The following is a 72,089-nucleotide window of genomic DNA, read 5'->3' as shown; positions in this document are numbered from 1 at the left end:
ATTGAATCATTTCAGGGACAATAACTCCTATAAGATGTCATTGGATTGTTTCAGACCAAATGTATCATATCTTAATCACAATTAGGCAAACATTTTGCACTTGTTCTTTAATTGGTATCTTTAAAAGTGACAGAGGAGATCAAATAACAAGGAAAAGTCAAAATTTAGAATATGACCTTGACCTTTGACCTTGGCCTCAATTTCATTTAAATGAACCAAGGAACTCAAATCAATATACCTTAGGTCTCTATTACTTACCATTCATGCTATACATTTATATATCCCTTATGTCAAATACAGAAGGGGAAATAACTCTCATATGGAGTTTACGTATTGCATCTGTCAAAATTGGACAAAACATCCTGAGGATATAACGAGCAATTTGGTAAAATAAATTTGTTGCTTTTTTTACGGTTACGGAGGAGATGCAGTAACAAGGAAAACAGTGTTCAGGGAGATAACTCCTACAAAGAAAATTGTTCGGCTTAGAATGGGTGAAAATAAAAAGCGCATAAACTGTACGATATTATATAAGAAATATCTAAGCGACATCTTGCGAAACAAAAATTTTACGTGAGAACAAAATTAGGCAGAAGAAAAAAAAATAATAATTAAAAATCAATTGTTCAAAGAACAATTGAAGGTCTTTCCACATCAATTTTCTAAATAATTGATGAGAAGCTAATTCTGGTTTACTCAAAGCTACTTTTGGCGTCCAATCATAGGTTTCTTCATACTGATTCAATAAACATATGGTTTCTATAGACTTTTGCCGGAAATAAGGGAGATAACTGTCAACATCCGGTTTAGAAAATGGCACTTCCGGTCTCATATGATAGCTTTATTTACACTGATTCCAAAAATATATGGTTTATATATACTTTTGCCTGTAAAAAGGGAGATAATTGGCTACTTCCGGTTTAGAAAATGTCACTTCCGGTCTCATATGATAGATTTATTACACTGATTCCAAAAATATATGGTTTATATATACTTTTGCCTGTAAAAAGGGAGATAATTGGTTACTTCCGGTTTAGAAAATGTCACTTCCGGTCTCATATGATAGATTGATTTACACTGATTCCAAAAATATATGGTTTATATATACTTATGCCTGTAATAAGGGAGATAATATGCTACTTCCGGTTTATAAAATATCACTTCCGGTCTCAAATGATAGATTAATGTATGACCATTCAAAAAATATATGGTTTCTATGTACTTCTGCATGAAATAAGTGCAAAAATGACTACTTCCGGTTCACTCAAGGTCACTTCCGGTTGACATTTTTCAAGGTCATATGTCACCCAACATTTTGCAAAAGATCTTATGGCTTTATCGTGTACCAATATGAAGTAATAATCAATTTACCTTAAAATAAAACATTTCAGGGGCAATAACTCCAATAAGATGTCGCTGGATTGTCTCAGACCAAATGTATCATATCTTCATCACAATATAACAAACATTTTGCACTTGTTCTTTAATATATAACATTAAAAACATCGGAGAAAATGCAAAAACAAGCAAAAGACAAAATTCAGAACATGACCTTGACCTTTGACCTTGACCTCATTTTCGAAGATAGGATCCAAGGACCTTAAATAAAAAGACTAGGTTTATACGGCTTACAGTTTATGAGTAACAAAAACATAACGACAAATTTATTTGATAAAGGTAGATAACTCTTATAAAATTTCATCGAATCGCTTCGATCCAAATTAGCCAAAAATTCCTGAGGATGTAACGAACAATTTAGAAAAAGAATTTTGTCGATATCTTTTTTTGTTACGAAGGAGATGCACACAGATGATAAACAGTGAATAGGGAGATAACTCTTGCAAAGAAAATGGTTCCGCTTAGCAGGGTGAAATTTAAAAGCGCATAAACTATACGATACAATATGAGAAATATCTAAGCGACATATTGCAAAACAAACATTTATCGGAAGAAAAAAAATTTGGCGGAAGAAAAAAAAAAAAAATTTTAATAATAATAATAATTAAAAACCAATTGTTCAAAGAACAATTGAAGGTCTTTCCACATCAATTTTCTAAATAATTGATGAGAAGCTAATTCTGGTTTACTCAAAGCTACTATTGGCGTCCAATCATAGGTTTCTTCATACTGATTCAATAAACATATGGTTTCTATATACTTTTGCCTGAAATAAGGGAGATAATTGTCAACTTCCGGTTTAGAAAATAACACTTCCGGTCTCATATGGTAGCTTTAATTACACTGATTCCAAAAATATATGGTTTATATATACTTTTGCCTGTAAAAAGGAAGATAATTGGCTACTTCCGGTTTAGAAAATGTCACTTCCGGTCTCATATGATATATTTATTTACACTGATTCCAAAAATATATGGTTTATATATACTTTTGCCTGTAAAAAGGGAGATAATTGGCTACTTCCGGTTTAGAAAATGTCACTTTCGGTCTCCTATGATAGCTTTATTTACACTGATTCCAAAAATATATGGTTTATATATACGTTTGCCTGTAAAAAATGAGATAATATGCTACTTCCGGTTTATAAAATATCACTCCCGGTCTCAAATGATAGATTAATGTATGACCATTCAAAAAATATATGGTTTCTATGTACTTCTGCATGAAATAAGTGCAAAAATGACTACTTCCGGTTCACTCAAGGTCACTTCCGGTTGACATTTTTCAAGGTCATATGTCACCCAACATTTTGCAAAAGATCTTATGGCTTTATCGTGTACCAATATGAAGTAATAATCAATTTACCTTAAAATAAAACATTTCAGGGGCAATAACTCCAATAAGATGTCGCTGGATTGTCTCAGACCAAATGTATCATATCTTCATCACAATATAACAAACATTTTGCACTTGTTCTTTAATATATAACATTAAAAACATCGGAGAAAATGCAAAAACAAGCAAAAGACAAAATTCAGAACATGACCTTGACCTTTGACCTTGACCTCATTTTCGAAGATAGGATCCAAGGACCTTTAATAAAAAGACTATAGGTTTATACGGCTTACAGTTTATGAGTAACAAAATCATAACGACAAATTTATTTGATAAAGGTAGATAACTCTTATAAAATTTCATCGAATCGCTTCGATCCAAATTAGCCAAAAATTCCTGAGGATGTAACGAACAATTTAGAAAAAGAATTTTGTCGATATCTTTTTTTGTTACGAAGGAGATGCACACAGATGATAAACAGTGAATAGGGAGATAACTCTTACAAAGAAAATGGTTCGGCTTAGCAGGGTGAAATTTAAAAGCGCATAAACTATACGATACAATATGAGAAATATCTAAGCGACATATTGCGAAACAAACATTTATCGCAAGAACAAAATTTGGCGGAAGAAAAAAAAAAAAAAAAAAAATAATAATAATAATCAGAACAAATACAATAGGTCTTTCCACAGAAAAGTGGAAAGACCTAATTAAAAACCAATTGTTCAAAGAACAATTGAAGGTCTTTCCACGTCAATTTTCTAAATAATTGATAGGAAGATACTTCTGGTTTACTCAAAGTTATTAATAGCGTCAAAGTATAGATTTCTTCATACTGATTCAATAAATAAATGGTTTCTATATACTTTTGCCTGAAATAAGGGAGATAATTGCCAACTTCAGGTTTAGAAAATGTCACTTCCGGTCTCATATGATAGCTTTATTCCAAAAATATATAGTTTGTATATACTTATGCCTGTAATAAGGAAGATAATATGCTTTTTTTTTTATCTTTATTATGCTACTTCCGGTTTATAAAACGTCACTTCCGGTCTCAATTGATAGGTTAACCTATGATCATTCAAAAAATATATGGTTTCTAGGTACTTTTCCATGAAATAAGTAAAAAAATACTACTTCCGGTTCACTCAAGGTCACTTCCGGTTTACTTTTTTCAAGGTCATATGTCAAACAACAGTTTGCAAAAGACCCTAAGGCTTTATCATGTACCAAGTTGGAGTAATAATCAATTAACCTTAAATTGAATCATTTCAGGGGCAATAACTCCAATAAGATGTCGCTGGATTGTCTCAGACCAAATGTATCATATCTTCATCACAATTGTTCAAAGAACAATTGAAGGTCTTTCCACGTCAATTTTCTAAATAATTGATAGGAAGATACTTCTGGTTTACTCAAAGTTATTAATAGCGTCAAAGTATAGATTTCTTCATACTGATTCAATAAATAAATGGTTTCTATATACTTTTGCCTGAAATAAGGGAGATAATTGCCAACTTCAGGTTTAGAAAATGTCACTTCCGGTCTCATATGATAGCTTTATTCCAAAAATATATAGTTTGTATATACTTATGCCTGTAATAAGGAAGATAATATGCTTTTTTTTTTATCTTTATTATGCTACTTCCGGTTTATAAAACGTCACTTCCGGTCTCAATTGATAGGTTAACCTATGATCATTCAAAAAATATATGGTTTCTAGGTACTTTTCCATGAAATAAGTGCAAAAAATACTACTTCCGGTTCACTCAAGGTCACTTCCGGTTTACTTTTTTCAAGGTCATATGTCAAACAACAGTTTGCAAAAGACCCTAAGGCTTTATCATGTACCAAGTTGGAGTAATAATCAATTAACCTTAAATTGAATCATTTCAGGGGCAATAACTCCAATAAGATGTCGCTGGATTGTCTCAGACCAAATGTATCATATCTTCATCACAATATAACAAACATTTTGCACTTGTTCTTTAATATATAACATTAAAAACATCGGAGAAAATGCAAAAACAAGCAAAAGACAAAATTCAGAACATGACCTTGACCTTTGACCTTGACCTCATTTTCGAAGATAGGATCCAAGGACCTTTAATAAAAAGACTATAGGTTTATACGGCTTACAGTTTATGAGTAACAAAATCATAACGACAAATTTATTTGATAAAGGTAGATAACTCTTATAAAATTTCATCGAATCGCTTCGATCCAAATTAGCCAAAAATTCCTGAGGATGTAACGAACAATTTAGAAAAAGAATTTTGTCGATATCTTTTTTTGTTACGAAGGAGATGCACACAGATGATAAACAGTGAATAGGGAGATAACTCTTACAAAGAAAATGGTTCGGCTTAGCAGGGTGAAATTTAAAAGCGCATAAACTATACGATACAATATGAGAAATATCTAAGCGACATATTGCGAAACAAACATTTATCGCAAGAACAAAATTTGGCGGAAGAAAAAAAAAAAAAAAAAATAATAATAATAATCAGAACAAATACAATAGGTCTTTCCACAGAAAAGTGGAAAGACCTAATTAAAAACCAATTGTTCAAAGAACAATTGAAGGTCTTTCCACGTCAATTTTCTAAATAATTGATAGGAAGATACTTCTGGTTTACTCAAAGTTATTAATAGCGTCAAAGTATAGATTTCTTCATACTGATTCAATAAATAAATGGTTTCTATATACTTTTGCCTGAAATAAGGGAGATAATTGCCAACTTCAGGTTTAGAAAATGTCACTTCCGGTCTCATATGATAGCTTTATTCCAAAAATATATAGTTTGTATATACTTATGCCTGTAATAAGGAAGATAATATGCTTTTTTTTATCTTTATTATGCTACTTCCGGTTTTTAAAACGTCACTTCCGGTCTCAATTGATAGGTTAACCTATGATCATTCAAAAAATATATGGTTTCTAGGTACTTTTCCATGAAATAAGTGCAAAAAATACTACTTCCGGTTCACTCAAGGTCACTTCCGGTTTACTTTTTTCAAGGTCATATGTCAAACAACAGTTTGCAAAAGACCCTAAGGCTTTATCATGTACCAAGTTGGAGTAATAATCAATTAACCTTAAATTGAATCATTTCAGGGGCAATAACTCCAATAAGATGTCGCTGGATTGTCTCAGACCAAATGTATCATATCTTCATCACAATTAAGCAAACATTTTGCACTAGTTCTTTAATTTGTAATTTTAAAAGTGACAGAGGAGATCAAATAACAAGGAAAAGTCAAAATTTAGAATATGACCTTGACCTTTGACCTTGGCCTCAATTTCATTTAAATGAACCAAGGAACTCCAATCAATATACCTTAGGTCTCTATCACTTACCATTCATGCTATACATTTATATATTCCTTATGTCAAATACAGAAGGGGAAATAACTCTCATATGGAGTTTGCGTATCGCTTGGGTCAAAATTGAACAAAACATCCTGAGGATATAACGAGCAATTTGGTAAAATAAATTTGTCGCTTTCTTTTACGGTTACGGAGGAGATGCGTGCACAAGGAAAACAGTGTTCGGGGAGATAACTCCTACAAAGAAAATCATTTGGTTACGCAGGGTAAATTTCAAAGGCGCATAAACTGTTCGATACCAAATATCTAAGCGACATATTGCGAAACAAATATTTATCGCAAGAACAAAATTAGGCGGAAGAAAAAAAAAATAATCAGAAGAAAACCAATAGGTCTTTCCACAGAAAAGTGGAAAGACCTAATAATAATAATCAGAACAAATACAATAGGTCTTTCCACAGAAAAGTGGAAAGACCTAATAATCAGAACAAATACAATAGGTCTTTCCACAGAAACGTGGAAAGACCTAATAATAAATATAAATCAATTGTTTTAAAAACAATTGTTAAACGGTCTTTCCCCTCCGAAACATGATTAATTGTTTTTTTGGTTGGTTGGTTGGTTGGTTGGTTGGTCGATTGATTGATTGATTGATTGATTGATTGATTGATTGATTGATTGCATGGCACTTTCTCGGTGCGACGCAGCTAACTTAAATAACGCCTATATTCTGAACGAACGTGACTGCGTCCTTATTCATCCCGCACAGCCAAACGGACGCCTGAGATGTCCTCATAAAAATTGATCCTAGCATCATTCGTTTATAAATTTTCTCTAGTTTCTATGTTACCTCGGACTTCCATTTTTCATCTATTTGTTGTGTATGCATTTTGATTGAATTTGTAGGAAAACGGAGTAAATTTTATCTTGGAAGTTTTATTTTCCTTATTTGGATATGGAATGTTTATTCTAAATTTAGGTCCGCGCGCGAGATGGTGTTGTGAAGTCACGTGACACTCGAATATATATGTCTGGAATATTAATTTCTTTTCAGGGGAGACCGTTGAACAGAGCACATGTGTATTGATCAGAGAAACAGGATAACTATTGTTTTTATTTTGTACAGGTCAATGATGTCGGATCACGCATACATATTACGTACACATGTTTACGGGAGCACAGATTTGTATTTTAGTGCATGTTTAGAAATTTGATTGTAGGATTTCAGTAATATTTACGAACTTAAAGGAGCGATTTCTACGACATTGATTTTAATTTCGCAATCAAGCGGACCGCACGTGTCTCATAGATTAATTTCAGATAATACATAAATTGGAGCAGATTTTTGCAGGGATGGATTTCTATTTCAGAAAGAAATTTGTACATAAGAAGGATTGACATTTTACAGTATAATGTACGGGACTAAAAGCGATTTTCTTTTCATAGAAATGGGCACTACAAAAGTAAAAAAGTCTGAAAAGACCAGTTTTTGTCTGAATTTGCATGAATTTTTACTCGACATTCTTAATTTGTCTGAATAATTTTAAAAAATTCTTGACATAGTATGAATTTGTCTAATAAGGTTCTTGATTTTTCTTGACAAGTGTCTTGACAGTATGAACATTGTCTTAAAATTTCTCGACACTTCCTGTATCATCTGATAAGAGTCTGGATTAGTCTCGACCAATTCTTGACTGTCTTAAATTTGTCTCGATCTGTCTTGACATATTCTTGACATTCTTAATAATGTCTGAATATGTCTCGACACATTATTGACATTCTAAATAATGTCTGAATATGTCTCGACACATTCTTGACAGTCTTAAATATGTCTTGACACTATCTCAACAGTATAAATTTCGCCTGAAATGTAAAAAGACGTATTCTGCACTGTATATGACATTCTATTGCTGTTATATACTCCTTTTTATTATGGCTAAACTAAACTTTGAAGAATCAAGGATTAATTTGGTATATATAGTAAGATACCCTTTTGGTGCAACTAAGTTGTAATACCCTGAATAATCCCCCATGTAGTTTAATTTTGATTTATATTTATTAAACATTTAAGTAATTGTTTTCACTTGGAATATAAGTAGAAGGTATTGACAAACAGCATTTAGATTTTTGCCGTTCGCAAAACTGCCAGTCAAATTTGCTTTACTAAAATAGGTATCTTGTATCTCTTTTGGACCCCACAATTCATCTTTTGGGTTTGTGTAGCTAAAAAAAGAGGGGAAGGGGGGGGGGGGGGGGGGGGGGGGGGGGGCTTCGTTTAGGTCAAAGAATTTGTTCCCATCTTGATTCAAAAACCTTATTCATTTTTTAGAACAGCCCAAAAACATTTTTTATTCAAATTTGAGTGTTGAATTTTATAATTTTTTATCAAAAATAAATATTAATAAATAATAAAAAAACTCCTTCCTGAAAAGAAAAAAATGTTTAGATCTATATTATGCATGTCTGTTTGAGAACCATTTCTATAGAAATCATTGATGGGACCCATTATAAATACATTTTTTTCATTATTCCTGGAGTAGATAATAATTTTCTTTTAATCTTTGGGAATTATTCAATTTGTTTTTATGTTAAAATAATTAACTTCATAATTTTGATGAAGAAAATCCATTTCAATTCAATTTTTTTTCATCAAAATGATGATTTTCATTTTCATCTATCAACAAACTTTTTAAATTGTAGTGGCATGGTCGGTCAACTGATAAGTTGTATGGCTGATTACAGGTAAAGCAATAACTTCTATTTGACAGTTGCGTGTACTCTGGGGTGTGGAATACCTTAATTTTATGGGGAACATCCTGTCCATGTGTAATACTTAATATATTCCAACAGATGACATTACACAAATTTTTCTTCTGTTAAATGAATGATTTGTATATCATCATAATTTGCTATTTATATAAACCACATTTTGGTATAATAATTATTTACCATATCAACATTGAATATTATGAATGTAGAATGAAATATGTCTACAGTATGATTGGTTTGAATCATTTAATTTATAAGATTTAGGAATCAAAATTTGTAATTATTCAAAAACCCACATTGAAATTGTTTTATATCAACACAACCACATTTAAATTATTTTATACTTTAGATTTCATAGCCATAATTGCATTTGTAAAAATATTTATATACCCAAATTTTCAATTATTTTACATGCCCAACTTTTATTTTTGTTGTAAAGAAGTGTAACTTGAAACAACAGTATATCATATAAAGAGAAATAAAGATTAAAGTTATATCATGAATATTGGTCATGATTTGTAAAACTCAGAACTGTCAAGTAAATTTAAGACACGGTTCAAAATGTTCAGAATATGTCAAGCCATACTGAGAAAAAATAAGAATGTCGAGAAATTTCAAGACAGTATTCAAATGTCAAGAATTTGTCAAGAAATTTTAAGACCATATTCAGAATGTCGAGAACATGTCGAGTAAATTTCATACAAATTTAATATAAATGAGAATTTGTCAAGAAAAATTAAGACACAAGTCATACTTTTGGAGAATGTCGAGTAAAAGTTCATGCAAATTAAGACAAAAACTGGTCTTTTCAGACTTTTAGACTTTTGTAGTGGGGATTAATTAAAAAAAAATCAGTTGAAAAAAAGGGGGAGAGTATAGTTGTAGACTGTGGTTGATAATTGAGATAAGAAACATTTCAACATGATAGCTGCAAAGTTTGAAGTTTTGATGTAATTTGTTGATTCGACCATAACAGGGACATTGACCCTGCAATAAAATGACGCGTACCATTTCGACAAAAATTTTCTAGTAAACACCTGTTGCGACAAACTTTTTGGATAAATTGTTTTGTCGATATCTTTAACTCTTTCTAGGAAGAAGCGATATGAACTTAATGTAAAAAAATCACAACATGACCTTGACCTTTGACCTTGACCTAGTTTTCTATTCTTAAGGACCAAGGACCTCAAATCAACAGACCCTAGGTCTCTTTCACTTATGGTTTACCAGTTACAAATGCATATCACTTATTTCAAATGCATAAGGGGAAATAACTCTCATATGGAATATTCATATCGCTTCGGTCAAATAGGACAAATCATGCAAAGGATATAACGAGCAATTTTATGAAATAAATTTGTCGCTTTCTTTTACGGTTACGGAGGAGATGCAGTCACAAGGAAAACAGTGTTCGGGGAGATAACTCCTAAAAAGAAAATTGTTCGGCTTAGAACGGGTGAAAATAAAAAGCGCATAAACTGTATGATACTATATAAGAAATATCTAAGCGACATCTTGCGAAACAAAAATTTTACGCGAGAACAAAATTCGGCGGAAGAAAATAATAATAATAATCAGAACAAATACAATAGGTCTTTCCACAGAAAAGTGGAAAGACCTAATAATCAGAACAAATACAATAGGTCTTTCCACCGAAAAGTGGAAAGACCTAATTACATTAAAATAATCAACAGGTAAGGAAACGGATAAATCGGCTAAGAATTAGGGAAATATATATATATCAACTATACTACTCAAACAAAGTCTTGCAACACTGCCATTGAGATTAATAGAGGTAAAACTTTGATGGCTCATATATTTGTAGAAAAACTTAGAATTATCTGAAATAATAACAACACTCCTGTTTTAAAGGAAGTTGAAAATAAATTAAAAGAAGAAAACTGAAAACTTATGACAAAAATAGGGGTATTAAAAAGAATCCCCCAGTGTTTGTGCCTCCCATTTTTTGAAAGGGAAATGTTAGTTAATGCTCATATGTGAAATCAATTATGTCATTAGATTCACCACTTTATCAATTTTGTGTGTTGAGTGCATTTTTTAACTTTAACATGTGCAAAAAAATGCTACAAAATTTTTCTGTCAATTTTTACTCCTACCCTAAAAGTTTGCGAATAGTGTAGAGATCTGAAAATTGACCAACATAACTGTAGTACTTTTAAGTACACAAATGATTGGTGATTAAGAATACAAAAACTCGAAAGACAAACCAAGATTTGTTGAACTTTATTTTCAGTCAAAAGTTGTGTTGTTTAACTTTTTTAGTAGTATATTTCATATTCAGTTGCAACGTCTGTGGGAACATCTGAACGACATCATAATATATGTAAAGTGTTCATTAACAAAGGAGTTTTCAACTTATCGTTACACTTGTATTTATTAAATACACGAACTGCAAGTTTAATGATCAAAACAGTATTTTAACATCCGTACATGTGTATGACGAAAACTGAGTTTTTTCTCCATCGTCTAGATCTTATACGATATTCTTTCATTAAATCTAAAATTACATTATTCAAATTGAATACTAGTTTTTGTCATTTTCACATCGTTCCACTTCTTTAGATCAGGATAAGGTGACAAATTGAAAGCAAACTATTGTATAACGTAATTTAAAACTCTTTAAATGTTTTGACGTTTAGATAGTTTTGAAATGACAGCACTAGAACTTTACAAATGCTATACCGTATAGCGGGTTATTTTCGCGGAGCGTTTTTTCTTTCGCTTATTTTGGCGTATAATTGAAAATCGCAAAAAAAAAAATTCAGCGAAAATTGATGCATACGTTTGGTACTTTATAATAGCTAAAGCGTTTTGTTAACGATCTATTTTTTTCCGGTCGAAAGGTCAATAAAGGTAAATGTTAGTTATAACAGCATAAATGACAAAGGGCATTGTACATACATATTCCCTTATTAATTAGTATCAAATAAAATAGAGACTAGAGTGTAAGGTACTCTGAGGAGTATTTTACCCTTATTTGTTAGTGTCAAATTATTTAAGAGCCGCAAGTCACTCTTTATACTTTTATGTATATGTAAGAGAATGATAATCCCTTTCTTCATGATTAAGTACGAGCGTTAGCGAGTACTTATCATGATGAAAGGGATTATCATTCTCTTACAAACTTAGAATATTGTAAAGTGCTCAAGGCTCAAATGATCTCTTGATTGGTTTTATTCAAGAATTTGTTTCATTGTCCGTGAAATGTTAATAATTAATGGATGACTTCCCTTTTAGGCATTTCATTTATGTTTTGGTCTTAGTGATGTGTGGACTTACTTTTAATTTGGGAAATTTTAATAAATTGTGTTTTAGACATTAGATGACACAACGTTACAATGCAATTGTAGAAATTGTATAAGTTTCCTAATTGTGAGTATGAGTGTAAATTATGTAATATTTTAGCGAGGAATTATCTTTTTGTTTATCTACAGTTCAATTAGATAAATTCAAAATCAGAGTTACAACTAAAGTGTATTCCACGGCCAATTTTATTCCAGCTCTTTACATTAAATACTACTTAATTAACTAAATTTTAAATTTTGAAAGGAATTGCTTTTTATAGGAAATTCAAAAGTATATTCAATTTCCTGTATGTACCGGTATTTTGGAAATGACGATTCTTACTAACTGCGAATACAGTTATCTGACTTTTGATAAGCGTAACACATGTAGCTAAAGATTTAGGTTATATTTGATTTTAAAAGTTTTCTTCTTTTTCTTCTTGATATTGCTTATTTTTTGGTAATTTGAAAGTTCTAAGTATTCACATGATAACACAAACGGTATCATTGTACTGCACAAGTAAACTTCAAACTTATTTTGATCATTTTTGTTTGTTTCAAAATCAACTTTAAATCAATAATCCTAATAAATGTGCTTCAGGCAGTTGTAACTCTTTTATACAAATTCTTTGTTTTGAACTGTAAATAGGCCTAAATAAAAGGATAATCCCTTACTAAGAACATGATTTACTTTCATTCTTCACAATTAAGGAACACCAAATTCTACACTTTCATTGGTTGAGAGCACTTTGCTATATTCTAAATCCTAATAAGTACATCAAAGGTCCGGTCAACTTCGTAACTAATCAACCGTAACATTTACAAGAAGTATGTACACCTGTGACAAATATCTTAGTTACGGGTATTCTGTTGATTAACTGTTTCAGAAAATAATCAATGAATTAGAAGTCATTTAGGTAACAAAAAAATCATTTAACCATACCAAAAGACACTTCGTTTGATTGAATGACAATAAAGATAAATGCTAGCAATTTGATTACCTTAAAAAAACGAATTTCACGAGACAGGTAAAGTTGAGACGCTTTTGTAAATATTTGACAGTATTTCAGTATCCGCCAAAATATTTAATTAAAATTAAAACTGCCAAAATTGTTCGTTTACTTTGTTGCCCCTAAATCGCGAAATTTTACACCCGCGAAAATAACCTAGCTATACGGTATTTATATGGGTGACTAATATTAAGATAGACACTTCTCCATGACAAACCAACAAATACAAAATGTCAGGGTATGACTTTCAAGGTTGAACATCTCATAATTGAGGAGAACCTGATCCAAAAAACACCTCTATATACAGTTTAAGGATATCATTTGATGTTGACCGGCAGTTAAAAATAATTGAACATACAACAAATATCATTAACGTTCTCAAATATAAATTGTAGGATTGATCAAATTGATTGCGTACCAAATTCGCAAAGGCTATCTTTGTACTGGACACTAGAATCTCATCAATTATTCTACATGTTTCTGCTAAAACGCAAAGATCAATATCGCATCATATCTCTTTAAAATATAATAATAAAAATGAGAAAAAGTAGGGTTAAATAATACACATCTACATTATTAAATCATGTCTGTGTTTTGCTAAATAGAGGAAATATCTGCTTTCAATGAAATGTGTACAATATTTTTACTGTTCATATTTAAGAGTTTTTTACAATCAATAAGCATATACAAGTTTATTCTCAATGTTTTGCTTCAAACTACTTTTTCATTTGCAAGCAAAGTTGATTCTGTTCAAATGCTTGAGGTTTGGATTACTAGCAAGATAGTATAAAATTATTAATTCCTAGCAATCATAAGGTTTGACGGACAAGTATGTTGCTATGAGCATAATAATTTTGCTATGCACCGTCTTTTACTTGGAATGGGATTAGCAATTTCGCTCCATATTGGATACCTTACTGTGACTTTGATCGATCTTGATGTTTAAAGCACCTTTCATCACTCTTAGCTATATTATTGCGGCCAGTTTTTTCTTAGTGGAAAAGCCTGAAGGGCCGGAGAGAACGACTGACTTCCGGCCTTAAAACTGGCAATCCTAGTCAATTGAATTGGAGTCGAAAGCACCTGCCACGAGCAGGTTTCGAACTTGCGAACTCAGTGTTGACAGGATAGTGCTAGCTGTAGATGCACTACTAAGACCATTCGGCCTCCAAGGCCCCACTGTTTTTGAGATAAAGAAGATCAATAAAAGCGCCATGCCTTTGTTTAAGTTATTTTCTTATGGGCTAGATATTGTGTGTCATGAAGTAATATAGTATATTCTTTCCTTTTTATTCCAATATGATGTAGCTTTAAATATTGAAAAAAGTAAAATCTGTTACATAAATGATGTAGTTTTAGAATAAATAACAAAAAATATCTGTATCATATAAAATTAAAAACATGATATGTATCATATATCATTAGCACAAAAGATGTATATAATATAAATTTAAGTAAATGGAGTCATCTACGAAACGTACCATTTGAACAATATGACACCAATAAATCTATAGTGTGGTTTAAATAGCCCTAGAAGTACATGTAAATGATCGTTCCTCAATAGCATATTTAAATTTAGTTAGAATAGTGTATGATTTTTTTAAGATGAACCTGGTGTTAAATCGTCTTCATTGTACGCTGCACTGCAGTTAATTTTATAAGCTTAGCGTTTGGTCATTCGGAAGTAACACATTACGTAAGTATCACAAGCAAAATGTAACGTCGCATTTTATAAGCCGAAAAAATATAAGGATAAACATATATACCACTCCACATTTCACACTCCATTTATGATTTTTAAAGAATTTTAATTACTAGATTAACTAAAAATTGAAAACAATTGAAAAAAGAGAATAGAATATATTTTTAGGTAAAACAGAATGACTTTTAATGCAACTGAAGAGTTGATGATTTCACTATAAATTAATACTCATTAAAAGAAGTGTATTACAACGGTAACTTTAAGTCGCATTAGTAAAACAATATATATCTATCCGAGAAATCAAAATCAGATAAACATAACAGTTAATAAAGATAAAAGCTTAAACGCTTGAAATCCTCATATAGAGAAGATCAAAATCCTCTTTTTATAGGGAACGCCGTGTAACACCAATCGAAACAACACCGTGCGCAACGTCAATTCGAATCAAACGACTCGCCAAAATCATATTTTAATTCATTTATACAGAACGGTTATTCAATCATCGGGTTCTATCCTACGCCTAAATTATTATGGTTATTATTTTATATATCTTATTTCTATGCATTATATTTAAAACCGGATATTGAAAATTTTGCAATTGTTGTGTTGCAAAGAAAAATGGTTCAAACCTAATTGGTTGATCTATACGATGTGTATGTGTCTAAACTAACTAATGACATTTTTATCACGTCTTAGATTGTGGTTTAACATCTATGTCGTCGGTCTGCTAAGTACCGAACGTGACCTATTCCCGAATATGACTGTTATATCGAGTGTGAATTTGCATTGCTATACGACGTGTCTCGGTATTTTGTACATCCAACATTCATGTATTTATTTTTTATGTTTCTGTTATGGTTTCGGTTGGATAATGTATTATGCCTTATCGTTTGTAGTCCAAATAATTATAAAATTGCCTTTCAATACCATCATTGTCATGAAAATTGTTTGGACTGGTATTGTGAAAATAATTGTATAAAGTTCGAGATTGCATGTTCGTTACGAAAGTGCGTCACTGTTTGTGATGTCCTTTGGTGTCTGTCGTTGATGGAAGATGCTCGTTGTTGTTCCTCGGTTTGCATGTTGTGTCGACTATTATATTATTTGTTTGTGCGTTTCTCTGTGATGAGTGTTCTCGAGTGTGTTTGTGCTGTATTTCTGTCGCATAGTATTGTCATTTTAGCGATATTTTTAACATTGTCATATAAGCGGGAGGTTTGGCTAGCCATAAAACCAGGTTCAACCCACCATTTTTTCTTTAAATGTCCTGTACCAAGTCAGGAATATGGCAGTTGTTATCAAATAGTTCGTTTCTATGTATGTTGGCGTTTGTTTTTGTTGCACTTCAGTGTTCCTGCTGTTCCTTTGTTTTTCTCTTATGGTTGATTTGTTTCCCTAGGTTTTAGTTTGTGACCCAGAATTGTTTTCTCTCAATCGATTTATGACTTTTGAACACCGGTATACTACTGTTGCCTCTATTTATACCATAATGATAAAAAGGTATACGTCTTATTTCTCTAAAACCTATATACATATTTAAAACACGTTAAGGTTTTTTTTTTTGGAATATACAAATTTAATACTTTGTAGTCTTGCATACAAATTGCATTCAAAGTATTTTAAAGTATTCAAATTATTATCCTTTCTTTCTTGTCAGGTTTTATCAGTATCATTGAACAAACCTTTTGTTTTTGTACATATTTTCCTGTTTATGCAGTATCGTTCTTTTCTTCAGTTCATACACATTTTGTGGTTGGTTGTTTTATTTAGACTGTATATGAAGGTGTCAGACCACCAATTCAAAATCCCTATGTTTTCAACCAAATTTGTCTATTTTCACAGCCCTCTAAATATTTTACCTTAAGTTTAACCTCATTTAACCATGCAGATCCAGAATTATACATGTATCAACATTCTACATGCCGATTTTCAACAAATGTTTAAAGTCGTGTAGTGCCAATTGATGTTCGGGAAGTCTCTTACTACTAAACATAGCATGTTGGGATACGGAAAATCGTAATTAGAATACTATTGAGCACAACTACACTAAACTTGTGTTGTAATCTCATCCAGAAGTAAATTTAGATTCAAAAGGATCAAAACATATTTCTCAATCAGAAAAAAAATACATTCGTGTTAATTCATTAGCTAGTTTAAGTAAACAAAAACATCAAAAGCACTCTTTTTGTCAGAATAGGGTTAGTTGTACACATGTTCTATATTTGAGTGACTGAATCTGTGGTCTGACGCCTTTAAAAAATATTGTACGGATTATTTTGTATCGAAGTCTTTGAGTAGATTTCTACACAAAGGTTGTTATATATATTCCGGAAACATCCTGGATACATAAGACTTTTCCCTCCAAATTGGAACCTCATAATGTCAATCATGACGAACATTACTATCTTACATAGTCTTAATCTACTTAGGTAAACCGTCATAGTATACCAAAAGGTACACAATTATCAGCAACCTACCATGTTATTTCAATATCACACCATTTTGCACATACTAAATTAATGGCCAAAAGTAATACCATTATGTATTGCATACAAAAGAAAAATTATTTTCACTGCAAATAACAAAATGTTTCTTGTTTGCGGAAACATATCAGGTTGGTTTTATCAATATTTCTAGTGTTCAAATACATTAAAAAATATCAATTACACATAAACATGCAATCTATATCGTCAAAAAACAATCTATTTGGCAAGATGACAAAATGCGATTTAGTGAAGTACACAAAGTGTACAGAAACATGACCTGAATATCTATACTGCATGGTGAATGTTCAACAATTACCTGGTACTTGAAAACACATTAAAGGCAGGGGTAATCTGTAATATAAGTGTAATTCAGGTTTCAAACAGGGTATAAAAAGTGACATTCGCGGATGAGGGCTTACATGTATATCTCTTTCCCCGAGCCAAATAAACCCTCAGCAAAGAATGTCACATTATATACACAGTCTAAGGCCTGTATAACATATAAAATTAAAACAAAAACAAAAAGGCGAAATAGTGCAGGCAAAAATAAATGCAATCATCAAAGGAGAAGGTATGATAATCTACGTTGATCGGTCCCATATTTTAGTGAAAAATTAAAGACAATTGTTTTTATGAAATAAAGGTTTTTTTAAATTCCATAGATATCGAAGTAACATAAACACCAGTTAAGTCCGAATATTTCAAACTTTTAACAATCACAAAGACACGTTTTTCTTTCCCTAGTAACGTGTCCTAAGTCAAGAGCCTGTATTTCAGTGGTTGTCGTTTGTTGCTGTTTTTCATATACGTTTTCGTTCATTATTTTCTACATAAATCAGGCCGTTAGTTTTGTCGTTTGAATTGTTTTACATTTGTCATCCATGATCGTACGGTGACCTGTTGTTGTTAATTTCTGTTTCATTTGGTCTCTTACTACATCTTTTTATTTTTATAGGACTTAGTTTTCAATATGGCTTCGAATTAGCTAAACTTTAATAAGAAATAGAACGACCTTGCACTGCTACAGTAAGGCGGCTGGCAAATTTTTGCTTATTGTAGTACGTAAAGATTATCTCCATGAGGTGTCAACCTTAAAGAATTATGACCAAATACATGATTAGTAAACATTTTGTTCTTGGGTCCTTGTCGGCGCTGGTTGCAACAAAAAGAGTTTAGACCACAATGAAAATATCAGATGAATTATAATAAACATAACTTTTTTTCTTTTTTAGAATCAAAATACGTTACTGAATGTCGCAGCAATCCCCCTTGCTTGTTTTATTCACGCATGGACTGTCCTTAATACAAAGACAAGGAGATGGGTGTGAATATATGTATTTAACTTAAATGTAAGTTGCAAAATTATTATTGATACTTGAAAGGGCTCCACCTACGAGATATGAAATAGAATAAAATACACACGAAATGCAGATATATTTTATCGAGTCCATGCATAGTAAACTGTTTTATTTATAATTTTGATATACACAGGGGCCATTATCCCGCCTGTCATTCGAAAATGTTCTTATGTCTTGTAAATGATCAAGATCCCCACCCCATAACCATTTATAAACATGTGTGTCATGTCAAGATGATTTGAATGATATATAGAGTTATTCCCCAGGTGTCATCGGCACCCCTGCAATTTGAAAATTTTCTTATATCTTGAAAATATACAAGACTTCGTCACAGCATCCTAGGCCTGTTACAATGATTTCTTGTTAATATTTATATATTCCCTGAATATGTTCGATAATTTTCGTAGAAGCAGTGAAGGGTGGAAACTTAATATTTGGTATGATCTAGGGTCAGAACACCTAAGTGTGTACTTTTTTCTTCTTTTAACCACACATATATACAGGTATACATGACATAAATAGAGAGCAATAACATTGGTATTGTAAGGCTTTTTATATTTATAAAAGCTACATTATATCAAAATAGTAATGTATCATTATATTTTGTATCATACAAGTGACCCATGCTTAATTCTACATTCCGTTTTTTTTAATTTAAATTCCAACAAGAGGTCAACATACAAAGTTAAAGAGGCTGATTGTTGAAGTTGTTTGCAGACGTGTCCAGTACGTAGTCTTAGGTTGGATATTTGTGTCATTGGCAATCATTCTACATATTAACATTTTTACATTTCTGCTAGGTGCAATATGTTATCTTATATATGCTGAAATTTTTATGCCCCCACCGTAGCGGAGGGGGCATTAAGTTTTACCCTTGTCCGTCTGTACGTCCGTACGTCCGTCCGTCCGTCCGTCCGTACGTCTGTATGTCCCAAAATTGGTTTTCCGTTCCCTTACTTTAATTTGCTTCAACCAATTTTGCTTACAAATGGAAAATTGCTGAATTTTCGTTTCCGTTCTCTAACTTTAGTTTGATTCAAACAAATGTTATGAATAAAGGCAACTGTAGTATACCGGTGTTCAAAAGTCATAAATCGATTGAGAGAAAACAAATTTCTGGTTACAAACTAAAACCGAGGGAAACACATCAACTACAAGAGGAAAACAAAGGAACAACAGGAACACTGAAGTGCAACAAAAACAAACGCCAACATACATAGAAACGAACTATTTGATAACAACTGCCATATTCCTGACTTGGTACAGGACATTTTTAGAAAAAATGGTGGGTTGAACCTGGTTTAATGGCATGCCAAACCCCCCGCTTTATGACAATGTTAAAAAACAAAAACTTATACACAATGCTTATTACCACAAAACACAGGTCAAGTATGAATTTTGGTAGCGTCACTTTTACCATTCTAGAATTATGCCCCTTTACAAATGGAAAAATTGCTGAATTTTCCTTTCCGTTCTCTAACTTTAGTTTGCTTGAACCAAATGTTATGAATCTTATGTTCCTTTATAACATTATATGCAAATGTTATGAAACTTATACACAATGCTTATTACCACAAAACACAGATCAAGTATGAATTTGGGTAGTGTCACCTATACCATTATAGAGTTATGCCCCTTTACAAATGGAAAAATTGCTGAATTTTTGTTTCCGTTCTTTAACTTTAGTTTGCCTCAACCAAATGTTATGAATCTTATGTCCCTTTATAACATTATATGCAAGCGGGGGCATCATTTGTGTCCCATGGACACATTTCTCATTTATTTTATGTTTTACATTTATCGATAATATTTTTTTACACTTTTTCCAGGTGACTGATGGCTAAAGACTACAAGTGTGTGGTTTGTGGGAGATGTCATCTAAAATCCCGACGTAAGATAACCACTAAAGCACTGAAACAGTTTGTAAGAAAAAGAATTGAGCGAAACATTCAAGAAAATGATGTGATATGTGAGAAGTGTAGATCAATATATAGGAAAACACTAAAAAACGTAAACAATGAACAGAAAGTTTCAAACTCTCTTTCCGAGAGTATTTCAGATAACAGTGACTCTGAGTTTGTTATAAATACAGAAGAAGCAGTATCTACGAAAATATTAAGTCCGCGACAAATTGAACTGAAAATTTCTTCCAAACACACATCACATAGATTCTGCATTGTATGCAAGAAGGAAGGTAGTAGTAGAAATAAGTTATGCAAAGTTCCTTTACAGGCAAGAACCCAAGCCTTTATAAAAAATGCCGTCTTTATTGATGCGAATACACGCTGTTGCAAACATCATTTATCTGAACAACTTTTCGGCAACACGTCCCTTCAAGCATTAACTGCAAAATACACTACAACATATATGAATCGTTCTGATATAACTTCATTATTAGAAAATGTAAGAAAAACTTTGGCAAACTCTCATATCCTGAATTTTGACAACCCATTATCATTATCTGATGTTGACTATTACAATCTAACTGGATTATCAAAGCAGCAATTTAATGAACTATCCTCATATATTGGTTCAGCACGTCAACCCAATGTTAGGTCTATACGCACGTGTATAGCTGCCTTGTTAACAAAACTTAGGACAGGGCTTCCAAATCATATACTTGGAACAATATTTTCGTTAACCAAAAGCCAGATGCAAAGATGCATTCATAGTGCCAGAGTTTCCCTTATGCAGGATTTTGTACCACATTTCATTGGGTTTCAGCATATAAGCCACGAAGATTTTGTTCGGAATCACACCACTCCAATAGCAAAAACTCTGTTTGCCAATGATTCTGAAGATGCTGCAATTATTGTCATGGACGGTACTTATATCTACCTTCAAAAAAGCTCTGATTATGAATTCGAGAGATTGTCATACAGCCTTCATAAAAACAGACCTCTAGTCAAACCTATGGTTATTGTAGGAACTGATGGATATATCCTATCAGCTTTGCAAACGCAAAAAATAATGATGCAGCAATAACGAAGCATATGATTTCTGTCAATGCAGAAGGTATGAATGAATGACTAGAGACAAACGATGTTTGTGTTGTAGACCGGGGATTCCGAGTCGTGGTAGACTTCTTAAGGGAGCAAGGGTATACTGTAGAAATGCCAGTTTACCTGAAGAAGGGATCAAAACAGCTTTCTGTAGAAGAAGCTAACGCAATTAGACTAGTCACCAAAGTCAGATGGGTCGTTGCAAGTGTAAAAAGTAAAATCACAAAAATACTGAACTCCGAGGAAAATCAAAACGGAAAGTCCCTAATCAAATGGCAAAATCAAATGATAAAATACATCAAACGAATGGACAACAACTGTCATATTCCTGACTTGGTACAGGCATTTTCAAATGTAGAAAATGGTGGATTGAACCTGGTTTTATAGCGCTAAACCTCTCACTTGTATGACAGTCGCATCAAATTCCGTGTTGCTCGTGTCAAACAGTGGAGATTTTTTGACAAAGTAGTTTCAAACCATTTCATACCAATCATTGGTGACTAACTACGCATAGTATGTTCTGTTTGTAACAAGTTTCGCCCACCACTTGCTAGTACACACCCTGAAAATAAAAGTATTGCTGAAGCCATGCTTGAAAAATGGAAAAAGGGAAATGCTATCCAAAAGATGGTGACGGAGGAAGGCTTATTGACAAAACGTTCCGTTTACAAATTAGTAGATGCATCAAATGTTCTAGATGAAATAACGTATTTTCCCGTTCTCAGCATGGATAAATTACGAGAAATAACCATGGGGTATATCAGCTGAAACAGGCCCCTAATTATGTCAAAGAACACGAGGGTGAAGATGGAAAATTTGAACTGTATGGGTGCAAAAGTAAAGAATCCCTGCTCAAAATTAAAATGCAATCAAGACACAGTACCAAACTTTCCCATACTGTCTTTATAAGTTACAGTGACGAAGGAGATATAGAAGGATGGTATTGTACGTGCAAAGCGGGAGCACGAATAGTTGGTTGTTGTGCACATGTTGCAAGTGTGCTTTGGTATCTAGGGTATCAAAGAACAACAGTCTGTTTCAAGGAGAGACTTTAAAACATCTGTTTTAGATGCATCTCATATACCTAGTTCTGATGAAAGTGACTATGATTCTTTACCAGAGGAGTAAAAAAACTAATATAAACTGTGTGTATTTGACAGCTACTCTTCACTTATATTTTAGGGCATAACTTTAATTCAAATTCTGTTTGGTCATTATATTGTGGTTTAATTACTTTTCTAAAATGAAACGGTCATAACTTATTGAATTCTATTGTCAATGCAAATGTGTTAATATAAATAAAGGCAACAGAAGTATGCCGCTGTTCGAAACTCATAAATCGATAGAGATAAAAACAAATCCGGGTTACAAACTAAAACTGAGGGAAACGCATCAAATATAAGAGGAGAACAACGACACAACAAAAACACAACATTAAAATGTAACAAACATAGAAACGAACTATAATATAACAATGGCAATTTTTCTGACTTGGTACAGGACATTTTAAGAAAAAAATGGTGGGTTGAACCTGGTTTTGTGGCATGCCAAACCTCCCGCTTTTATGGCAACGTCAAACACAACACCAAAACGACAACATCACATGACAGGACCACAATACAAATAAATGGGAGAACATATAGGACAAAGAAACACACGAATAATAGCTAACAAAGGGTACTAGGCTTAAAATTCAATACGCCAGACGTGCGTCTCGTCCACACAAGACCAACCAGTGACGCTTAGATGAAAAAGTCTGAAAGCCAAAACAAGTACAAAGCTGAAGAGCACTGAGGACCAAAACTTCCAGAAAGTTGCGCCTAACACGGTCAGGGTTTTCTGCCTCGGACAAGATTTTCACATGATTTTTGGTACTTACAATTGATATATCTACATAGAGTCAGGAATCAATAATAATTGACACATTAGGAATAAACAGGATATTAAACGAATTGCTATTCATATACATTTAACTTATTTGAGATTGTTGTATTTTGTATAAGAAAAGACTGTGCTTTTTTATTGAAGTAACATAAATAAAAAAGAGTCAAACGGTACTGTATAATAGTCAAGTATTAAATCTATTTTATGTTGCCATGGTAACCACTGAATATATCAGTCCAAACATTTACTGTTTTGGACCAATTAGAAAATTATTTCTGTTGATTTTTAAAAGTTTGTTTTAGAATATAAGATGGTACAAATTAAAAAAAAAAAAAAATCCAGAAAAGTATCTTAATGTGCTTGTTTAAGCACTTCCCCTTTCTGACTTGCTGTTGTTGCTAAGGAAATACTGGTAACTATAATCGTGATGTTGATAACTAAAACTACCAAAAGCAAACGAAAACCTTTACTACTAAAGATTTTCATATTGCCCAAGAAAGTCCTAAGTGGTTGCTAGGGACCATAGTCATTACTAGGTTGAAGCTATTAATGTAATGCAATTCATCTTGATATGTTTAAGCATTTGGCACCACTTACAACTGCTTTTATAATATTTCAAAACCATTTCAAAGTGAAATTCCACAAATAAAATGATATTTTATGGGATTTAGTAAAATCCGTTGCTAGTCAATCAACTGTTCATGAGAGAAAAAAAAGGCTTTATGAAAAGACTTTCTGATGAATGATTATGCAGTTATTTGAAATGGGCGACAAAAAAGGCCTTTAACATATCTTCTAAATTTTTAACCGTTGCTATGCGCTACTTCTGTTGCTAAGTTGTTGACAACCATTTATAGAGCTACATTTAAACTGACTTTTTCATTTCTTACTACTTGTTATTCTTGTACAAACATTCTATTTTTGCATTTATTCTTATTAGTACAATAAAATGACTACTTCATTTGCAGTAAGCTTTAATGTAATAATGTTTTGCTGTTGCTAAGCAACAATTGTGTTGCTACTCTCAATATAAACCTTGTCAAAAAGATAAAGATAACTAACATATTATTTTATAATGTAACACCATTATATGAAAGCAAAATCTACAAACATTGATAGATTCATACTTCGGACGACAAAAATAACCATTTTGTAACCGTTACTAGGGAATATTTCTGTTGCTAGGTTGTTGGTAAGCATCTTGTAAACTCAGATTGAAGTGACTATTCATTTGTAACTTCAAGTTATACTCAAACCAACCATCTTATCTGGAAATTTGGTTAATTGTACAGATACAGCAATTCATATGTGCTTATTCTATTATCTATTAAAATCCGTTGCTAAGCAACCTTTCTTTTTACCAGAACATAAAAAATCAATATTTTCTCAAGTTTCTATACAAAGGCTAACAATGGTATAAATTAAGACTTCTTTGGAGAGAGGGCCAAAAACGCCCCTTATCATACCTTCTCCTTTATTGAAAACTATTTAGAAATCTTTGTCCAAAATAAAAAAATAATTCTGTTGTCAAGCATTTGCAAGAAAAACCGAAGTGCAAACTTATACGAAATATCATTGAAATTATAACAAATCAAAAACGCGAAAAACTAAATTTGCGATTTATTTTGTTGTTTTTTTTTTATCAAAAGGACAGTGTTGGCTTTGCATATGTGTTTCATTTTATGTTATATTGATAAAACAGGAGACAAGATGGGTGCTATACAAAACACAAGTCAAGGAAAATCAGAGAATACCATGACCAAAGGAAACACAACGATAAGAAAAAAAAAACAGTTTGTACAGAAAACCTTACAAGTAAAACGTTAAGATAGAACAAAATATAAGTATAGCCCATCAGGAAGAAATTGAAATCATGTACATCGGTAGGGTAGAAAGTCCAACTCAAGTATTGACATCCGTCATGTTGTCCATGGCAAGTTAAATCCGATTATAAATTTGAAAGTCGCATTTGGTGATATCAGTGGAGAAACAGTAGAGAGTTTTGTAGTTGATAAAAGTGATACATGATAGAAATATCGTTAATTGTTTAGCGTAAACATATATTAAAAAATTCGTTATGTACAACTACAAGAATAAGTAAATACAAAATATTTAAGAAATTCAACATTCGGATTAGGAAACAAGAGCAGTGATCTTATATCAATCAATCCGTCTCCCTGAAAATTGTTTACTGAACAGAGCCTCTTCCCACATTTTATGAATATCGAAAAGGCAGATAGGGTATTTCCAAAACAAAACAATAAGCTTTCAGTTTTAAAGAAAACAGTTAAATATGCAATACAAATTTTGTATGCCTAATATCATTCTTCAGAATTTTCATTTGAAAAAAAAAAATATGTGTGCAAGTTGTCAGTAAGTAAAAAAACATGTTCTCATAAAATAAATTTACTCCTTCTACAGAATATATGATTAAAGAAATTGTTTACTGAGAATTTTAGAGGATTAAATATTTTATTTTGTTCATTTAGTAATGTTATCATATATGGTGAACAAACACCTGAAGTGGTGAGTGTGTGGAAGGATGATGTCGTTTTATATGAAAACAAAATTATAGAACAAACTGAAAAGGTGTTAATCAGAAACTTAATACGTTGGGATGTTTAATTGCTATTCTTGTATCATCCAATAGGCTACTTTTAGCCGATAACATCGGTCTCTTTACTACACTCATTTGGAGCGTAAATTAAACAAAAACGCTTGCTTATTGTTGCCAACATGTACATGCAGGGAATGTCAATAAAGCGGTTTTATGTCTGAGCTGTATATGAACTAGACAGCTTCCTGCATGTTTTATAAAAACATTCTGTTATAGTCAAATCAAGGTTTGAATCATTCAACTACAAAAGCGGAGATCGTTATACAAGGTTTTTGGTGGGGTTTGTGCTTTACATTTCGATGTTGTGTTTTGTATACTATTGTTTTGTGTTATGGTCATATTTTTTGTATTTTTGACATGGCGTTGTCAGTTTATTTCCTCGATTTGTGAGTTTGAATGTCACTTTTGTATATTTTGCTTCTCTTTGAACAATGAGTATTAATATACACTTTATATATGCAACACATGTCAGCTTTAGATTTTCGAAAGGCTCTTTTAATTGATTCACTATGTTTGAAACTATATGGAGACTTTTCTGATTTTTTTTTATTCTCTAGGTGTCTTTTGGCTTTTGTGTTATCGGGTTTGCTGCTTTATTGAATCATATAACATATGCCCTTAAATTTTAAAGAAAATAAACCTTTGAAACAGCTTTTAATAATTTTTGTAAAAAGCTAAATTATTATGGCAATTACATGTATTTCATATATTTCTTTTTTAGGAATCATATAAGTTCCGGTATTCATAATTTTGCAATTGTGTTGCAAAATTAAACGGTTCACACTCCCTTTACCCTAATGATAAAGAAATGAAATGAAAACCTGGATACATAATTAAAACACGTTTAGGGTTTTGTTAAATTCATTTATATTTGGTACTTGTTAGTCTTGCATTTAAATTGCATTCAAAGTATTCAAATTACAAATATATGTTTTGTTTGACAAAAAAATGACACCTCATTTTTATCGTATCAAATTTTATCAGTATCGTTGAACACATATCTGTGTGGTATGGTCTTTTCGTCGGTACATACTACATAATAACATAATACATTTGATGACTGGTTGGTTTATTTAGACTGTATATAAATATATATTTATAGGATAATATATGTCATGGCAAAGTGAGACAATGAAAAACTTACAATTATAAAATTTGTTGAAAACTATTTCATCAATCTGTGTTTAAAATTAGTAAAGTTGTTTGGTTCTGCTTTACTGCATTAGGAAGATAAACGCAAGTGCAGACTTGTACGAACTATTATTGAAATTATAACAATTAACAGGAAGAAATACTTAAATTTTAAGTTATTGTTTTGTGTTTAAGAACTGAAAAAAAAAGACTGTTGGTTTTAGATGAGTGTTGCATTTCAAGCGATATCTATATTACGGGAGAAGAAAAACGGGGAAAATAAAAGCAATAAGACCAGAAAATTTAAACAAACACCATGACAAAATAAAACACGATGAAAAGACGAAAGGCAGTTTGTACACACAATACTACACATACCACTGTAGATTGGGCAACATTTAAGTGAGTGAAGCCCATACAAACGAGTGTGATATCAGTTGCGTCGGAAGGGTGAACAATCTATCTCTAACATTGACAACCGTCATGATAGTCATGACAAGTAAAATCCAGTGATATATTTTGAAAGCTACATTTGGTGATGTCAAAAAGGAGAAAAAAATATAACTAATACGTATTAAAAGTATCTTTAAAGTGTATGTTTTTACTAAACGAATAAATGAAGAGAGTCTATTCCAACATATTTAAAACATCGCAAAGACAGGATTTTTTCATTATTTTCTGAAAAAGTTGATTTAAATTGCTACCCTTCTGTCCTATATGAAGACTAATTTCAGTCGTTAAATACTGTTTCAATATAAAAAAAAAAACAATAAATATATTGTTTTTGTAAAAAAAGAATTAAGAGCTTTTGATTACGCTTGTTTTTATTGTTTACCTGTACGACTTTTCAGAAAATCTTTTGGATGTCCGACCTGGTTTTAAAACTGATATGGTATTTATACGACTTGCAAAGTTACACTGAATAGCCAATGAAATGAAAGCAATGCAACAAGCTTTTGGAATCCAAACATGCTCTAAACAATGACCATACTCTAAATTTAGCTACATACACTTACGACAAATATGCAGTAATAATGATGCAAAGGAGTATCTTGTTTACTTTTATAATTTTATTTCCAGAGGTTGCATTTGCTTTTCATTATTTTAACTACTGTTTTAAAAGATAATGCATTTATATCCCTTTTCAGTACTTCGTAGTATTAATAGAAAATGAGTATTACCAAATTAGGTCTTCCATAGGTAACTTCTTTATTAAGAAAACATGTCTGTTCTTCTTTTAAGAAGAAATTGGGTCAATCAATGACTGTTTTTTCATAATAAAACAGATGTCTAAAGGTTTCTTTTGCAAATGTTTTCGGAACCCGTAATTTTTTCCTTACTTTTTGATGGTATGAGCATCTTTTATGATACCAATGATGCTTACTCAATCATAAAACATGCTCACTCAAGGTAAGAGGTTTTTTGGTCTTTAGTTTCTATGTAATGTTTGTTATTGTTGTTAATATAAAAAAGAAAATGTGGTATGATTGCCAATGAGACAACTCTTCACAAGAGACCAAAATGACACAGATATTGAAAACAACTATAGGTCACCGTACGGCCTTCAACAATGAACAAAGCCCATACCGCATAGTCAGCTATAAAAGGCCCCGAAATGACAAATGTAAAACAATTGAATCGAGAAAAATAACGGAATAGTTCTTTCGTCATTTTTATAGTTTACCATGGTATTGTCTGTTTTTATTGGACTTCTGATATTCAAATGCCCCCTCGGTACATTGTATCTCTTTTTGACGTCGTAAATTTTTAAAACAATTGCACATTCTTTTTTATTTAGAAAAAAATCTTATATTATCTGACATTTGCAAAACAATACTAATACTTGAAATCGAAATCGACTGATAAACTACGTAAACATTAAAATGGTAATAGGAATAACCGAACTTATGGGGCATATATCGGTTACCACAAACATTTTGATCAGATTCCTGTAATATAATAATTATACATACAAAGGAAAACAGCAGCGGACAGCAGTTGGTCAGATTAGCAGGACTTGAGAGGGATAAACGCTATAAAATTATTACTTTGGAATACCATGTGGCATATTTTGTTAATAGTGAACAAAAAGGTAAAACATGCTACACAGAGGAACAAGTGATCAGTATGCTGGAGTTTCTTATTGACAACATATTTGTTGAATTGGGAGGTAGACTTTTTCAACAAATTTACGGCATTTCTGTGGGAACGAACTGTGCGCCTCTCCTTGCCGACTTCTTCTTATTTTCATATGAGTCGGAGTTCCTTTAGCCACTTGTCAAAAAAAAAAGAAGATGAAAGAAGCCAGATCATTTATTTCACATTAAGATATATTGATGATGTTCTTAATGAACAATCCAAACTTTTCTGATTGGGTTCCATTAATATATCCTCCAGAACTAGAAAATAAAGAAACAACAGACACGGCTACCTCTGCCTCATTTCTAGACATATACCTCGAATTTGACATAAGCGGTCATCCCAGTACCAGAATCTATGACAAACGAGACGATTTTAATTTTGAAATTATCAATTTCCCCCACCTTAGTAGCAATATACCAACTTCACCTGTATATGGGATATACATTTCCCAACTTATTCGGTATTCAGGAGTTTGCAGCTGCTACTCAGACTTTGTATAACGTCACCAGTGTCTGAGCAGAAATTTGATGAACCAGGGGTATGTCAAAGAACGTAACGTTAATGATTATCTTGCGGCGGCAAAAAACTCAGATTTTTCCCAACTTCAATTGCTTAAAAAAAGGTGAAAAATATATTGTATGACCAAAAAAGTGATATATAATTAAAGTTTAGACATATATTCATCTGAATATATAAGCCTTTTTAAACTTTGTATAGTTCGTTCTTATGTTGTACTGTTACACCACTGTCCCAGGTTAGGGGGAGGGTTGGGATCCCGCTAACATGTTTAGGTAGCAATACACATTTAGAAGTTAAGTTTCGCATTTTGGCCATGGTGAATTTTTTAAATATGAAAGTTTTTGTACAATAGAATTGATATTTAGATAGTTGAAGAATAATATAGCCTTCTAAGTGGGTTTATATGAACCTCTAGATTGTTTTTTGCATGTTTTATAGGCAACTTTTCTGTTTGACAGTCCGTATTTTCACATCCGTACCGCCCCTAGGTCTAGAAATTATTGTAGTGTTTATCAACAAAGATTTGACCCTCGATCTTTTCAATTCAATTTTATGGAAAAAGGAGCAGAAATGCATATGATTTTTTTTGGACCTCTTAATAGATAAATGTCTATAGTTTCAGAATAGGTATCACTCTAATGGATTGAAATTCTCCTTTGGACCAAATTTTGGAGACTTTTGTGACATTTTCACCTCCCCTTTTTGCAATATTTTGTATCAAATAAATGCAGATTGTTGCCATGGTTACACCAAAAAGAGATTATATTTCACCATTATTACTATTGGAAATCAAATCTATGGGAGATGCTCTATCCATAAATATACACATGCATAACACAAATATAAACCCTTATTTGTTAGAAAGGAAGGAAAAGACGGTGGTGAAAAATTTTTGAGTGTCAATTTTAAGTTTTTTTCCTAACTGTGTATTGCTACCGTAACCCCGCCACATTCTGTATGTATGTGACTGTCCCAAGTCAGGAGCCTGTAATTCAGTGTTTGTCGTTTGTTGCTGTGTTACATATTTGTTTTTCGTTCATTTTTTTGTACATAAATTAGGCCGTTAGTTTTCTCGTTTGAATTGTTTTACATTTGTCATTTCGGGGCCTTTTATAGCTGACTATGCGGTATGGGCTTTGCTCATTGTTGAAGGCCGTACGGTGACCTATAGTTGTTAATTTCTGTGTAATTTGGTCTCTTGTGAAGAGTTGTCTCATTGGCAATCACACCACATCTTTTTTTATATTTATGGGTATTGGAATGATTTCGTACGATTAACAAATTTAAAAAATGGCCGCCGGATAAACTATGTGTCAAAGGTAATACTGATTTTGAAAAATCATTCCGCAAGCTGTAAATCATCCGAATTTCTTCATTGGCGGCTTACACTTATGGAAATATCTTCAAGTTTTATGATCCGGTTGTCCGTCGTACTTAGGGGTCGATTTTCAGTATAGATATGAAAAATCTTTGAAAAAGATGTGGAAAAAATCGTTTCCTCCTTCCTAAGCACCAGTGACACTCGGACTCCTAAAATTTAGACCTTACACTTTCCACCCGTATCCATGTTTTCACATGGAAAACACTAGCGGCTTACGTAATCGATTGGACATTTGTATGACGAGGGTGTGGTTTTCACAAAAAATTATGCGCGAAGGGTTATCGTACTTGCCTAGCGGAAATTACAAATCCGCCACAGTGCCTGCTACTAAATTTTTAACCTTGATACAAAATGTCTTTTACCGTATTTTTTTTGGACTGACTGCTAATTGAGGGTGTAGACAACGTTGGAAATAGGCCATGGAGGCCAATCACGTATTGTATGTACCTATATTATATCTTATATAAGCAAATACGTCCGATTTCAGTGAGAGGAATTCGTTGATCGATTAAAGTCTTCAAAAATAACTTTAGATTGTTTCCAAGGTGTATTTTTTTGTTTAAATTACTTATAAAATTAAAGGGACTTTCTGTCAGCATTTTTTTTTTAAAACGCTCCCCGTGGCCTTTTTATTAAACTTTGATTATATAATGAGGTAAATTCTCCTAACGTCTGTATGTTATCCATTCGGAATATCTCTGGTTTAATTCATTGATAATACTCGGTTTTTTCGGTTCTTTACATTGCGTTTGATGATAGTTGGGAGAATTTGAACACATTACATTTCTATTTTTCATTTTGAGACAGAAAGTTGTTGTTTAAACCATAGATTAATATTTTACCAAATATATATTTATTCTAAACTTGTGGATCAGGCATAATGAACACAATTTTGCTTTTTCTAATATGCTTACTGTAAAAAATGTATATGATAGTTTGGGAGAATTTGCACTCATTACATTTATATTTTTGATTTTTCTACAAGATGTTATTTAAATTATATGATAATATTGTTTCAAATATATTATTTGGAAAACTTGTGTGTCGGTCATAATAACAATTTTTTTTCTTTTAAATATGCTCACTGTTTAAAATGTGTAACACATTTTAGACTAACAATATTTGAATGCATGTCAAATATTTTATGTACTCTTTTATGGTAAAATTTTGACTTCCCATTTTCATTACAGTTTATTTTATTGTGTTTTTTAACTTTATTTCATTCATTTAAGAATTTTAGTTGAAATTTACAGCTTTTATTTATTTTTATATTCAAACTTTTGATTCTATTCCTTGAGTTTTGAGTTTAATATGTCACTTTTACTTTATTATGTAATTTGATTTTAATATTTATGCCTATTAACTGACATATTTATGTTTGAACAGGATAACATATGCAGTGTTTACTTATAACTCGTGTACTATTACTACTTAAATATATAATAAGGATTAAACATCTTTTTTCCTTTGAACAATTTCAGTATTAAAAATCTAGATCATTGGAAATTTGATTGAATTTATTAGTCTATTATACATCAAAGTTTTGTGGTGTTTATAGGAATTACACTGTCTGTCCATCCATCTGCCTGAAAGGAACTTCTTCTAGTTGTACAGCCTCATAACAGTCATGCAGAGAGCCACCGCAAACGCCATGAAGGGGATCACAATGTGGACACAGAACCATACAGCGAATTGATTAGGAAGTTTGGATGAAGCACATCCTGCACCGATGGACACAGAACCATACAGCGAATTGATTAGGAAGTTTGGATGAAGCACATCCTGCACAGATGGACACAGAACCATACAGCGAATTGATTAGGAAGTTTGGATGAAGCACATCCTGCACAGGTATGTGTATGTGTATGATTTAATTTTATATTACATAATTTTGCATTTTAACTAAATGAATTTCTTCCGCACTGTATTGCCAGAACATGTTTTTAAAAACAAATTAACTTATACAATGCTAAAAGTTAGTGCTATAATACCACCAATCAAAGCAGTTAATTGAAGTAAAATCAAGGGTTCCCTATAGTTAAAGCATCTTCCAAACTGCATAACACAAGAAATCTTTGACAAAGCATAAAAACCGAATCAGAAATACTGATACAGATCGATACAGAAAACATGAATTGAATACAGTGTAAAATGAGCAACGATATCTCCACACACATGTATATGAGTTTATTTAAATAAATTTTTTTTTAGTTTTTAAACTTGCTTTTAACAGTCTAGTTTTGTTTTGATTAACTAAAGGTTCTCCGCCAGGCCAGGGAAGACTCTAGGGAACAACGCCATGGAGAGGGACGAGTTGAGATTGTGCCCTGGATCCAGCTTTTATTGTAGGTAAACGAGTGGACCACATATTTTGTTGAGAGACTGATAGGGAGGAGTTTTGGTAAACATGGACTGTCACAGGGAATGATGCAAATACAGGGTTGTCAACTGTTGCATACCAATGTGAGGATGGTGATGATGACGATGTCGGTGTTAACAACAGCAATGTTTTCAAGGAGCCTAATATAAAGAATTATCAGAATGGAGATGTGAGGATTTTATTGTAGGAAACTATTTTTTCAGCAAGATTAATGGTTGTTTTTCTTCTTTTCTTTCAGCACTAATTCTATTTGCTTTCTTTTAGGTTCCTAACCCATTTTTCTTCTTTTGTAGAAATTAATCCAGGGACTTTTCTTCTTTTTTTCTGGTACTAATTATCATCTATTTGTAGATTGGTTGCAGCAAAGTGATTCGAACGCCTGAAAATTATATAAATTGAACTATATTGAGTTTTATTTCAAAATTTGGCCATGCTCATCTTGTCATCAAGCGTTCCTGATGACGGTTAATCCAGAAAACCACTTTGTCAGCAGCCAATCTCAAATAAAGTAGTCATTTGTTTCAGATTGCATGTAAACCAGATATCTTATGAATTGTAAGAAACTGCAGGTATTCCAAGTTAATTGTCTAAATTACTCTCCTTATTTTTATTTTGTTGTGTTGTTAAAAACATTTCGTTATGGAATGATATATCTCTGTTTCATATCGTCATTTTCGACAGGGCCTTCGGAAAAAGAGGCGGAGGTTACCAAGGGGACATTCAAACTCATCAGACGAAGAGAAAATGACAATGCCGTGGCAATACACAAAAGATGACGAAAAGACAAATAAGTCCACAAAACACTACACAGAAAATCAAAGACTTGAGCAACATGGAAAAGTAACTTTGCATCTAACTTATCGTCGAGTGTTTTCATATTTGTCAGCTAGCTATCTAATATAGATTGTGAATCAATATAATAAAGACTATTACAATTGTGTAATATGGTTAATCCTTAACGTTAGTGTCAATGATTTTAAATGAACTTTTGTTATCTTATGTGGTCATATGGTGTAGAAAGTATCAAGATTAAAATATGTTTTCTCAAAAAAAACAATTGTGACATTATTACAAGATCCTTTACAAAATATACAAAATACTGAATCAGATTTTTAACAGATTTTTTTAAATTGCTTGTTTGTGAAGGAAGTATAACCCTTAAGGAAGAGTTATATGTCAAAATACGTAAGTCCTTACTGGTATGATAACAGTTGGAAAAACGTTTATAAGGATACAATAAAAAAAAAAAAAAATAACAAAATAAACACGGAATCTTTTGATAAAGACAAGGTATCGACAATTTTTACATTCTAGAGTTTTAAGATGAAACTACCCGAACATAATAATCTTTTTTTGTGACCTACTGTGTCGTATTTTATCTCCGTGCATATGTTCATTAATTCACAGTTGTGGCGTGATTATCAGTTTGCACTGAATCCCGCTCAATCAGGAGCAATGGGCCGTCTTAAAATTATAGTGAGGTGTGAGTTTTTGCTCCGTGTTGAAGGCCTGACTGTGACTTCAATTTGAGATAACGAACAGCAATAAAAGCGCTGTTCCTTTGCTTATTTTGTTTTTGCTCTGTATGCACTGATTTTGTGTCATGAATGGATACATTATCCTATCTTTATATTATACTAAAAGGACAAAAAACACTCTAAAAACACTACATAGAAAAAACGAGAAAAAAATACCCAGGAAAGGTGAATATATCCTGCTCAACATAATGAACGTCATATTCATAGGTAAGTTCATGATCTTTAACAAACCTTTTTAAAATTGTCCATTAATAAATTTTGAAATTATTAGAAACTATGGTTTCAACTCCCTCAAGCAAAGTTGACCTCAGATGGAATTGGCTATTTTATAGGACCTTGTCTTGGAATACAGCTCTTCAATTGTTTCGATTCTTATGCATCATTGGCTTTCAAATATTCGGCTTTGGGCGTTCCTGGTGAAGGTTAATCAAGAAAAGTGCAACTTCAGTGACCATTAGGATGAGTTGAAATAAAAACAGGTACAGTTTCAAATATTTTATCAGATATTCATTTAACTTTGTTTGTTATTTTTTGTAATTTTATTCCAGTTATCCTTATTTGTACATTATCATCTTAAGTTTCCATTCAGTGGCGATTCTATTTTAATTCGGCTTTAAACGTTCCTGATGAAGGTAAATCCAAAAAAGCAATTCGGACACACGCAATGTATAATGTATTGTTTTAATTTTTTTACAATCATAAAAATAATAATATTACGTTTGCCATCATGAAGAATGCATGAGGTTCTAAGAATTGTCTGCACACATGTATGCGTAATTTAACGTCATTACTCACAAATTACAAATTACTTTTATGAAACGTTTGGCGTTGACACACGTAAAGTATGAGAAACGGACACGTATAGAATATGCGATTGCAGGATGATCCTTTTATTTGTATGACCATCTTATGATATAATATGTAATGGTCGGTGCGTCCCTCCGTCGAGTGCAGGAGGTCTTGAGTTTGGTTCTCGCCCGGTTCAAATCAAAGATTGCCTGTTTCTATGCTAAATGATAGTCCGGAGTCGAATAATGTGTATAGATATGGTGGCATGTCTTTCTGCGGACCTTCCCAGTTATGAATTAGGACGTTAAACAATTTGGATTAGCGTGTCGGTCTAGTACAGAGTCGGATTCATATTCATCTTGTCGTCCTGAAAATGCATATCCAAACAACATATGCAATACAAAATTATATATATGTCCTTAATTCGGTTGATACTTATATTTCAGAGGTGCGCAAAATCGTTATCTTCTGTACTGCATAGGGAATAAAACATCTAAAAAGAAAGTAATGGCGAGCCGTTTTGAATCACTTTTATCTGTTCCCCTCCTTACGTTGCCTAGTTTTGGGCCTCCATCTTTTTCAAGATCATGGATCCGCATCTGTCATTGAAATCTTAATATTATCTTATGTTTTTTCTATATTTCTGACATAACACATTAACTTTCAAGATTTATGCAATCAAAACTGAATGGTTTGTTTGATAAAATGGATAAATTACTTCAAACTTATGTATTTTGCCTTGACATGTCTTGTACTTGGACTCGTATATCATTCCCGTTAAACAAAACAACACAGAGCAATCTTTAATGGAGCACACATTCTAAAAACAATCTATATAGGGATTTGTTTTATCGATACCTTGAATAATAAATGGAAAATACTTTCATTTATATATTAAATGGCGGCGACAGTTTTATCTCAATATTCAGCTTTATAAAGAGACAAATTCTGAAAATCACTGATTATGACATTTCTGAAATTTTCACAAAAATATCCTTTTAAAAATGTAATCCCCGCAAAGAGTATAAATAAATAAATACACTAAGAAAGGAAGAAAGAGCATGAAGCATGTAAACTATAGAATAATGAAGCGTTCATCTGCGACGTATATTGAAAAATCATAACCATGAAAGATCTAATGATAGGTAAGGAATACGTATGTCATACGCGATATTATGTCAGTGTAAATTAAGGCGGGAATCTTGAGAACAATGTGATAGTAAAAATGCATGATTTGTATCATTTTTAATCATGTTTAAATTATTCAATATGAACGATAATTACAGTGTATGATTTAAAAAGTGTTGGAATACTTTATTTTAAATTTGAGCGACGTATTTGATAAAATTCAATGGTTGGCAATCACCAGTCCCATTAGGTCCGAACGTAGAGTAACGTACGTATGTCATTTTATTGGAAATCTCTATTATGACTTGTACGTATCATAAAAAGTAAATTAACAAAAATACCGAACTTCTAGGAAATTCAAATCGGAAAGTCCCTCATCAAATGGCAAAATCAAACAAATGGAAAACAACTGTCATATTCCTGGCTTAGTACAGGCATTTCCTGATGTAGAAATTGGAGGATTAAACCTGGTTTCATAGCTCGCTTAACCTCTCACGTGTATGACAGTCGCATAAAATTCTATTATATTGACATCAATGCGTGAATAAAACAAAGACATAATAGGTAAAAATAGCAAAAATATGGATGCATAAGTATCGAGCCACGGCAAGCAGTCATTACCAAAAATGGGTTAACAGTAAAGGTAATAATTACAAAGACAAATAAAAGAACACTATAACACGTCATTAAGATGATAAACATCGTCAGTACCTAGAATCTATACTTCAAGACCATCGTGTATTATTTGTGAAGTTGATACGGAATATTTATCAACAAGGTCTTGGTATCTTCCGATGAACTCTTTTTGAAAAAGGACGAAACGTTCCTTGACATAACCCTGGTTCATCAACTTTCTGCTCAGACACTGGTGACGTTATATAAAGTCTGGGTAGCAGCTGGAACCTCATGAATACCGAATGAGTTGGAAAATGTATATCCCATATGCAGGTAAAATTGGTATATTGCTACTAAGATGGGAGGAAATTAATAATTTCAAAATTAAAATCGTCTCGATTGTCATAGATTTAGATTTAGATTATGTTACTGAGATGACCGCTTATGTCAAATTCGAGGTATAAGTCTAAAAATGGATCGGAGGAAGCCGTGTCTGTTGTTTCTTTAATTTCTAGTTCTGGAGTATATATTAGTTGAACCCAATCAGAAAAGTTTGTTAATGGAAAGAACACCATCAATATATCTGAATGTGAAATTAAATGATCTGGCTTCTTTGATTTTATTGTTTTCCACAAGTGTCTGAAGGAACCCCGACTCGTATGAAAATAAGAAAAGGTCGGAAAGGAGAGGCGCACAGTTTTACCCATCGGAATGCCGACAATGTGTTGAAAAAGTCTACCTACAATTTCAAACAATATGTGGCCAATAACATTTGATCACTTCTTCCTCTGTGTAGCATGTTTTACCTTTTTGTTCACTATTAACAAATGTGCCGTATGGAATCCCAAAGTAGTAGAATTTATAGCGTATGCTGCCATTTTCTTATTGAAAAGCATTGTGGATTATTTCTTTAAGACGATTTTTCAATTTCACATGGGGAATGGTAGTATACAGGGTTGAAAAATCAAAAGTTTTGATAGAATTATTTCAGAGAAAGATCGAGATTTAAAATTATCCAGAAGTTCTTTAGAGTTTTTTTAGAATCCACTACGCGAGTAAACAGTTTCTCAGTATTTCTGAAGACCCTCTTTCAATGCGGACAGGATTTTGGCAATCTAATGGACAATTCCTTTGTAGAACATGCAGATGAACCAGCAATGTACCGTTGTTTGTACGGAATTTTGTGAAGCTTAGGTATCCAATACAAACAAGGTTATATTTTAGTCCTCAGATTTGCTGTTCAATGTAATGCTCATTGAAACCATGAAGGACTTGTGATTCGCCAAAATCTCATCCTTGGCAAATGATTTGTATTTGTATGTGGGATTACCTCCGCGCTCCTTTATTCTCAATTCTTTTACAAGATACTCGGAGTAGTACGATTTACATACAAACACAATATTATTTGAAGCTTTCCTCGCAGGAACAACAAAATATTTATCGTTAAGAGATGTTAGACAATTCACAGCTTCTTTGTCTCTGAAAACGGACTCTAGTCGATTATTCATACAGTTTTTCAACTTATAAATTCGACGTTTTATCAGAAACCTGATTGTTTAGACCCATTCTGACAAAGTGTTCAGTTCCTTTAGCCCATGTTCTAGCGTAGTTCTCAATGGAATCCATTATTAGTGATGTGTTGGGGTTCTCGAAACATAGGACCATGAGATATTACATTTTAGAGATGTTCATGTTAAATTATGTTTAGATCCTCAGTCATAACATGGCCAGGAGGGCTGTAAATATAAGGCGAGTAGGAACAGTCACATGTCAGAGGGTTTTTTTTATGTGTTCTCCTAAATCATATGCAAGCAACGTCAATATTTACTTCCTAAAACATACACATCAATTCGCAGAACACACGTCTATAGTCTTACAATTTAACAAAAGACATTTAGAAGAATTAGTACATGTATATGTTTTCAACTACTAGTATTCAATGTCATTTTGATGGCTTACTATTAACAAGTACCAAAGAAAACAAAATTTAATATGCTTGTTAAGTTCATACTTCAACAGTTTTTAACTCGAATTCAACCGAACTTTTCGAAGTGATTATTTAAGTTTCATCTAAGTTATGATTTCATACATGCATTTGTTCCTTACTTTATGTTCAATACTAAAAATCAACATGAAAATCCTTGTAAATCAACAGCTTGAATAACATGCAAGAAACAGGTATAAATTCATTTGTATGTTTATTTTATTTTTTTAGTCAGCAGTGATGTATGTATAACAATTTTTGCTGCTGGATCCCAATTACTGTCACATTAACCTATTATATCTGTATGTGTTTCTCACTCAATTTTAAATTTGTCATACAACCTGGTTTAACCCATCATTTTCTTCGGAAAATGCCTGTACCAAGTCAGGAATATGACAGTTGTTTTTCACTTGTTCCGTTGATTGATAATGTTTGATTTTGTCATCTTTTTGTATTTCCCCCTTTTGGTATTAACATTGGAGTACGGGATTTTTGTTATACTTTTTTTAGATGTTTTATGATGATCATACTTTGACATTTTAAGCAAACGATAAGTTTAAACTAACTTATGTTACCCAACTTGTTGGAAGAGAAGTTAATTTATTCTAGTATAAAATATGTTCACAAAGCCACGATGGTTTGAAGAATCGTGTCAACTCGTACGAATTTTCATCCCAGTGTATTAATGTTTTAAAAAATATTCTATGGGAACGACTTATAGCTGCCAAACTATTTCATGAATGAATTTGTAAAACAAAGATAGGAATTATTCGATTCCTACTAGCATTATGTTTACAAACCGGGTATCAAACAGCTAACTAGATTTTTCGTCATACTCAATAAATACACACCATATTTATGATTTACGCAGTTATTCATAATTGATCACAAGATTGAATATAGTCGCATTGATATATAAAAAAATAAGATGATGTGGTATGATTGCCAATGAAAGACCAAAATGACATAAAAGTTAACAACTATAGATCTTCGTTAGGTCTTCAACTATTAGAACAGACTCGAGATTATAAGACTTGGCGTGAAGAGACCCATACTTTTGCTGCGAATTTTAACTGATGTATTACGATTGATGTGAATAAATTCTAACCAATCTAGCTTATCAATAATTGTTTCAAATAAAATGAATATAGTCATAACATGGAATGATAATGGCATAGAATACAGATACTAAATCCAGAAACTATTGACCGACAACGGACTAGACAAATTTAATTTAGTAGCAAAACCCCACCTCTATGGATTGTGTGCACTGCATGAGAGGACATCATCTATATAGTTGAAGGTAAATTTAAAGGACAATGCCAGTTTTTTTTTATTATTCTTATTTAATAGCTCATCTATTAAGTCTGCTTCATATGGATACTAGTAAAGGAACACAAGAAGAGGAGTAAAGTTAGTTCCAATAGTTATGCCAATTGTTTGTTGGAAAATACGTCTTTCTCACACAACAAATTAATTATGGTTTCAAGAAAAGTCACAAGCAACTTGGTGATGTCAGTTCCGAGAATTTTATGTTTGAATAAAATTTTAAAAACTTCAGTGTGTGTCCTTCATTCATAGCTCTGATTCCTTGTCTGGGTTTGTTTTTAACCTCTGGATTTTTAAATATTTAGCACCAAGCATTACTAAAGGTAGCTAAATGGTACAGTAAAATTGGCACCGTTAATGTTATTTAACATTTTCAGCAACACAATTCTATTTTGTTTGGAGATCATTTAGGTGTGTGCAAAATTCATTTTTCATTCATTCAAAAATACCAATATCCACATCATGAAACAAAACACTATGCTTAATGAATATAATGGCAGACCGTTTTGGTTTTATGTTGTTAAAAGTTATTCACTATGAAATTTCATTTAATCTTTACTATTAACTGGTCTGTGCACAGTAATATTGGACAAAAGACACCTTTTCAGAGATCTTTGTCGATTATAAAGTAGTGTTGTGTCCAACCTTTCGTAGAAAAAACATCTTTATATAAGTTTCATATTTCTTAAAAGGTATGAAGTGCTTTGCAATGTCATACAAAAAGTGTTTGTGTTTGTATATTTTTTTAGGCGATAACAAGGATTTTTAATTTCATTTTATAAGTATTTATTCGTTTGAATTGCTCACTTTCGGCTACTGTTATTTGCGTATCGGTAGCATCATTGTTATTTATATAACACCCAGTGAAACATGATTGGGAACAAGCTCATGAATAAACGATAAACGACAAGCGGTCTGATGGTGACGAATTATGAACAAATATTCCATTAAATAATTAAAACCGAAACGTTACTCATTAGACCAGGAAAGTTTTATTCGAATCTACTTCAGTAAGTGAGATGCATTGGCGTTTATTATGAAATATTTGTACTCTTTATAATGAATTAAATTGTTTCACATAGCTTCAACTTTATCGTGAATCAACGTGCACAACGACATTAACATAAATTGTTGTTTAAATTTTAGGGTTACACATACATTGTTGGCGATATATACTTGCTTGTGTCGTTATTCCTTTTTCAGTACACGTTACAGACTAGTACCTACTAATTTGCATCATAAAATAGTTTGATAAATTTCTAAACACTCAATATAAGAGTCTATTGACAAAAACTAAGCGAATTGATTATTTGTATATAATTATCGTTCAGGACTGAGCAAACATACAAGAGATCAGAGCTATCTATTAAAATATATCATTCGAATACCCTGTAATACTTACTGGTGATAAGTTATACTTAGGAAATAATGTGAATAAAACGAATCATGCGCATGTATAATGTAGATTAAGCAAAAGAATTGCGTAATAATAAATATATTTATTTTCCAACTTTCCAAGTGGGTAATGTTTTTCAACCATAAAAATTGAAATTATCAACACTTATTCACCAACTGTTATCGATAACAATATTTTCATTGATTGGATCTCGAATGCCTCAACTATTATCTTTTCATATTGGATTCTAATCTTCTCTTCTCCGTTACGACGTCGTGTTCCAAATTCCATAGCGTAAGCAAACCAATAGAATCTTAGCGACATCATTTGCCAACCAATCAGAACTAACCTTTGTTCTTCAGATATATCATAGCTATAAACAGCAATCTAAGATGACCTATAATTATCACTTCGTTTTTTTAATGGTAACAACAACAGCAGTCTATTTATTTGAATGGCGCAATCATATAGATTTCATATCAAAATAGGACTTTTAAAACCCGCACTGGTATTTGAATAGCAAGATTAACATCAGTATTTAAACGTATTCATATTTAAAATTGAAAGTTACATATGAATTTATCTACTTTTATCTTTTAATTTGATTACACACCATAACTCGCTGTGTTACCCCTATAATACAAAGCACATTATTTAATTATAGAAAGCATGTATATTAGATCATCTTCATATCTGATGTCAGGTGAGTGACCGAAGGTATAGGATAGAATTACGACACGACCGGTGCCATGTGTGGAGCATAATCTGCTTACCCTTCCTTTGACTACAACCGGGTTTAGATGGGGTTCATGTTGTTCAGTCTTTACTTTTCTATGCGGTGTTTTGTAGATAGTTCTTCGTCATAATGTCGTTTTTCAATTTGTTGCCATCGCTTTTCCGATTACTTTCTTCCATTTTAATATAAAAATAAGAAGATGTGGTATAATTACCAAAAAGACAACTCTCCACCAGAGACCAAATGACATAGAAGTTAACAGCTGTAGGTCACCGTACGGTCTTCAACAATGAGCAGAATCCATACCGCATAGTTAGCTATAAAAGGCTGCGAAATGACAAATGTAATACAATTCAAACGAGAAAACTAACAGCCTGATTTATGTACAAAATAATGAATGAAAAACAAATATGATATACAGCAACAAACGACAAACACTGAATTACAGGCTCCTGAATTTCCCCTTAGTATCATCTGCCTATTGTTTAGTATCTAAATAAGGATGCTTTTTTTTATTTGTACTTAGCGTGTTCATCCCCCGTTGTTTGCCAATATATATTCAAAAACTCAGTATGCTACAAGTAGCAATATTTCAATATATATGATTGGTTTTGTAAAGACTCTGGTTTTTATTCTAATAAATGGATGTGAGTTTAGAACTGTGTTACGGGTAAAGCATACTTATGAAGAGATGCTTACATTGTTGATGAACTTAGTGTCAATCAAATTAGTTTTGATAAGATTTTCTTTTTACACCAAGTACATTTTATTTATTTAAGTCGTTGTGTTCACATATTTTTTATTTCATTTTTCTTATTTTGAAAAAGACGCCATTTCAGTAAATCTCTGAGTATAATTAAGTTTATTTACTGATGATGATTATAACTAGCAAAACGTGTAAGCATATTTGTTTGTTCTAAACCCAGACATTTGAGACTTGTACTGAATGTTGGCATACAAATGTTTTTTCAACCAAAATGGAAATATGCTGCAGTATGTTTTGTCATTAAATGGGTATGGTAAGTTATCCTGTATTTATAGTACTTGCATGCCGGGACGCTGTCAGAAAGTTGATGAAACTTATTTGAATTCTGTATCAAACTATCTGAATTATAGACTCAAATAAAAAAAAATGCCATTTCGAATTTTTTTGTAAGTTGTTATCAACCTTAAATTTGTGAAATTTAAAATCCACCAGCAGCAGCATCAAGGCAGTGGTAGAAATACAGTTATCCAAATGCTAAAAGTTTTTTCTCATGTGCGAATTAGTGATATAGCGATCCCACATTTAATGCATGATGTTTTTTCTCGCCTGCAATATTATAATATACCGATCCCACATTGAATGGATAATGTTTTTTCTCGCCGGCGAAATAGTGATATAGCGAACCCACATTTTATGCATGATGTTTTTTCTCGCCTGCAAAATTGTAATATAGTAATCCCACATTTTATGCATGATGTTTTTTCTCGCCTGAAAAAATAGTGCTATAGCGATCCCACATTTTATGCAAGATATTTTTTCTCGCCTGCATATAAACTCATCATAGATACCAGGATTGAAAATAGTGCTATAGCGATCCCACATTTTATCGTTAGAAGTGTCATCGATGTGTTAATATTACCGTTAAGCCTGTGGTTACAGATTTTCATATTTTGCGGATAAATGAACTTATTTTTGCCATTAATATGCGGATATAGTCTAAGGCAACCTTATAGATTGTTGATTTAATTCACCTTATGCGTGTTTTGAAAAGTCATTTAATACCAATGGTCCTCTAAACTTCAAATTTATAGGTTTAACGTCGAGGTTTGAAGAGATTTACATCAAACATAAGAAAAAGAAAAGAGATCGAACCAGCTGATGAATATTTATACACCTGAAGGACAACCAAAACAATTAATAACCTATAGATGTACATTCAAAACATATGACATTTGATATGTAATAATTGATTATAATTGTACTGTTAAGTGTGTCATACAACAATATTATTGTTGTTAAAAGAAGTCAAAAGTTAAAAATGTTTAACATTTGAAATTGAAAGAATAACAATTTTGATTAATAAAACACATAGACAACAACTTTTTTTTGGTTTATTAACTCAATAGCAAATTATTGCTCTATAGCCAAGCATACTTCTTAGAAAACCATTGGGTTAAACGAAAGCCTCATGGTAACAATGAAGAAAACACAAAGGACATAAGGGAATATGTATAGGCAACATCATGACACAAACAACTAAAAGATGGCAGTCTATAACAAATAGATGAGTACCCATTCAATACAATACATGTGTGTCATGTTCCAAATCGTCTTAGTTCTGGAAAAGTATAATACAAAGGTTCATCAAGGACAACAGGCTTATGAATTATAAACGCCAGAAGCGGGTTTTGTCTACAAAAGACTTATCAGTGACACTCGAATCATTAAAGTTGAAAGGCCAAATAAATAAAATTAATTTAACAGAGGCTATAAAAGATCGGATCTGCAAACAAATTCATGTACGTAAAACATTAAGCTATGTCAAATGAAATCACCGGTAAGGTTCCGGATTTAGTGCCTGCAAATTGATACATGTCGATGTTAAAGTTGTTATTTTAGCCTTGAATTAAGCAACAGGTGAAAATTGCACTATGTCAATAACGACTAAAAAAAAGAACTAGAAAGAAAAATTACATCTCAGCAAGTGCCCCTCTAGCATATTTTTTATACAAATTTTGATGCTAATAAATTAAAACATGTTCGTAAGGTATTATTTTTCGTGGATTTCGTTATGCCAAACAAAAATCTATTTTACCGTCACCATTTATTATAGTAAAGATACTTTAAACCGGATGTGCAGGCAAGAGCCGCTATTTAATGTCAATTTTCAACTGTTTAAAGGTGAAGCAAATATCTTCAAATATGTCCACCAGTTAAATCATTGCCACAGCTAATCTGGTGTGCATAATTTATTCATGATAACTTTGAAAAACAGTATTTTACAAAATTGGACCACAAAGAGAATGATTACGTGTTTGGAGGTCATATTGAAAATGGAAGCCGACGAATCAATTTTGACAAATGGAATTAAATAAAGGAAATCATGTTTTACAAATATACATAAATATTAAATTTAGCTAATTTCCGAGCTCTATAATACTTTTATGCATTTTTGGCGGCAGTTTCTTCAAGGGAATTTGACAAATAATTATCCTTTGCATAAGGGACCACTACAGAACAAAAAATGGAAAAAAATGTGTTTCTAAAAATAATTGTGTTTTGTATAAACAGAGTACTTAATTTTGACGGCTATACCGTATATAAATGCTTGTTTTTTTCCCATGTCCACAAAAATAATATACATATCTATGCATAATGCACAACAAAATACAATGTTTGTTTTAGTCTTTCTCCGTTTTGAGAATCGTGTTTAAATTAACAAAGACATAAACAATTATTAAGTGGATACATATTTTTAATTGGGAAAAATGAAAGTAAAAGACAGATAACGTTTACTGCTTGTAGGTATATGTAGATTTTCGTCTTTTCCAGAGACAGCATAATTAAAATATTTACTTTTTTTACTAGTGAATAAGTGTCGATACTTTTGTCAGGAAAACAGCTGTGTAAATTTAATCACCACATTATAAATAAATCATGAAAAAAAAGAATAATAAAAAAAAAAAAAAAATAGAAATCTATTCTTACCTTAAATAGTTAAAGTCTGGTGTTATTTTTTTTTCATCAGTTCACCAAGTATATTCTCTCTAATTGATTAAATTGTGCAACGGTACATTGTAACCCTATAGATATGCTATAAAAAGGGCCTATAAATAACTATATTGTGTTTGTTTAAAAAGATGGAAACCAGTTTGTACTCGTACTCATAAATACAAATTGATAATTAAAAGATTAGTTTATCTAATATCTATTTAACGGTTTGATAAGTCACGAGAAACTGTTGCGTTAATCGTTGTACCAAAAACAAACCACCACATTAAGGGTGCGTATGCAAGTGGGAGAGCGAACCAATATATACATTTAACATAGAAGTGACATGAATAGTCATTTCAACATTGTTCTGGCTATACATTAATAAAAACGAAAACACAAGCAAATCTTTTGGATAACACATTTAGAGAATGTATTAAGCTGATATGAATTTTGGTTTGTCTTTTTAATGAATATACTATATAGTATAACATCCTTCAAGTAAGCAGAAGTTTACGCTACCACTGATCAAGTTAACTTTATGAATTAATATCAGTTACTTTGACTACACCGAGTGCAAAAGTATTAACAAAAATACCGATATCTAAGGTAAAAGTGTGTTCATCAAAATTCTAGGCTTAAAATCTATCCAGCCAGACGCACGTTTCGCATATATGAGACTCATCAGGGGCGCTAGAAAAAAAACCTAATTTGGAAGTCAAATCAAATACGATGTTGAAGAACATTAAAAAAAAAATTCCAAAACAATTCAGCAAAATATGACTAAAGCAAGCATTGCCTCGTGTTAGAAAACCTTATTATTTAAGATAATTCATCATTTTATAAACAGTGTGAATTTACAGAAGTGATGAATATATAACAAGTCTAAAAGGGCACAACAAAAAATAATAATAAAACCGCAATTTTTATACGTGTGCATGCAAAACAAATTTCTTGGTAGAGAGGTCTAAATACAGCTCAAACAACATTTTCCAAAAGACCAAAAAAATGAAAAGGTATATTTTAACAAAACGCATTTGACTAGCAGATCGAACAACGGATGTTCTTCAACCCTGCTGACTGCCATTGGCGATTGCCAAATAAAATGATCACCAGATGTAACAAAATGGATCTGAAATATTAATTTGATATCAAACAGAAAACAATAAAATAAACTTGCGGAAAAGATAGTATACCGCAAACAAAAGGTGCAAAAGTTAGTACACCATATCCGGATTTCGACAATTAATGTCTCTTCAGTGATGTTAGGAATCGAAACGGTATTTGAAAGGCCATATCATTTACCTCAATTTAGGATAGACTCTTGAATTTTGAAGAGTCGAAATAGGATGAACGGTTCGTATAAACCCAAAGTCAAATATAATACAAGCCCAAACGAAAAAATATAAACAAGTCTAAACTGAAAACAACGTTCAAACATATATATATATATATATATAAAGCAGGTCTAAAAAGGTACAACATCGCCAAAAAAATAGTAAAATCATGAACAAATATCAAATATTTCGGATAAATAATATCCTTCATCAGTAAGATGTCAAATGATTCTTATCTTGAAATGTGGTAGTAGAACTGAAATAATGATCTTGAACATCATACAAATTATAACGAATCAATACGCTGATATTTTTTTTCAAAATAGATGTTTGGGAGGAGGAATAAATTCCTTAAAACTGTGAGAGTCCTGTACTGAAGCCTGAGTTACAGGAAACAAGTGATGGTAGGGACTCATTATATGTTTTTTTCATTAATGCCCTCTGAGGAAACTGTCCTTAACTTTCTTATCCAAAAAATTTCACGAGCAAGTCTGTCGGCCCTTGACAAACCCTCCTTGTGGTCTATGATAGTGATGGTATTTTTTTTTAGATCAGCTTGGGCGCGCCCATGTGATCTCAAATGACGACTTATGGGGAGGTCGGGCTTGCAGGTGTAGTCACTTCCACTACACGAAATCCCGGATTTGAAGAGGTATGCAAATGTTATGTAAATGTATTTAGAGACCGACATTTACATATATTTACAAACCGCTGAATTTAGTTTATCTTGTCTTAACGTGTAGTAAATATCAACATTTCTTGTGCTATACCCTCCTATGGGCGGTTATGAGAGACCGCGATTTATAAAATATATTAACACCTAATCAAACCATTTTAAAGTTTAGAATTTGCATATATTTATAACCATCTCAAAACTTTCGCAAACTTATGTATTTGTATACCTCTGCAAATGGTAATCTTTGTCATGTATTTTTCTATGATGTAAATTTATCCGCAAATGTGTTTCTTTAAAATTGAGAATGGAAATGGGGAATGTGTCAAAGAGACAACAACCCGACCATAGAGTCTAGGTAGCAAAGCATCATCACTCGAAAAATAATTTTATAGGGGTTATAAAGGGTAAGGTGCATCTACATTTGCCTGGTATGTAAACCAATTGAAAACGAGAACTTTATAGAGGGGTGTAAAGCATCATTTCCTTTAATCTGCAGAGACTTTTCAAATGTATTGTAAAGGAATATTTTTTTAGTCTTTATAGTCGGCTGAAATGTATGTCAAATCAGAATATATCAAAAGCCTTTGAGCATATTCCTAAATGTATGGTAAATACATAGATTTGCAGACAATTTGTTTAATAAAGAAATGTGGTCAAATGATATTATCAATGACATGTGTTAGTATATTGGGCATATGTAACTGTAAATACATGCAAAGATATTATAAAGAAAGATATTTAAGACAGCTAGAAATGCATGAAATGTATGGTAAATGGTTATATTTGCTTTTAATTTGCTGATATATTTGAAAGGTGCAGATTATATGGACAAATATTGCCATAGCTTTACTGGTCAATCTATGATATGACAAATGCTTTGGGATTGGTTTTGACATATTGGTAATATCATTTATTAAACATGTATTTTAAAACTTTCGCTTTAATAAAAAAATAAAAAAATCGGGTCTACAAAATCGGTTCTTGATCTCTTCTCTGTTTGATGTACTGCGTGAATTGCTTTATCCATCAAAATCTTCTATTCTAGGGAAGTTATGATGGTTCATTCGCGTAGCATAAAACGATCGTTTCCTTTGAGTATCTCTTTGAAACTTTTGGAATTGCACGAGTCATAATTCACTCTGTTTATAAAACATAGAATTTACTTTTTTAAAAAGATACATATACTACAATATATATTATATGTTACTGCAGAGACATATATACTATATATATATTTGTCTCTGGTTACTGGTAGAAATAATACACATATACAAATTAAGCCTAAACAATACTAGATAGTAACAAATTTAAAATCGGTAGCATTCGGAAGGTTATCGAGCGATTTATCAAGTTTTTATAAAAAGTCGAAGTTTCTGAACTAGTCTAGAAATATTCCTCCATCTGTAGATTAGTTGCCACATACTATTTGACACAAAAAACATCTTGACAGAATGTTTTTTTTAAATCGGCTAGTTTGCACACATACATGTAAATAAACGTTAAATCTATTGACGAATATTTTCCTTATCCGTTAAGTCCGGTCACGAGATGTTGAACTCCGTGTGCTTCATGAAGCGTCCTCTGCAAAAACTTTCTTGTGTGTGAGAAAGAAAGTTAAAAATTACAAACAAAGAAGTAGTGAGTCACGTGTCATAATTGACACACATCTTACCAATTAAATCAAACAAAATCATAGATAATATCATTCCATCGACGAGATGTCGCCCTTCCTCAGATCAACGGGGTTTATCAGCAATTAAGTGTGACAATTATCACCTTTTACAGAAAGATCTGGTCCGAAAAGATCAATAGAAGACCACCGCTAGTATCAAAATCCATCAATATAATTAACCAGAGTAATTCAGTCGTTATATTCCACTGCTCTACGATGGCTATCATACGACATCTTTTATTTTACATACAACTCCTCCGTTCACGATGTTGTAATACCTATGCAGGTTGAACTTCAATTTAAAGGTTTATCTTTTGAAGTTTTAGCTCTTTGGGTTCCAAACGTGACTTTTTTAAATAAATTAATTTGTAATTAGTTAATTATGCAACTTGCAAATCTGGCAGATTCTATCAATGCAAATGCCTAATATATTCAAATGACTTTTCAAAATGTGAGGTTAGTTCATAAATTAATAGTCATTGTAAAAAATGCTTCAAAAATAAAAAATCACAGATGGCTCAAATGTAAAAAGAAATGATTAAGTGAATTGCTTTTGGCAAGAGACGCACACTCATTTCATGATTGTATCTACTAATCAATGCACATAAGTTATGGACTAGTACTGCACCCGTATTGACTAGCATTGGGGGTCGCAGGTTATAGTCCAGGTACTAGCAACAGTGATTTTTTTTTATTGTTTTTTGTTTAGAGGGGGGGGGGGGAGGGGGGTATGTGAAATACTGCTTTCCTGTGATGCATCTACTTGTAATGTTTCGTGAACTTAGGTTCTAGTTTGTCAGGACAACAGTTATGCGCTGGAAAAAAACTGCAGTTGCTATTTTCATTAACTAAGATAAAGATTGGGGTGCCCTGACCACTCTTACAATTTTCTGTAAAGTTTTCAGTAAAAAAAGAATGTTACACATATCATATGCTATGAGAATTCAAAGACGATTTAAGTAGATCAAATAAAAATTAACCGAGCGTTCCGAGAAGGGTAAAGAGTACTCTAAGGGTTGCAAGCGCAACATGAGTTTAAAGGCTGTCAATCCTTCTAAGAATGCTACTAAATACACTCCTAGCAGATGAGATTAATCTTTAGCACTAAGATTGTGCCAAAACTAATTTATGACAGACTGAGTGCTCCGTTTTTAACAACCAGGTTTCATTAACCATTTATACAAAAAATTAAGTGTGAACGTTTACAACACAAAGACAAAAGTACAGAAATGAAAAATGCTACCTAGGACGTCAGAGTAGAGAGGAGACATGCAACAACGCCAGCGGATGAATACCATGAACGAAATGGTCCACAAAAGTACAAAATAACCTAAGACTAGAACTATGTTAAATGAAAGTCATAAAATGAACTACCAAAATATATATCTTGTTCATGGTAAATAATGATAATCAAACTTAATATGCACGTAACTTTTTTGTAAATAGTGACTTTTTTGTCATGTGATTTCCTGTCCGTTACTTTTTGTCCCTTATTCTTAAAATGCACCAGTAAACTGAACTCTGTGATTCACGAAATAACGAATAGATATCAATTTCATTTCTAATAATAATTATAACTAGTTGACAATGTTTCCAACTATACAAAAGACTTTATGAGAGAAAATAATTTATTTCAAATCTATTTGTTCCTATGAACTACGGCGCTTCTTTTTTTAAACAGTCATAGGATTAAAGAGGGTCTGGAAAAGGAGGGAGGTGGGTATTCTTCAATTCTTAATATTATTTACGCCATTTTTTCTCTATTCTATATAAATTTTGCCCATTATTCTCTATTCTTTATATTCTAGAAGCCCACTATTCTCTTTTCTTAAATTTTTGGCCTATCCTTTTCTTTTCTATTCTTTATTTTTTAGCCCATTATTCTCTATTCTGTAAACTCCATCTACCCTCATAGAAGTTGTATTTCTAGTTATCTATGTCTTTTTTTATTTCACTAAATTATTATGATTGTATCTCTAAATGTTAATTTTTTTTATTTCTTTTTTAAAAGTAGTGTCATTTTCTAACCTAGGTTTGCATGTTTAATTTTGCTACAGACTTTTTTCATTTCCAATGCAGTTTCGTGTTCCCCTGCAAGTGGGCAATTTTTCTTCATAATCCAAAACTGTGTACTTATATTTCAAGATAACACGATACCGAATGGCATATCTCCCGATTTCTAAAATGTTTGGCACACTTGTACTTTGAATCGAGTTACATCGGAATATGTAATAAATAAAATGGGGGTCACCATTTTTATTTTTTCGTAAATTTGATTAGAAAATGTCAATTTTGACGACAAATTTACACAGGGAAAATGCCTTGTTTAAACTTTTCTTTTTTTTTTTAGATTTTTCAATAAATGGCTTTGTTCTTATATACGGAGAAAGACTAAAAACTAGCATAATATCCAGATTATGCATCTAAGATGCATGCTTTTTGTATTAGTTGTTATTAGCTTTCAACTAGCTGTCAGTAACTGTGAGTACTCTAAGATCTGTACTTAAAGTCTTTTGGTTGTTGAGATGTATAAGTACCCTTCCACGTCCACTCTGTTTTTGTTAGATGTATTCTATTTGATTCCATCTGATGAGTTAAGCCTTTTTTAACTGATTTCTACAGTTTATTCTCATGTTGTACTGTTACACCACTGTCCCAGGTTAAACTGATCCGTCATTCCATCTTAAGCTTCGCACCGTTAGTGTAGCGATAAGGGAACACAACAGGGGTCAAATTATGTCCCAGGTTAGGGGAAGGGTTGGCGCCTTTAAACGAGTTTAACTTCGCCACATTCTGTTTGTTCCTGTCCCGAGTCAAGTAGCCTGTAATTCAGTTTGTTGCTATGTAACATATTTGTTTTTCGTTCATTATTTTGTACTTAAATTAGGTCGTTTGTTTTCTCGTTTGAATTGTTTTACATATGTCATTTTGGGGTCTTTTATAGCTGACTATGCGGTATGGGCTTTGCTCATTGTTGAAGGCAGTACAGTGACCTATAGATGTAAATTTCAGTGTCATTTGGTCTCTTGTGGAGAGTTGTATCATTGGCAATCATACCACATCCTCTTATTTATATATATATATATATATATATATATATAGAAACACATATGTCATCATCCTTGTTTTTTTATATACATTGCTTCAAAGTTGACCGATACGCTTAGAATTTAACAGAAAACGTGTGACGTTACAGAATAACGTAATTTGGTAAACAGTGAAATTGAGGTACAATTTGAATTGATTGATTGATGGTTGCTCAACGTCCGGTGGCAAATATTTCATGCATTTACAGGACGATACAGTGCAATTTGAATTGTTGTGTCTGAAAAACACATTTGGTGCAGCAGTCAAGAAAGGTTAAACATTCTGTTATTTGTGAAAATTAAAAAGAAAATCAACATCCTGATACAATACACAATCTTAATATAACATACTCTGTATGATGTAAACGTGTAGTTTTTGTGCTTAGTTAGTCGCACAAACTGTATGCAAAATTTCACTCAAATACACCAAGTTCAACATTCTGTCGTTCGTGAAAAATTATTAAAGAAAAAATGATCCTGAGAATATATATGCACCCTCAATATAGGTAAAAAATAAATCGGCGCAATATATTTCAAAATGCCAAATTTAGCAACCTGTCATAAGAAAAAAAGAAAATTGTTTTTTGGTAATTGGGATATATCAAATATAGCAAGCTGACATGTACGTCATTTTGTCTTTGATGGAAAGTTGTTTAATTGGCAATCATATCACATCTCCTTATGTCATAATGGTTTGAGTTTTTTCAAGACTAACAAATACGTACTAGGAGACTGAACTATGTTGCTGTTACAGCTTAAATCTGACAATTGTTGTGAACATGTGATGTTATAATTTGATAGATTTAATACTTGCTATACTAAATATACTTATTAACTTTCATATTCAAGAAACCAACAAATCTTTTCCAAGTCCACACCAAGATTGGTAGACTTAAGCTTGGGTTGAGAAAACGTATCGTGTTTATCGATTTGATCTTATTTATTCTAGTTTAGAGTTCATTCTTGAATGACATCGTTGTTTTCATATTTTGAAGTACAAAAGGAAAAGCTGCTTACAATTTAGTATAGTGTTATCATAATAGTGCATTTATCCCTACACCTGAGATTCATGTAGTATTTGTAAAAGGACGTTTACACAAATCAATCCATCAACCCATTTATTATGTGGCTATAATATGTAAAAAAATATCAGTTTACTGTTACAATTCATCGTCTTAGTTAAAGTTTCCGTTCTGATACAAGCATATCGAATTGTAAAATCTGCTGTAAGGAAAATTATGAACATTTTAAAGCATTTGTATTTTGTTATGCAAACAAGATCTTTAAAAAAATTTCACCCTGCCATTTTTTTATATCATTAATTATATCTTCAATCAGTTCTGTTCTGAAACGGGAAGAACAATATCTACTTCAATTCAAATATTCGCTCGGTGTGACTCTCTAAAACCATCAATACGTGAACTTTGCTGCAAAAAGTACTATACAATATATGGATTTATTTTCCCCGTAAATGCGAAATAATCGACACATCTTACAGCATTTACTAGGGTCTGGAAGGGGTCTTTCATATCTGTATTCTATGATAATTTAGGTCATATTTCTCTATTTTTTTTATATTTAATGTCCATTGTTATGATTATTTTCTATTCTGTATATATTAGACCCTTTTTATCTAATTTTTTGAGAGTAAATTATTTTCTTTTTCTCTTCTTTTAGCTCTAATCACGACCCTCATTTACGTTTGTTGTGCATGCGAGATATAAACTGCTGTCTCGCAAAGCTATACCTGTGTAAAGACAATTTAACAGTATCAATGTTTCATATAATAACTATGAAGTAAATAAAATACATTTCTTTATGTACATGAATACATCTGACAAATGTTTGCAAAAATAAGCAAATATTTGTCAGCATTTACTTTGTTTGTAAATGTTTTATAAGCCGCGGTCTCTCAAAACTTTGCATACCTCTGTAAAGATATGTTGCAAATATCAATATTTAGCAAAATAACTATAATACTGGAAAGTATTAGTAAATAAAATACACTTCTTTACATACATAAACGATATCGACAAACGTTTGCAAATATAACACAAACATTTGACAAAATTTACTTTGGCTGTAAATGTTTTATAAACCGCGGTCTCTCAAAACTTTGCATACGTCTGTAAAGATATGTTGCAAATATTAATATTTATCAAAATAACTATGATAATGGAAAGTATTAGTTAATAAAATACATGTCTTTACATACATAAACTATATCGACAAACGTTTGCAAATATAACACAAACATTTGACAGTATTTACTTTGGCTGTAAATGTTTTATAAACCGCGGTCTCTCAAAATTTTTCATACGTCTGTAAAGATATGTTGCAAATATTAATATTTATCAAAATATCTATGATAATGGAAAGTATTAGTAAACAAAATACATGTCTTTACATACATAAACTATATCGACAAATGTTTCCAAATATAACACAAACATTTGACAGCATTTATTTTGGCTGTAAATGTTTTATCAACCGCGGTCTCTCAAAACTTTGCATACGTCTGTAAAGATATGTTGCAAATATCGATATTTATCAAAATAGTTATGATAATGGAAAGTATTAGTAAATAAAATACACTTCTTTACATACATAAACGATATCGACAAACGTTTCCAAATATAACACAAACATTTGACAGCATTTATATTGGTTGTAAATGTTTTATAAACCGCGGTCTCTCAAAACTTTGCATACGTCTGTAGAGATATGTTGCAAATATCGATATTTATCAAAATAACTATAATACTGGAAAGTATTAGTAAATAAAATACATTTCGTTACATGCATGAACGATATCGAAAAACGTTTGCAAATATAACACAAACATTTGACAGCATTTACATTGGTTGTAAATGTTTTATAAACAGCGGTCTCTCAACACTGCCCACACCTCTGTAAAACAGCTATGCAAATTTTAAACTTTGCATACATTTCCTCTCTTGGAAAGTGCATGCAAATCTAAGGCCTATCTTTACATATATTTGGAATATGAATAAAGATATGGAAATAAATAATTATCTTTAGAATATCTTTGAGGACGTCCTAAATAATGCCAAAGAAATAATGCATTTACATTTACATTAGTAGGTCCGCAAATATATCTGGCAGAAAAGTAGTTACATTTGTCAAACATTTACATGATTACCCAAATTGTTGTAAATCTGCCTTTTCGTGTAGTGTTCGATGACCTTTCATGCGTTTGTTGAATAGCTGTTTAGACTTGCTTATTATATATTATATTTTGTAGTGTACTGTATCATAATTATATGATCCATCGCCTCGTCAAATTTATCGTTGGCTATTATTCAGACATTTTATATAATGGGGCGATGGATCATATAATTATGATACAGTACACTAAACTACATAACTAAATAACAGTGTATATTGCGTTGTTATATATATATGTAACATGTCGACACAAAAGGGTAGACTAATTGTCTGGTGATACTCTCGGGGACGAAACGTCCACCAGCAGAGGTATAGACCCAGTGTGTTAATACTCATCAAAGATATCAGGCTTATAACTTATTACGTCAAACGCGTGTTTCGTCAACATAAGACTCAACAGTGGCACTCGAAAAAAAAGCAATTGGAAAGCCGAATCAAATTAATAGAGCATTAAAACCGAAGCCAAAATCCCGCTGTTTTTTCCTCTTTTGTGACATCATCGGATGTTTTTAATCACCAAAAAATGTCCTAACCTTGAGAACATGACGGTACAATATGTGGAGCTGAGTCTGTTTACCTTTACAGAGTAGCTGAAATTTACCACGGTTTTTGGTGGAGTTTGTTTCATGATTTTTTATGTAGTGTTTTGTAGACTGCTGTTTGTCTTTTCTTGTTTTGTTTTGCCATGTTGTTGTCGATTTCTCTTCAATTTGATCGTCTTCTTTTGGTATATTTCCGCCTCTTTCTTTACAATTGCTAATGACACATGGTATTTAACCTCAAGTTTAAAGGCTTACATTTTTTTTAACTTTTGATGAAGCTTATTTATCTTGGGGATATTTGAGTCTGAGATAAGCCATAACAAACGATGATAGAAATATTTCCTTAAAGTAAAGAATATTTTCGATGCGACTGACGTGGATCAGAAATTTGACAGATCAGGATTAAAAACGACATAACAGGTCACAAGAATACAATATTATTTCCGGTTCGTTTTATTGTTAAATTCAATATTTTTTAAATTGTCTTTATCTGGTCTTTATCAAAAGATTTTGTGTTTTTTTTTTTTTTATCATTTTTCATTTATTCCTTATTATCAGTTTTCTCTTGTTATCATATCAGTAAAAACATGTGCATTTTTGCAATTAACTTTTCCTTAAAATTATATATTTCCATCCCAAGCAATTTTATTTAATCTGTTAACAATCTCATTCAGCTGTTTGTATTTTTAAAAAGGATCTTGTAATATTATCATTAAACTATTTTTTTTATAAACAAATATTTAAATATTTATACATATACACCATATGTCCACATTGGATTACCAAACTCAAATTCAAATTACTTATCCAAACGTTATGCATGCGTTAAATATGATACACTCTTAATAGTCTCTATTATATTAATTCACATTTCTTTCTACATAAACAAAAAAAATATTTGACGTTAAGTGACACTTTTTGCGTGAAGCTCTTTACATTTTGTATGTAGAGTTTGTGGACTTGTTTGTCATTATTCGTCTTTCGTTTATTGCCATGGAAATGTCAGTTACTCTTAGATTTATAAGTTTTGAATGTCCTCTCTTTCACCTCTTTTTTCTTCGATGACCCTGTGTCAATAATGACACAGAGATATCTCATCCTAAAACAAGACCTTAGTTTCCACAATATTGAAATAAGGAGATGATGGTTTGACTGCAAACAAGACAACTATCCATAAGACACCAAAATGAAGTGGAAGGAAGTCTAAATTTAAGGTTGGTGCCTATTGCAAAATTAATAAGAAATATTGCCAGTTGTCGAAGATGAATTATCATTTAAAGAGCTTTGGACGCACCAAATACTAAAAGTGTTATTTGCATTTTAAATCTATACAAAGCAAAAACGCCTGAATTTGATGACAAGCATATATATGATCGAGAGACCTGACACAAGATGTTAATTTGGCAATATCGATGTACTACAATTGCGATATGTATCTTGAATGGTGATACTTCTTTATTTTTCTAATGTATTGACAGTGTAAAAAAAAACATTGTTACTGTTCGTTTAATGAACATGGAAAAACAGGATTTTTTTTTGCTTTTTACTTCCTTAAAACAAAATTTGTTAATATATTTATCTATAACTTATTTGTTTTTAAGGATGTCTTGCCATAAATAGGTTGCTATCATTCACGATCGATCAACGAAAAGGTTAAATTCTATTCGTTTTCATTGTAATGTTGAAGGCTGCACTTTGTAAATACAGCTGTTTCACAAACCACGCCTCTTTTGGGGAGATATATAATATTCATAGATATTTTGTTTTGTTTACGTACTGGTTCCCAGATATGATCTCTATGTTTCATCTCATAGAGACATAACTTGGGGATGTTACATCATAAATAAACATAAATAGCGGTTGACTTGAATTCACAGGAGGACTTAAAGTGAAGGTAGGAATAGTACAGAATTTTAGTATAAGTTTAAACTCTTAAAAGTTCGGGCATATAAATGTTGAAAATATGCCGCACAGCCCTATATTTTGACCTTTGAAAAAAATAGTAGTGCATATGAGCTTTCCATTCTAGGATATAATTTTTTTCGAAACTTCATAGTAAAAGTGGTACAGTTTTAGACGTAAAAGGAGTTCCTATGGGGAATTGCATTGTATATATTTAGAGAAATGCAACCTGAAGTTTTTTCTTCTTCTGTCTTGTTTAAAGAAAAGCATTTACGGCAAAAGGAGAAGGCGCTGTAAGGACAATATTTTAGATGAAAATTGTTTCAAATTGATATAAAGGAAAAGTTTAATAAATCAATCACTTGTAAAGTGTTGACATTCAAACCCCTCACCCAAAAAAAGAGATTTTGCTGACAGCTGACAAAATCTTCTGGATTTCAACCAAATTTTGAACTAGGAGCTATATATCACAGGGTTCGTTCGACAAACTAAATATTCAAGTCAAATAGTTAAAATGTTTAAACAATAAAACTTCGTTCGAAAGACTTATGACTTGATTTCGATTCAACGTTTTTGAAATATATAAGAAATTTATATTGTTAACTAACGTATCCCTTTATTTGAAAATAAGATGTGGAATTCATGTTTGTGATGGCTTACCTGTGTTGCTTTTCAATATATCACAAGACGTCTAAGCTAAACGAAAACCACACACGATAAATAAATGACCCACAAAGTTACCCTGAATAACCAATGAATGAATAAAACACTGAATAACCAATGAAAAGAAAGGAATATAGAAGACAATCCCCGTGATCCTTTACAATTTTAGAAAGTTTTATATATATATGGATTTTCTAAGGTTTTCGTTAACACCTGTATGGAAAAAATTAACTTCTTTTTTACATAGTCTGTATATGTTTTAAGATATCAATATTATAACAAAATAAAATAAAATAAAAGGTGATTTGATTTCTTTATTTCAAACTATTAAAACTTTTTTTAATCTTTAGTATGTTGAAAAATTATTCATGACACTGGATAATGTTATACACGAAAAGGAGAATGGAATGACCAAAATTATTGGACACTACAACAGACTTCACCAACCATCCACATCTGAAAAAACTAGACCTACAAACAAACACAAATGACAATTAAAAACCAATTGTTCAGAGAACAATTGAAGGTCTTTCCACCTTAAACTTCTAAATAATTGAATCTACCTGTGGTTTACTCAAAGTTACTTTTGGTGTCGAATCATAGTTTTTTCTTCATACTGATTTATTAAAATATATGGTTTCTATAGACTTTTGTCTGAAATAAGGGCGAACAAAATGCTACTTCCGGTTTAGAAAATTTCACTTCCGATCTCATATGATAGCTTTAGTCACACTGAATCCAAAAATATATGATTGCTATATACTTTTGGCTGAAATAATGGAGAAAAATTGCAACTTCCGGTTTTATTTATGTCACTTCCGGTACTTTCTGATGGTTACTTCACACTGATTCCAAAAAAATATGCTTCTAGGTAATTTTAAATGAAATCAGTGAAGGAAATGGCTACTTCCGGTTTACAAAAGGTCACATCCGACTAACCTTTTCAAGGTCATATATCTACCAACCTTATGCAGTAGACCCGATAGCTTTATCATGTTTAAATATGAATTTATTGCAAAGGTCAACATCTAAAACGTCAAATTTACCTTTGACCTTGACCTAAATATCAAGTTCATAAAGTAAGGACCTCAAATCAAATCAACCTAGGTCCCTTTTATATATAGTTAATGAGTCATGTCACCATACAGCTAATTTTAAATATAAGAGGGGAGAAAACTCCTATAAAATATCAACGTACCCTTTCAACCAAAATTTATGTGCTGCGACATGTCGCAACTAACTATATTGTAAAATATTTTGTCGATATTTTATACAGTTTCTAAAGAAAAGCCAAAATTAGCCAAAATCAAAATTTAGAACATGACCTTGACCTTTGACCTTGACCTTATTTTCATTTTGGTGGACCAAGGACCTCAAATCAAAAGACCTTAGGTTTCTAGCACTTATGGTTTATGAGTTTCTATTACATTTCACTTATATCAAATACAGAAGGGAATTAACTCTCATATGGAGTCTCCGGATAGCTTCGGTCAAAATTATTTTCGACAACCTGAGAATATAACGAGTAATTTGGAAAAATAAATTTGTCGGTTTCTTTTACGGTTGCGAAGGAGAAGAGGTCACAATAAAAACAGTGTTTAGGGAGATAACTCCTACAAAGAAAAGTGTTCGGTTAAACGGTGTCAGTTTGAAAAGCGTATTAACTGTTCGATATCATATATACCAAATATATAAGCGACATCTTGCGTAATAAAATATTCCAGCAAGAAATAAAAGTGGAGAAAAAAAATTAATTAATAATTAAAAACCAATGGTGCAGATAACAATTGAAGGTCTTTCCACATCATTTTTTTAAAGTTAGTGATAAGCAGCTAATCCGGTTAACTCAAAGTTAATTTTGGCGTCCAATCATAGGTTTCGTCCTAATGATTCATTAAGTATACGGTTTCTTTATGCTTTTGTCTGAAATAAGGGAGATAATCCCCTACTTCCGGTTAAGAAAATGTCACTTCCAGTCTCAAATGATAGCTGTATTTACACTGATTCCAAAAATATATGGTTTTTATATACTTGTTCCTGTAAAAAGGGAGATAATCCCCTACTTCCGGTTAAGAAATGTCACTTCCGGTCTCAAATGATAGCTGTATTTACACTGATTCCAAAAATATATAGTTTGTATATACTTATGCCTGTAATAAAGAATGATTTGCTACTTCCGGTTTATAAAATGCCATTTCCGGTCTCAAATGATGGGATTATGTATGCCCATTTAAAAAATATATGTTTTCTAGGTACTTTTCCTTAAAATAAGTTCAAAAAGCTACTTCCGGTTAACAGAAGGTCACTTCCGGTTGACTTTTTTCAAGGTCATATCTCACCCAACATTTTGCAAAAGACTTAATGGCTTTATCATGTACCAATCTGAAGTAATAATCAATTTAACTTAAATTAAAACATTTCAGGGGCAATAACTCCTATAAGATGCCATTGGATTGTTTCATACCAAAGGTATCAAATCTTCATCACAATAAAGCAAACATTTTGCACCAGTTCTTTTATGTATAACTTTAAAAGTATCTGAGAAAATGCAAAAACAAGCAAAAGACAAAATTCAGAACATGACCTTGACCTTTGACCTTGACCTCATTTTCTTAGTTAGGACCTTATGACCTCAAATAAAAAGACTAGGTTTATACTGCATACGGTTTATGAGTTACAAAAACATAACGACAAATTTATTTGGTAAATGTAGATAACTCCTATAAGATTTCAACGGATCGCTTCAATCGAAATCAGCCACAAATTCCTGAGGATGTAAGGAACAAATATGAAAAAGAATTCTGTCGTTATCTTTTTTGGTTATGGAGTAGATACAATGACAATAAAAACAGTGTTTTGGGAGATACCTCTTACAATTAAAAAGTTTTCGGCTTAGCAAAATGAGTTTTAAAAGCGCAATAACTGTTCAATATAATATCTAAAATATCTAAGCGACATCTTGCGAAACATTTTTTTTTACCGCAAGAAAAGGGTTCGGCAGAAAGAAAAAAAAATAATAATTAAAAACCAATTGTTCTTTCCACATCAATTTTCTAAGTTATTGATGAGAAGCTACTTCCAGTTTACTCAAAAATACTATTGGCGTCCAATCATAGGTTTCTTCATACTGATTCCCTAAATAAATGTTTCTATATATTTTTGCCTGAAATAAGGGAGATATTTGTCAATTTCCGGTTTAAAAAAGTCTCTTCCTGTCTCACATGATAGCTTAATTCACACTAATTCCAAAAATAAATGGTTTCTATATACTTTTGCCTGTAAAAAGGGAGATATTAGGTACTTCCGGTTTATTGAAGGTCACTTCCGGTCTCAAATGATAGGTTTATGTATGCGTGTTTAAAAAATATATAGTTTCTAGGTACTTTTTCATGAAATAAGTGCAAAAATGGCAACTTCCGGTTTACTCAAGGTCACTTCCGGTTGATATTTGTCAAGGTCATATGTCAACCAACAGTTTGCAAAAGACTCTATGGCTTTATTATGTACCAAGTGAGTAATAATCAATTAACCTTAAATTAAATCATTTCAGGGACAATAACTCCTATACGTTGTCATTGGTCTGTTTCAGACCAAATGTATCATATCTTCATCACAATGAGGCAAACATTTTGCACTAGTTCTTTAAGATATATCTTTAAAAGTGACAGAGGAGATCATAAAACAAGGAAAAGTCCAGATTTAGAATATGACCTTGACCTTTGACCTTGACCTCAATTTCGTTTTAGTGAACCAAAGACTCTAAATACATATTCCTTAGGTCTCTATCACTTACCATTCATGCTATACATTAATGTATCACTTATGTCAAACACAGAAGGGGAAATAACTCTCATATGGAGCCTTCGTATCGCTTCCGTCAAAATTTGACAATAAATCCTGAGGATCTAGCGAGCAATTTGGAAAAAATAAATTTATCGCTTTCTTTTATGGTAGCAGAGGAGATGCAATAACAAGGAAAACAGTGTTCAGGGAGATAACTCCTACAGAGAAAAGTATTTGGTTAAGCAGGGTCAATTTGAAAGGCGCATAAACTGTGCGATATCATATACCAAACATCAAAGCGACATCTTGCGAAACAAAAATCACACGCAAGAAATAAAAGTGGCGGAAGAAAAAAAAATAAATAAATCAGAACAAAAGTAATAGGTCTTTCAACAGAAAAGTGGAAAGACCTAATAATCAGAACAAAACCAATAGGTCTTTCCGCAGAAAAGTGGAAAGACCTGATTATCAGAACAAAATCAATAGGTCTTTCTACGGGAAAGAGGAAAGACGTAATGATCAACAATGGTGCAGATAACCAAATTTGATGAGTTTTCTACGATACGTTCATCTGATGTACTGAATTATAACATTTAAATGTTTTAGTTCTATTCAAGGCATTGAATTTGAAAGTAGTAAAGAAATAACGTCTTATATGGTTTTATCATTAGAAACATAACATTTACAGATAAGATGATCACAGTAATTTTTTTTAAGGTAGATCATAGGTATATGTTTCCCGAGATAGAATTTTCTTATACTTTGCCAAATTGAAGATTTTACTATACTCTTTTCAAAAATATAATAAAAAGGATGGGTCACCGTGCTATTTTTCAAGCTATGAGTCGTTGAAAATTGCCTAAATTTGGTTAGAATGATCATGAAAAAACACATTTTTGTGCATAAAAAGAAATCTATGAGATAGAATTTTGAAATAAATTGTGAGAAGATAGGTTTTAAAATATGTTTTAAGAAAATAAAAAGAAAAAAATGGTGTCACCGAACTTGTTTTCTTGCTACAAGTAAAAATTAAAAATTTCCCTATCAGTCCAGTATAAATTTTTCACTAAAAGAGTTATCTCCCCTAAAATTGCTTAGTTGAAAAAATTTATTCTAAAACACAAATGTTTGGTATTTGTTAAAATATTTTGGACAATGCAATAAATCAGCAAGTTTTCTTCATATATATAAACTGTCTAATCAATAAAATTGCACATCTGTCTACAAATTTGTAGATTTGGACAAATAACTAGACTGATAATGTACTGCGATAGTACAATCCAAGATGGCGGTATACCATGAATCTACCTTAAGATCAAATGACATTCTTCAAAATTGATCCAATATATATCAATAAAACATCTACAGGCATCAAAGCCTTTAACCGTCTTACGTCATCTTTGTTTGACAGAGATAAAATTTAAGTTTGTATTTAAAGCTAAACAAATACAATGCAGAATTTGAAATATATCATTTAAATCAGGTTAAGAAAAATAAAAGGTTTTCTGATCGGACTGTGCCCTCATTGGATAAAAATCAATATTCAAGAGCACCAACAGACAAACTAATGACAGATGAATTCAGATATGTTAGCGCTATACGATTGAGCAGAAGGTATATCACTGTTTAAAATTTGAAAGGTGAAATAATTTTGTTTGAAGTAATCTATCTATTTCAATATCAAAGAAAAAAATCAAGATATCAAGCAGACTTCATATCTTTCATATTTGTTTTTCATAAATTGTTTTGTTATATATTAAGTTAGTTTTCTAAATCGAATTGTTTCATATTTTTAATGTCGGGGCCTTTTATAGCCGACTATACGGTATGGGTTTTCTCATTGTTGAAGGTCGCACGGTTGCCTATAATTGCTTACATCCACTTCATTTGAACTTTGGTGGATAGTTGTCTCATTGGCAATCATACCACATCTCCTTATTTTTAAATTCATAGTTTATATAGTATTCCTAATATGAAATTTACTGTGATATATGAGATTCAAGCACTCAGTGAAATGTGAGTTACATGGGTGAAAAGATATCATCAATATATTTGAAAGTGAAATAAAGAATTTGGCAAGATACCTTTTCCTGTTGTCTTTGAGATGATTCTGTAGGGAGTCTACAAAAACAAATCGGCAGTAGCGATGCAAAATGAATACCGACTTCTGTCTCACAAAATAATAAAACATCAAACTAAACAAACAATTGTGTCAGTCAACATGTCAAGCATTTTGATGATATCATCTGAGGTTTACTTGTTGTTGGAATCAGTCGTGTGGTTTTGCACAAGTATTTCTCGACCTTAAAATGAAAATAACACTTTGTAAATGTTATGTGTCGGATGCGTTTTACTGTAGTTACCATCAACAGGAACGCTCTAAGCCAAATATTTGAAAGCCAAGGATGTTTAAGCTCCAAACCAAGTGAAGAGCTATATGACCAAAAGGGACCTAGAAATAATTCTACTTTGCTGAGGAAGTAGCGACCGTAGTTTCTTAATAATTTATAAACGGACATTTTAAGAAATGTTTGACATAAATCATGTCGGTACAGAAGCACTGACTACTGAATAAGACATTTGTATCTAAGATTCCCATTTTTGTAGACAGTCAAATGAGAAGATGTAGTCGATCATTCAATCATGCATGGGATGTAGACCGTGGAAAAATCAAAGTTCTGGGATTACTTCAAAGTGTAAAGATTGTGATTGAAGGATTAAAATTTTGCAGAATTCACATCTGGTTGAAACTACAAGTTGGATTTAGCTCATCACAATATTACTGAAGGCCACCTTTTACTGTGAAAAATGAACGGTAGTTAGAATTTTACAAAGATAATTAGTTGATCGAACATTTAGGCGACCAGGTTATACATCGTTTTTTAGAAGATTGTTAGGAAGTTGAGGTATCCAATGTAAAGATTCAAGATTGTCATAGTCTACTTCAATGTGAATACCAAAGGAGAGGAGAACGGGTTTTTCATTTTATTAAAGCTACTCATTTTTGAATGATATAGGGATATATGACGAATTCCCATATCTGCTGTTACAGTTGTAGAGAGGGTATCACCAGCCCAGTAGTCAGCACTTCGGTGTTGACATGAATATCAATTATATTGTCATTTTAATAAATTTCCTGTTGACAAATCTTTAAATTTAGAAAAACTAAGGATTTTCTTATCCCAAGAATAGATTAACTTAGCCGTGTTTGACACAACTTTTTGGAATTTTGGGTCCTCAATGCTCTTTAACTTTGTACTTGTTTGGCTTTATAACTATTTTGATTTGAGCGTCACTGATGAGTCTTATGTAGACGAAACGCGCGTCTGGCGTATTAAATTATAATCCTGTTACCTTTGATAACTATTTACACCATGGGTCGATGCCACTGCTGGTGGACGTTTCGTCCCCGAGGGTATCACCAGCCCAGTAGTGAGCACTTCGGTGTTGACATGAATATCAATTATATGGTCATTTTAATAAATTTCCTGTTGACAAATCTTTAAATTTTTCGAAAAACTAAGGATTTTCTTATCCCAAGAATAGATTAACTTAGCCGTGTTTGACACAACTTTTTGGAATTTTGGGTCCTCAATGCTCTTCAACTTTGTACTTGTTTGGCTTTATAACTATTTTGATCTGAGCGTCATTGATGAGTCTTATGTAGACGAAACGCGCGTCTGGCGTATTAAATTATAATCCTGGTACCTTTGATAACTATTTACACCACTGGGTCGATGCCACTGCTGGTGGACGTTTCGTCCCCGAGGGTATCACCAGCCCAGTAGTGAGCACTTCGGTGTTGACATGAATATCAATTATATGGTCATTTTAATAAATTTCCTGTTGACAAATCTTTAAATTTTTCGAAAAACTAAGAATTTTCCTATCCCAGGAATAGATTACCTTAGCCGTGTTTGACACAACTCTTTGGAATTTTGGGTCCTCAATGCTCTTCAACTTAGTACTTGTTTGGCTTTATAACTATTTTGATCTGAGCGTCACTGATGAGTCTTATGTAGACGAAATGCGCGTCTGGCGTATTAAATTATAATACTGGTACCTTTGATAACTATAAGTAGAAAGACATTTCAAATATTGATTTTTGCTTAAAAAATGTTTGAGGCTGCTTGAACACCAATATAGATGTCGTGAAGACATAATAACGCTTCTACAACCTCATGCCTTTTGAACGTGTTAATAACCAGTGTGCTACATCGTGTCATTTGAATGAGCATCTGAATGCATGATAGAACAGGTTAGATCCATTCAGATAAAGTGTCAAGTGTTTGAAAATTGAGTAATTTTAACCCATTTTCTGACATTTTCAACTGCATCTATCAGTAACAGGAAGTTCGGATACCAGTAAATGTACTTGGGTATTCAATGTTCGGTTATCTTCAAAATAATATCTCACGGCTTATTCAAGTGGCGCAGAACATAATTCAAATGTAAATTAAACATAGTAGTCGACAAACTAATGTTCTGAATATGATATTTGTTCATTTATATTTAGTGATAGGCAAATATTAATATTGTTTTGTATTTAATCCCAACATTTTGTAACAAACAAATATTTGCTGAGAATCTTATGCCGTTGATTTATAGTTTTCAAATTGAAACCATTCGCCGAACATTTTTATTTTGAAGCAATTTAAATCATTTGTAATAAAAATGCTTATAATTATCACCTGAGTATTTGCCAATATATATTTTTTTATGTATTAAACGGAGAAGGATTGCGGGTTCTATTCTGATTTACCATATAGAAGTTGATTATAACGTTTGTTTTGATTTTATATAATATTTGTTATACGGAAACATTTCATCACAGTATGCTACATTTTGATACGCCGATAATGGAAATATTCTTAATAACTACTAGTATGAATTTCGCCTATTTCGCTTTAGTTTTATCTTTATATTGTCATTTCAAAATTGCTGTTGTTTAAATTTTCCTTTTTTATTTCCTATTTTAATTAAAATATCAATAAATTCCTGACATATATATGCCTTTTATTGTTTCACAGAGATAATACAAACTGTTACCAGGAAAATATTCAATGTATGTTACGATTATTAAACTATCTTAGATGTGTCAAGCCCACAAATTCCAATGGTTAATACAGACAATCTAATTGATAGAGAAAATAGAGGCCATCTCAAGAAGAATGGTATTTGCCTTACATCATAGAAGATGTGCCATTCTGGATTGGGTGGCAGTGTCATTTAAAACTGATTAATATAATATTCGAATTAAATTTATAAAATTAAGTCTTAAATTTATAGTTAGCTGTTAGGGTAAGCTTTGTTTCCTTATTTTTTTGCAAAACCTATAGTTAAGATCATAGGGATAAATATTAAGGTTTATGTAAAAGGTTAAGTGGTTAAAATTGTAGTGAAATAAGTAGATCACTTAAATAACTCTTCACAATGGTCTAAAGTAAAGTATAAAGTTATACTTTTTATATATATGACCACATAATTATATAATTTTATAAACTCATGCTATGAGCTATGCACATAGTCTTTGAACGTAGATTAAAATATTTCCTTAATTCAATTTATTGTATATCTTTATTAAAATAAGAGTATAAGTTAACGGGTGCAGTGTAAGGCGATTTATGAAAAGTACTTATAGAGGTGTGCTATTGGCTTAGAATGAACAGTAGAAAGGAAAAAATATATATTCTGCATACATTAATAATGTGTTTGTCAAGGAACGGATTGGGACAGTAACTGTAACATTTTAGTGACACGGATGGTGCTTTTAGATTTAAGATTTTAGTAAATACCCCAGTGCATAGCCTCTAGTGGTACTCCAGATATTGGAGGGAAGAATAAAGGAAAAAAAAGAATGGCAAGCCGTAAATAATGGACTGTACATTTTAAACACAATCAAGTTTTACTATGAAAAGAAATCGTGTATATAGACTTTCTTATAAAAGAAAATCCTTTACTTTATCAAAATCTTCAGAAATGTACTTCTATTGAATTATTGTCTTCCAGTACTCCAAATAGCCGATTTTTCCATATTCAGTGATTTAACTATAAAACCTTTCGTTAGAACTTCGGAATTGCAAGGAAAAACCGTGATGAAAGGAAAGGTAAATAAACGTGGAAAAAAGAATATTAACCGATTCTGAAATGAAAAAAAAAATCATACACCAAATCATTTAACAACTGTTGTGACAAAGTTTAATTAACAAATGGTTTAGCACGGAAAACATAAAACAAAACAACTATATATCGTTCTATCGTCTCAATTTTTTTCACGTGTTCCATGATTCTGTGTTGATTGTTTTTCAATATATTACCGATCGCTACCTATATAGGTAGCAAACGGTAAACTTAGGCACCAAAACCCGAAAATTAATCTGCAGGAAATATTTTCGGGATTAACAATTACAGGATGAAATATTTCTTGCCTATTATACTCTATGGATTCGTAATACGTGCGCTGAGGACTTAGTTTTTTATATATATATATGGATACATTTTCTCAACGAACTAATTACCAGAAACTAGTTTCATGTGATTTAAATTTTATCAATATAAATGTATGTTGTCATTAAAAACAGATAAATTAATAAGACTTCCAAACATTTGCATAATTGAAAGTTATTTCAGATTTACGTCGTAGCAAGCACACGTCATTGGCTAACGAGAGAGAGAGAGAGAGAGAGAGAGAGAGAGAGAGAGAGAGAGAGAGAGAGAGTCTTCAGTCCTATTAAAACATATACCATGCCCATAGAAGACAGACGACAAGACAAATAACAAAACAATAATGAAATACTACACAAAAATCAAACTAAAGATTAACTTACTCGAACCCAACCAAAAAACGGGGGTAAACTGAAGGGCTCCGGAAGTATAAGCAGTTGCTGTTCCACCTGTAGCACCTGTCAATGCAAACGAAAATATGCTGATAAGTCGCCTTTAGTTATATTAGCAAAAATAGGGCAGGATTAAGGTCATCTAACACGAATATGGCAACATGGTTAACCAATTCATAATTGCGTCCGTAAAACTTTCGAAAAGAATTACTTCAGCTTGACCATTTCGAAAACGTGATGGTATAGCGTTCTTCTAAGCATTCACTGTTACTCTAATATGTAATGCAAGCTCTAGAATATTAATTGAGCGATATATACTCTATATGCAGGCGCTGCTGGAACGTTGTTTAATATGTCTAACGTTAATGAAATGCAAATGATTCACGCATGTTTTTAAAATGAGACAAATCTGCTGCAGAAATGATAGTAATATGCGGAGTGTAGTAAATTTTAAGTACAAACACATACTTTTTAAATGATTCCAAAAACTTAAAAGAACTTTTATATAATATGACATCATTCTGATAATGTATTGTTTCTAACGAATGTACAGTAAATTGACCATTTTTCTGATCGTCAAGAAAACGAGTATTTCATATAATGTAAAAACTTGTCAAAATACCAGGATTATAATTTGGTTCACTAGACGCCGCTTTCATCTATATAAGACTCAGCAGTGCCGCTTGAATCGACACAGTCGAAAAGCCTAATCAAATTCGAAGTTTTAGAGTATTAAGCAACGACATTCCCAAGATTGTTCCGAAAACCGCTATCTCTGCTTGGGGTATAAGACCTTGGAGTTTCGAATAATTCAATATCTTAATCAGTCTATTTAGCGGTAATTAACATATCAAGGATATTTCATGTCTAAATAGCTGACTACTGAACTGGTGAAACCATCGGGGGACGGAATTTCCAACAGCAGAGGGATCGACACAGTAGTTGTAAAAACTCATCAAAGATACCTTGCTTATAATTTGGTAGGCGATCAAATCTCACGATTCAGACCTATTCGATAAGTTTCATTCTTGTCTTTTTTTATCCAGACTCTCATCTTCTATTAACGTTAATGACCTCTACTGAGGGCCTGTGTATAACGAAGTTTTTAAAGTAAAATGTTATCAAAACAGAAGAGACACCGAATAAAAGAGATGTACCAATTTGTAAATATACAAAACGGAAACTTGGTTCACAGCAATTATGTTTATAGTTTCATTGCATTTAATGGAAAATGAGGATTTAGTGGCAAATCAAGAGATTTTTACAGAAAATAGAGCTTTTCGTTACAACATTTTAAACAACTATTAAGTGCCGAATTGTCAAACATAAAAGAACAAGGGTAAAGGCTGTGGGTATTCTATGAACTTTCAATATGTTTATTATTTAAACAAGAAAAGGGTACATAACCCTTAATATCACATTGACTGACGGAAATTTTTCG

The sequence above is a fragment of the Mytilus californianus genome, unplaced genomic scaffold (genome assembly GCF_021869535.1).
Source record: "Mytilus californianus isolate M0D057914Y unplaced genomic scaffold, xbMytCali1.0.p SCAF_3, whole genome shotgun sequence".
In the NCBI taxonomy this organism is placed as follows: domain Eukaryota; kingdom Metazoa; phylum Mollusca; class Bivalvia; order Mytilida; family Mytilidae; genus Mytilus; species Mytilus californianus.
This window is presented reverse-complemented; position numbering follows the sequence as displayed.